The sequence below is a fragment of the Coptis chinensis genome, chromosome 8 (genome assembly GCF_015680905.1).
Source record: "Coptis chinensis isolate HL-2020 chromosome 8, ASM1568090v1, whole genome shotgun sequence".
Lineage (NCBI taxonomy): Eukaryota > Viridiplantae > Streptophyta > Magnoliopsida > Ranunculales > Ranunculaceae > Coptis > Coptis chinensis.
In genome coordinates, this window is record NC_141463.1 from 54,879,343 (window position 1) to 54,951,431 (window position 72,089).

Here is a 72,089-nt window from a genome sequence, read left to right on the forward strand (position 1 = left end):
GTGGAGAACATGGATGAAAGGACCGTAGTAATAGCGTTTGAAAGAGGCCTTCATCCAGGGACCAGTGTACTTAAGTCCGTGGCTAGGAGTGAAATTGCGACTTTGCCTGATTTGTATCCCCACGTAGGAAGTTACATAAGGTATGAGGATACAATGCAGAAGGATTCTAGATGATCAGGGAAGGTCGTGCTATCCTTAGAGAAGAGCTAGCGAGGATCACCGAAAAACTAAGACATTGGATAGGGGAAATAGTGGGTATCGCGGGTACTCATCGCGGCCCGAAAGAGGTAGAAAAGGAGTCAGGAGGGAGAATAAGGAGAGAAAACCATATCGTGAGTTGGAACAGATGCCACTGAATAGACCACTGAGTGGGATCTTGCCTTTAATTAAGAGTATTCAGGGTTATGAGGGATCGCGAAACATGCCAGTGGAGATGCAAAGTAAGCCATATTGTGCATATCATCAGATACGGAACCATGAGACTAATGATTGTTACACATTGAAATGGTTGATTCAGAGATTGTTAGAGAAGGGAATGCTGAGAGAGTTTATAGCGAGAACTCAGAAAGATGAGCAGGTACCGGTTCAAGGTAGGATACTGGGAACAATCAACGTGATCTTCAATAGAGAGGTTTTGAGTCACAATGCCCATAGGGATAAAATAAGGCAAACCACTAGTATTCAGCAAGTCAACGAGGTATCAGGACCCTCGCGGCCAAGTTCATGGTTTGTGGAGGGAATGGAACGCATAGTGTTCACTGTCGTGGTCTTCAAAGCTGTCAATTCCCCGCACAAGGATGCATTAGTCATTAAGGTAGCAATGGGCAATTACATGGTGAAGAGGGTGTTAATTGATTGTGACAGTGCTGTGAACTTGCTATTCAGATGGGCAATGGAGGAAATTAAGATAGATGTGAAACAGCTAAGACCTTCACGGACAAATTTGTATGGATTCAACAGAAGTATGACTGAGCCTATGGGAGAGCTTTTACTACCTGTGACAACGGGACCGGTGACGGTGTTCACTCGGTTCAAGGTGGTAGATTCAGATTCACACTACAATGCCATTTTGGGGAGGCGTTGGATCCACGAGGTGAAGGTGGTACCATCAACATATTATCAAGTGATTTGATTCCCCACCACGACAGGAATGTATGAAGTCCGCAGGTGACCAAGTGGCGGCTAAGAATAGTTATCAGGGGATGGTGAAGGGTATGGTCCGTGGAAGTCAGGGAGAGGTGTCAGACACTGGGAAGAGGTCTGCATAGCAATTACAGAGTGCCACCAGGGAGGATGAGGCGGAGCTTGCTATGGGGCCGAAGACCCTCGATGAGATCAAAATAGTGAACTTGGGGATAAGGGACGAAGAGAAGTTTACATCAGTAGGGTCCAACTTACCGGATGAATGGAAGAGTAAGCTGGTACAATTTTTGTCAGAAAACAAAGATATTTTTGCATGGGTAATTGAGGATATCATAGGATTAGATCCAGGTTTTGCGTGTCACCACTTACACATGAATATGGTTGCAAAACCTGTGAGGCAAAAGATGAGAAGCATTAGGCCGAAGTATGCAGAGGGGATTCGTGAGGAGGTTGCAAGACTAAAAGGGGCGTGAATAATCAGAGAGGTGGAATTCACAGACTAGCTGTCCAACGTCGTCACTGCACCAAAGAAGAATGGGAAGGTCTGTATGTGTGTCGATTTCATAGACGTCAACCTAGAGTGTCCAAAAGACAGTTATCCCATGCTGCGAGTAGATGAGTTAGTGGATAGAACATCGGGATTCAAAATATTTTCTTTTATGGATGCTTCTATGGGATATAACCAGGTCGCGATGTTCGGACTAGATCAGGAGAAGACAACCTTCGTGGTAGAGGGCGGTACATATTGTTATACGAGGATGCCTTTTGGTTTAAAGAACGCCGGGGCCACCTTCCAACGGTTGGGAGAAAAGATGTTTGAGGGCAAGATTCGAAAAGATGTTTGAGGGCAAGATGATTGCTGCCTAACAAAGTTGATTGCTCTAATGGGGACGTTTTTAAGGGAGACTGGGAGTGAGATAACTTAAGTTGGGTTTCTGATCGAGTGCTCTTTTTTATTACCTAGAATAGGAAACTAATCTTCTCGCCCAAACTCTTATCCTAAACCTCCTTCTTTTCTTTCTACTTTAGGTAAAATCCTCCTCTGATTATAGAGTGAGTTCTTTGGTGAAAGCTAGCCAATCTTCACTATTGGTAAAATCCTACACTGTTAACATTGTGAGTTCTTTAGTGGAAACAAGCATCTTCCTCTGTTCTGTTGGGGTACTGCTGATCTTTTCTGTTGTTGTTCTGGTGAGATGGCTTCGATCCCATTTGGGTTCAGTAGTGATAGACACCAAACATGTTTTCCAGTTGGGAATGGTGTGGAACAAGGGGAAAGTAGAAACAGAGTTGAAGATAACACAAACAAGGAATCCTATGCGAACATTGTGAAGGGTAGAATGAAGTAAACAGTGGATGTTTTATCTTTTCCTATGCCATCCAAGAAAGATGATAAACCAGCAATTAAGATTCCTCTGAGTTCATTTGAAGGAGGAGTAGAAGCATGTAAGTTTGCTCTTATTGCTCGAATGGATTCAAAGATTTTGAATTTAGACATTATCAGATCGGTAGTCAGCACTGATTGGGGTTTAACATGAAGTTTAAAGCTTTCACCTTTGGGAAAAGGATATGTTGTGTTTCGCCTTGATAATGAAGTGGACTTCAACAAAATCTTCTTTGGGGGGCCTTGGCATCTTCAAGGATAGCTTGTAAGATTTATAAGGTGGATGCCAAGCTTTAACATAGAATCTCATAGACAAACTACTGGCTTTGTTTGGATTAAATTCCCATTACTACCTTTTGAGTGTTAGGAGGTTGACATATTAATGAGTATGGGTAGAGGTTTTGGCAGTCTTATTCAAGTTGACATGAATTCTCTGGAGCAGAATAATGGATATTATGCAAGTGTACTTGTTGATGTTGATTTGTCCAAACCGATACCAGACTAGATATCTGTTGAAGTGCCGGAATGAGGTATTGAGTTATGGCAAAAAGTTCAACTAGGTACTTTGCCCAAGTTCTGTAACCACTGCAAGATAGTTGGGCATTTAGTGTCAGAGTGCATGCAAGTATCTAAAAATAGTGAGCAAGTACCAACACCTCAACAGGTACAAATGCCTACATCACAGACGCAAGCTCTAGACAAAGGAAAAGAACCGATGGCACAAGAAGCACAGTCACAAGGAAACAATACTAGACTTTCTAAGAGTCAAAGAAGAAGGTTAAAGTGAAGGATGCAGGCCACTGAATGGAGACCAGTACCTTCTACAGTTACCAATGAAGTAGAACCTTATCCAGCAGCAGGCAGGGAAAGGCATACAAGTTCTGAAGAAGTGAGACAACCTGAGATCAATCTTCAGGTACCCTCTGACAATATTTCACAAGAAGAAGTAGTGGATTTATCTCCAGTAATTACGTCTATATCTCCTTGCAATATGGTAGTGCGAGGGGAGGCAGCACAAAATGGGAATACTGACATCGTTGCATGGAAGGAGATAGATCCTACAGCAGAAAGTGCTACAGTTCTGCAGCAATCTTTAGTCCCCTTTACTCTTAAACTAAGCAATGCTGCAGTGGAACATGAAATGGCGTTAGCATTCAACATGGAAGCTAGCAGGTTTCACTTACTATCAGACATTGATGAAGAGGATGGAAATTCTGAGGTGGACAAGCTGCAAGAGGAGACTGAGTTTTTTCATGATCAAATCATAGAGAATGAAGGTGATGAAGTTGAACCTGCTACACCAATGGTGCCAACTGGTGTTGTTACATGATCTAGCAAAGTTTGTTATAACGCAAGTCAACAGTCTAGTAAAAAATCTCAAGCTGCAACAGACAAGAATCAAAGTAGTGGCAAAAAGGGAAGGGGCAGAACAAGAGGCTCCAACAATAAAAAGCACAGATGATTACATCAATGTATTTTCGGAATGTTAGAGGCACCAATGACATTGAGAAAGTGATGCAGTACAGATGCTTGCTGAAGAATACCTTGATGAATATGATAGGATCGGAGTATGAGAAGTTGCTTTGAAAGATACGAGGGCACACACACTCAGTTTTGCCTTGATTCAAGCGTGGGTTGCGCTCAAAGTTAGAGAATGTTACAGTAGAGAAAGTGCGGCACGCGCTTAGTTTTGCCTTCACGCACGCGCTCTGAGCTTTATCACGGGCTTTATGCGAATTATTGCTTGTTTTGTCTATTTTTGGTAGGATTGGTTTGGTGGATTCACCACTTATTTTGTTTAGGGTTAGGACGCCTATTTAAAGGCTTAGGAGAATTGTGATAGAATTATTCATTGAGTTTATAAAATTATTTCATCGTTTCTTGGTTAAAGAGCGATTCTTTGATTGTTTGTGAGCTAACTCACTTAGTATTACATTAGTTGGTATCAGATTCAGCTACGATCTAAATATGCCTCGTCAAGCAGGAAGAAGATGTGGTAGACCTTAGAGAGAAGCAAATCTAGCTGATGTGTATGCTCGTGACTGCATGACCGAACTTTCAAGGCAGCTAGCCGCGCTAACCCGCCAGGTCGAGACCCTTAATCGGCAACCCGACCACCCACAAGACCGTGACCCACAGCTGGTGGAGGACAATCTGGAGGCAGAGGATAACAGCCCCCCTTTGCCGTTTTGGAGGAGGATGATAATTTCCGGGTGTTCCGCAACACAGAGAGAACAGACGCTGGGAATCGGGTTTGAAAATTGATTTGCCTGAGTTTCATGGTAGCTTATAGCCGAACGATCTGATTGATTGGCTCGGGACTGTGGATAAGGTTATGGGTTCAAAGAGGTGCCAGACGACAAACAGGTGGCGCTTGTGGCAACTCATTTTTGTGGTCGTGATATGGCTTAGTGGCAACAGTTGAAAGCGACTCGTCACCGAAGAGGTAAATCCAAAATCATTGATTAGGGGAAACTTAAAAAATATCTCCGGGCCGATTTTTTACCATTCAATTATATGCGTGAACTATATCAACACTTTCAGAACTTGCGTCAAGGTGCAAAATCTATGGATGACTATACCAAAGATTTTTATCAGTTATTGTCTCGTGTAGATTTGACAGAGTCTGATGATCAGTTGGTGGCCCGTTATATTTTCCGTTCTAACCTGTAGGATGCTTTGAACCTGTTTGATGTTTTTTCGGTCTCTGAGGCTCATCAGCGTGCCTTAATTTTAGAAAAACAACAGAACCGCAGGAGTAGTGGTCCTGTTCCCCGTACTCCTAATGTTCCTATCACTAGGCCGCAGGGTCCAGAAGCTCTAAGTCGTGGCACTACTGCGGTTAAGTGTTTTCGTTGTGGTGAGATGGGTCACTATGCTAACCGATGTTCCAAACCGCCGGCTCCTGGTAAGATTTTGTTTGCCGAGAATGAGGATATTGATGAGGATCCCACGGGTGGTTTTCTAGGGGCTCCTATTTTTGATGTGGGTTCGGATAACATTCCGGAAGAACTCGTCACTGGTGACAGGGGTGAACTTCTGGTGGTGCGCCGACTGTGTTTTACTCCTAAAGAGACTTAGGGTGATGGTTAGCTCCGCAATCATATTTTCCAGTCGACTTGTACCATTCTAGGGAAGTCTGTAAGCTGGTTATTGATTCAGGTAGCTGTGAGAATATCATCTCTTCTGAAGATGTTCTTAAGCTTAACTTGGCCACTGAGAAACATCCGACACCTTATTCTCTCTCTTGGCTGAAGAAAGGCACATAGGTAACAGTGACTAAACATTGTTTGGTTTCTTTTTCTATTGGTTCTAAGTATGTTGATAAGGTGTGGTGTGATGTTGTTACTATGGATGCTTGCCATTTGTTATTGGGTCACCCCTGGCAATTTGATCGGCGGGTTGCTCATGATGGTTGGAAGAATACTCATAGTTTTTAGTTTGAGGGTGTTAAAATTGTATTAGTACTAACTCGAGCCTGTGCCCACAGCTGCAACCAAGCCAAAGTCTTCTTGTTTGGCTTTGCACAGTTTTGAAACCGAAATGCTTGGTGCTAGTCATGTGTTTATTTTAATGTGTGAACCTAGCACGCCAAAGATTGCAGTGCCAGTGTGTGCGCAAGGATTGTTACAAGAGTTCTCAGACCTTTTTTCGGATGAGTTACCGGTTGGTTTGCCTCTTATAAGGGATATACAACACCAAATCGATTTGGTTCCTTGTTCTAAAATCCCAAATCGTCCGCATTATCGGATGAGTCCGAAATAGCATGCTGAGTTACAGTGACAGGTTACCGATTTGCTTGATAAAGGATTTATTCGGGAAATTTTAAACCCATGTTCGGTTCCTACTTTGTTAGTTCCCAAGAAGGATAGGTCTTGGCGTACGTATGTGTGTTGACAGTCGGGATATTAATAAGATCACTACCAAATACAGATTTCCTATTCCAAGGTTAGATGATCTCCTCGATCAGTTACATGGTGATGTCGTCTTTACCAAACTTGACTTAAAATCTGGTTATTATCAGATTCGCATCCGAATTGGTGATGAGTGGAAGACTGCCTTTAAGACTAAGGAGGGCCTATATGAGTAGTTGGTCATGCCATTCGGTCTCTCTAATGCACCCAGTACTTTCATGCGAGTCATGAACCAGGTGTTGAAGCCATTTTTGGGCAAGTGTGTGGTGGTTTACTTTGATGACATCTTAATTTACAGCAAGGATACCGCGTCTCATCTCCAGGATCTCCAGGTGATGTTATCTGTCTTACGCCAAGCTCAGCTCTTTGCTGCTGTTGTCAAATGCATTTTCTGACTGACTCAGTTCTGTTTCTGGGTTATGTGGTTTCGGCAGCAAGTATCTCTGTGGATATGTCTAAGGTCGAGGCGGTTCGCTCCTGGCCTAACCGGACGACCTTAACTGAAGCCCGTAGTTTCCATGGGTTTGCTTCTTTTTATCGCTGCTTTGTCCCTCATTTTAGTACTATCACTGCTCCTATTACTGATTGTTTCCGTGGTAGTAAGTTTCTTTGGTCTCAGGCAGCTAAAGAGAGTTTTCAGTTTCTCAAGACTAAGCTTATTTCGGCACCAATTCTTAAATTGCTTAATTTTTCATCTCCCTTTGAAGTGTGTACTAATGCTTCTAAAGTTGGTATTGGGGATGTTCTTAGTCAGCATACTCACCCTGTCGCTTATTTCAGTGAGAAACTCTCAGGTGCAAAACAGAACTACAGTGCTTATGAGTTATAATTTTATGCCGTTGTTCAGACCCTTAAACATTGGCGACATTATTTGATTCACTTCGAATTTCTCCTTTATACTGACCATGAAGCACTTAAGCATATTGGAAACCAAGATAATGTCAGTGCCTGCCAACTGCGATGGTCTAGTTGTTTGCAGGATTTTACCATTGTCTTGCTCCACAAATCTGGGGTTCAAAATCGTGTGGTGGATGCTCTTAGCAGGCGTTCTTTGTTGTTGGTGTCTTTGCGTACTTTGGTTTTTGGGTTTGACTCTTTTCCTGAGATGTACACTAGTGATCTCTATTTTTCACTTGTTCTGACTGATATAAAGGAGGGCCAGTTATCTAAATTTTCTCTATAGGAGGGGTTTTTGTTTAAGGGTAAGCGTCTCTGTGTTCCTACCTGCAGCCTTCGTCTCTGCCTCATCACTGAGTTGCATAATGAGGGCCATTTTGGGCATGACAAGACACTAAGGCTCATCTTTGAGTCTTATTTTTGGCTGGGTCTTAGCATAGATGTTCGCAAATTTGTTGCTCATTGTCATATTTGCCAAGTCTCAAAGGGCCATGCTACTAATGCAGGGTTATATATGTCTTTACCTTTTCCGAGTCGTCCATGGTGTGATATCAGTATGGACTTTGTTCTTGGTCTTCCTCGTACTCAACGGGGTCATGACTCTATTTTTGTGGTAGTAGATCGGTTCTCTAAGATAGCGCATTTCATTGCATGCAAGAAAACTACCGATGCTGCCAATGTTGCCCAGTTGTTCTTTCACGATGTTTACCAGTTACATGGTTTGCCTACATCTATTGTTTCTGATCGGGATACTCGTTTCCTTAGTCATTTTTGGCATTGTTTATGGAAGATGATGCACACTGAGTTGAAATTTAGTACTGCCTATCATCCACAGACGGATGGCCAAATTGAGGTTGTTAATCGGTCCTTGGGTAATCTGTTACGTTCTTTGGTGGGTACTAAGATCAAGCAGTGGGATTCTCATCTTGCCCAAGCCAAGTTTGCCTTTAACCGTTCGGTTAATTGGAGTTCTGGGTGTAGTCCCTTCCAGGTTCTCTATGGGTTTAATCCTCGTGTTGCGGCTGATCTGGCGCCTATTCCTAGTTTATAGCCTATTCATTCTACTGCTTCTGAGATTGCTCAGCACCTTCAGGATACTCATACTACTGTTCGTCAGAAGTTATTAGAGTCCAATGCAAAGTACAAGGATACTGTTGATCGCCATCGTCGTGATGTTCCTTTTGAGGTAGGTGATTTTGTCTGGGTTGTCCTTACTAAAGACCGTTTTTCCATTGGTGACTATAATAAATTGAAACATCGCAAGATTGGTCCTGTGGAGGTGATTGAAAAGATTAACGGAAATGCCTATTGCCTTCGTTTTGAGTAGTCATATCCAGACTTCGGATGTCTTTAATGTTCGACATCTCATTCCATTCTGTAGTGACTCGTCTGACGATAAGGATGCTTTAAATTTGAGGATGAATTCCTTCCAACCAGAGGGGAATGATGCAGTATAGATGCTTGTTGAAGAATACCTTGATGAATATGATAGGGTCAGAGTATGAGAAGTTACTTTGAAAGATACGAGGGCTCACATGCTCAATTTTGCCTTGATTCAAGCGCGGGGCACGCTCAAAGCTAGAGAATGTTACAATAGAGAAAGCGCGGCACGCGCTCAGTTTTGCATTCGCACACGCACTCTGGGCTTTATCGCGGGATTTATGTGAATTATCGCTTGTTTTGTCTATTTTCGGTATCATTGGTTCGGTGGATTCACCACTTGTTTAGTTTAGGGTTAGGACGCCTATTTAAAGGCTTAGGAGAATTGTGATAGAATTATTCATTGAGTTTATAAAATTATGTCATCATTTCTTGGTTAAAGAGCGATTCTTTGATTGTTTATGAGTTAACGCACTTAGTATTACATTAGAAACCTAAGGAGATAAATAAAGTAAGAGTGGCTAAGAAGCTTAGTGTTTTTTGTTTGCTTGAAACCAAAGTGCGGCAAGACAAGTATGAGTACATAAGAAACATTTGTTGTCCACTCTAGGAACATGCGAATAACTATGGCAAAGATCCAGCAGGTAGAATTTGGATTTGTTGGGATTCTTATACGATAAGTGATAAGCACCCAAAACTATAAAATAAACCCTGTAGAGGCATTACATATTGGTTAATTATGTGTGTAATAAATACAAATTAATTGTATTTCCATGCTTTTGCAGGTTTCGACACGTAAACAATGAAATTTCAACAAAACCGACATTTTGGCAAGGAAACAAGGTGAATATTCTAATTGGAAACAAAGCCTTTTTATCAAGTCCAAAAGAAGCCCATTGGAAGCTGAAAAAGATCATAATCAAGCCCATGAAGACTGGTCAAAATAGTCAATTCCGAGTCAACCTTGGTCAAATCTTGCAGAAAAGTCAACGAAACTTCAGAAAATCATATCTTTTGACTCCGAACTCCGTTTTGGGCGTATGACCTGTCAAAACGATCAGCGTGACAAGCTCTACACAATGTTATATGAGTTTTATCAATTTACTGGACAAGAAATTAAAATAGGTCCGAACTAAGACACAGTAAAAATTCAATTACTATTCATCATGATGTCATTAATACATGCACAAACCACTTTCTCCACTTTGATATATGCACAAACCATTCCTAATTATTTATCTTGTAATGGGAATTACTATTCACCCACTTTCTCCACTTAAATTAAATAAATTCCATTATAAAAGTAGATTAATTTGTAACCTTTGGATTGAAAATGTAAGAGGTAATCTTGGCCACCTATTTCACTCCTTTGAAACTATAAATAGGAGGGGTGGTGCTCTAAATAAACTTGCCAATTTACTTGTGATTTGTGGTCTTGTTGCCCTTCACTCTTCTTCTTCTTCTTCTTCTTCATTTTCATTAGTGTAGTTATCTCACCATGAGCTAACTCATCCCTTGTGGAGGGTTAGATAAACCCATATGAGGGTAACTCTACTAATGAAGATGTAACTCAATTGCTTAAAATTTAACAAGTTTGATTTTTACTTCAATTAAAAAATAATTAGAAGTGGAAAACAAACTAGAGGTTGAAGAAGTGCTCTAGAGATAGGGTGCTAATTTAATCTTTCATGCTAGTAGAATCTCTTTAGAGATTTAGAAATTCTACTAGGGATCAAAGTTTAATTATTCACTTTGATTTGTCTATGAATCAAACTGAATATGAAAACTAACAATTGAAATATGTCTTTCATTAATAGTAGTTTGAATCACATGGTAAATCAATCCTCCACAACTTTCTCTCTCTATTTACCTAAGCAAGTTAAGAATTAAGTTGTTGATTGTAATTTAAAAGTGAATTTAAAATAAGTGTAATGTAAAGCATCCAACAAAATCCTTCTCTCATAAAGGTTTCTTGTGATTAGTTGAGTGAAGTTGTAAACCAAGAGTGCTTCAATGTTAGGCATGGGACGAAACCTTGATCGAGCTACTCGAACAATGATTTGAAAGCAAGGTACTTGATATAAATCAGCTTCAAAAGTGATTATCAATAAGCATTGTGAAGTTATTGGACTCTGATAAGTTTATTCACTGTCAAGTTACTTTCAAGCCTACCAATGAAGTCTTCATGCTCACGGTGGTCTATGCTAGAAATTCCAAAGCTCCTAGAACTAAACTATGGAGGGATATAATGTCTATTCAAAGTACTATCATGCTTCCTTGGGTTGCAGTTGGTGATTTCAACAACATAACTAAAGCTGAGGAAAGGATGGGGGGAAGTCCAATGCACCCTAGAGAAGCTGAGGAATTCGTGGAATGTTTACAAAGAGCGTGTCCGGCGACTTTGAGTTTTAATGGGTTCTTTTTCTCTTGGAATAATAAGGTGGAGGGAAATGGCAGAATAATGACTAAGATTGATCGATGCTTAGTCAATAGTTTATGGACTGATGTATATCCATCTTCTAAGGCAGAATTTCTATCCCATGGAGTATCATATCACTCACCAGTCCTACTTTTTTGGTATGATTATGAATGTAAAGCTTTACCTTTTAGGTTCAAGGATTATTAGGTAGAACAACAGGATTTTCAAAACATGTTGCGAGAAGTATGGGATGTGCAGTTGTTTTCGAACCCAATGTACGTCCTTATGCAAAAACTGAAACTTCTAAAGGTGAGAATCAAACCATGGGATAGATCTCAGTTCTCAAACATTCATGGTCGAGTGGAGCAAGCTAGGGAAGTCTTGTATGATGTGCAAAGACAGCTGCAAGCTAAACCTTGGGATTTGTGGTTGGGACAAAGAGAAAAGGAAGCTCTCGGAAAGTATAGTGACTTTGCTTGGATAGAAGCTGCTGAAATCAAGAGTAAACAAGAAGATGTATTAGTGAGAGAAGGAGACAAATGCACTGTTTTTTTCTTTAAATTGCTAGAGGAAAGGAAAGCTAAGAGTGGCATATGGTGCATCCAGAATGCAGATGGTGTTATTGTAATAGGCCAAGCTGAGGTTATAAAATCTCTAGTGGGGTATTACACTGATATTATGGTTTCTGAAGCAGCGGAGATTAGCAGAGAGGAGTTTTTCAACAGCCTTCATTTCAAAGCCATCATCCCGCCCTCTATGAAAATTCTTCTAGAAGCTAATATCTTGCATAAGGAAATAAAGGAAGCATTTTTTGGGATGAAAGAGAATGCAACACCTGGGCTAGATGGATATACTCCTTTCTTTTTCAAGAGCTGTTGGAATATAGTTGGGGATGATTTTATAGAGGCTATCAGTAATGCTTTCAAATTTTGTAGATGTCCTAGAGGGATTAATGCTACTTTCATAAGTCTCATACCTAAAGTTAGCAATCCATCAAAGGTTGAAGATTTCAGACCGATAGCGCTATGTAACACCATCTATAAATGTATTTTTAAGGTTGTGGCTAATATGATAAAGTTAGTCATTATTGTCCAAGCAAACCAATTAGCATTTATTCCTGGCAAATCCATTCAAGACAACATTTTGCTTTCTCATGAACTCCTCAAAGGTTATGATAGGAAGTATGACACTTCTAGATGCTCAATCAAGCTGGATATAAGGAAAGCTTATGACACGGTGAGTTGGGAGGCTATCCTAGCTATGATCAAGGTCTTTAACTTTCCTCCGTCTATGTATAAATGGATAGAGATGTGCATTGCAACTCCCTCTTACTCGATTATGATCAATGGTGCTCCTGAAGGGTTCTTTGAAGGGAAGAGAGGTATTCGGCAGGGAGATCCTTTATCCCCCTATCTGTTTGTTTTGGTGATGGAAATTCTCAGTTCTATTATTATGTAGAACATTAACAGCAAAGCTATCTCGTTTCATTCAAAGTGTAACAGAGTGAGACTGTCTCATCTAGCTTTTATGGATGATGTTCTTTTGTTCTGCAAGGATAATTGTGCTTCTGTGACTGCTATCAAAGAGTGCTTAAAAACATTTGGAGATGCTATGGGGTTAAATATCAACAAGCACAAAACATCTTTGTTAGCTGGAGGATTAAATCACAAAGATGTTGTAGCTTTGGCTACCTTACTGGGAGTGGAGTTGGTTAAACCTCCCGTGAGATACTTAGGCCCATAGTACAAAATATCAGGATATGGGTATTTATCGATATTCAATTTATGGATATGTATCGTGGATATATCCCCCTATTTGGGGATATTTGACATTGTTTCACATGAAAATATCGTGGATATATCCAAAATATCGACAAATATCGTGGATATTGTGGATATTTATTGATATATCATGATACATTATTTTTATTTATTTGAAATATAATGGTAAATATTAAATAAAATTGTTATATACACAAAATATCACCAAATATATCCAAATATCGCAAAATATCCCCAAATATCACAAATATCGTCGAAATATCACCGATATTTGCAGTCGTATATATATCTGAACATATCGTGATATTTATATACCTTTCTCTGAAATCTGGATAGATATTTCCAAATATCGTGATATATTGGGATATTTTGTACTATGCTTAGGCCTTCCTCTCATCTCAGCCAGATTGGGGATAAGGGAATGTCAACCCCTTGTTGAGAAGATCACTAAGAAAATTACAAATTGGGAATCAAAGTTGCTCTCACATGCAGGTAGATTAGAACTGATAAACTCAGTTCTTAGTTCTTTCCACACTTATTGGCCAAGAACCTTTATTCTCCCAATTACTGTTTTCGAACAAGTGGAAAAGTTATGTGCACAATTCTTATGGACGGGTACAACCATGAAGAAAGGGCACCACCAGGCATGTTGGAGTACAGTCTGTCTCACTAAAGAAGAGGGTGGCTTGGGAGTTATGAATTTACAAAGATTGAACTCAGGCGCCTATTGTGGTCTAATTTTCAAGCTGGTGACAAGAGAGGACACTATATGGGTGGATTGGACTTGGAAGCAACACATTAAGGAGAAGTTCTTATGGACCATGAGTATCCCAAAAGAATGCTCATGGACTTGGCAAAATATTTTGAGTACCAGAGAGATTGCAAAGAAATTCATCAAATATGAGATTGCAAATGGGGAAAACACTCTACTATGGCATGACTTGTGGTGTACTCGTTCCCCCCTAATCCAAGATGAAGAGGCGGTGGCTGTCACACCCCGAATTTCGACAGAATTCGGAAAAACAATATTTGTTCCCAACTCTTCGATTTTCGAGGTGTGATGCACTCTCAACTTCCAAAAACCCAAAATTAGTTTAAATATGCGAATAATTAAAAACCAATAAAAAATTTCGAATAACCAAAAGTCCTCTTCATTACAAAAATTCACAAGTATGATTAGGTTACAAATCTCCTTTCAATAACTCTTTAATTAAAATTACAAATGAAAATACAAAAACATTGTCTCAACTGAAAATCTATTTCAGCTTAAGGGAAAACAAAACATATCCTCGAAATGCGACGCTTAACGAAAACCACAAGCAAAGAACCAACCTTCTTCAACATTAAACCTGTCAAGACTTATCAACTATGTTCATTTAATGAACACACCCGATAAGCAAACATGCAAATCAGGTCAGCATTATAAACAATGCTGGTGTGAGTAGCCCTAAAATACAAATTATACTTATACAAATATATACACAATCCATAAGGCAGTTAGTTCCTCCACCGAGGCGCCTTAACTTCCAACGACTAATACAACATCCTTAAGTACAATAATTTAGGCAGGTAGTTCCTCCACTGAGGTGCCTTAACTTCCCACTAACCATACAACAAACTATACGCATAATAAATAAGGCATGTAGTTCCTCCATTGAGGCGCCTTAGCTTCCCAACCATAATACAAAGTCATTTAGTTCCTCCACCGAGGCGCCTTAGGTTCTAACTAAACTAAAAACCAGCCAAGCATATTCTATACTTACCGTATTTCGTACTCAATTACAGAGTGGGTCGTCCCTGCATAAGTAATTAGTTTGACCCACCCTTCTACAAAACTATATACAATCATATATTTAAAGATATATCATTAACCAACATATTACCATAATTATATTATTTAAGGCTTTCTTTGCGTGTCCCTAAAATCATGTCGTATCTATGTCTTACCTAGTTTCCCTGGCTACTATAATCGCTACCCAACGCCGAACATGTACATCCACATACCTCCCCTCACATAATGAACCACTCCATGCGTAGCTACCCTGAGAGGGATGCCGCACACCAGGTAACCCTCACACGAAAGCCATTATGTAAGTACTGCCACTATTCGGCATAAAATATTGCGCGTCTCATTCTAATTTTGCGAACGGAATAATCAAGCCACTATTCGGCTACGCCAGAAGGGCCATTCAGATTCACTGAAATGCCAGAAGGGCCAATCAAATTTCTTACGCCAGAAGGGCCATTCAAATTCACTGAAACGCCAGAAGGGCCAATCATATCACATACGCCCATCACAAGGGCCAAATCACATGAGTTGTGGTAGCTATGTTCTAGAATTTTCGTTACGTAATTTATTCAGGTGTCATACATTCATGTCTCATAATAATTCTTGTTCTATCTCATGCCAGTATATTTAATTGTACTGAAGCTCAACGTTTCTCGTTATAATAAAATCCACATTATCACGTGCCAATACTATTCATTGCACGATATCCAAGTATCTCTATATCAAATCTCAAAACTTATTATTTCACGTGCCAATCATATATTGCACTACACCATATGGATATCTCAAGCCTTCATAAATGTTACAATTCATTTAAGTAGCAACTCATAATAGTAATAAATCATGTAATGTATTCGTTTAATATAGTTATGTGAACTCAATTCACCATCAAAGGCACGCATTATTTCCATTTGTGCACAATATAAGTAGTATATAAATAATCAAAATATATGTCCATTCTACCACATAACGTCACAATAACATCACCATAGCTCCAAATATACCGCATAACATTTTTATAGCGGTTTAGGAATATTATGTCTCCTAACATTTCAATCTCGTCACGTGTCAAAAATACACAACATCAACATCAAATCTTTCTTAGATAATGACTGACCAATTATACAGGCTTTCGCAATATTCTATCATTGGACTTATCCATACAATTTACAATATAAAACGTAGCACAATTCCACAGTCAAAAGTGCACAATCAAAGCCCAAAACCAAAACCCGAAAGTCCAAACATTTAAAGACCCAATTGGACCCATTTTTAAGTCATATGGACCGGTCCAAACAAAAATAGAACTGGCCCAAACACTTAAACTGAACTGGCCCAAAACTAAATAACAAAATTTGGCCCAACAACTAATATAGAAACCTGCCCAAAACAAAAATAGATTTTTTGGCCCATAGCCCAACCGAAATAAACTTGCACTGGTGAGATGGGGAGCACTGGATCTCTCTCTCTGTCATCTCCTTCCCAGCGCCAGCAGCTAGTTTCCCAGCCACCACAAACCTCCACACACCACCCTACACAAACCCACCGAAATTGGTAGTTTCCCAGCCACCACAAACCTCCACACACCACCCTACACAAACCCACCGAAATTGGTGATGGTGAAAAACCTCACAACATTAATTAACAAAGAAACTCCCAATTTCCAATTTCGAAATCACTCCCCAAATTATGGATCTGACCGCCATTATCGGTTTCTTCGAGCTTTGACAGCCCCTTTCCAGCACCCATTCAAACAACAATAACCAAACCTCAACCCTTTTCTACCCTCAATCTCCAATAAACACAAAAACAACAATAACAGTTCACATTCATTTTACTGGCGATTTCTCTGAGCCGCCATTAACGCCCTTTCAAGCTCTAACAGTCCCCCGACATCACCCAAACATCAAACCAACAATCCACAATCAATACAACAATAGGAATTTAAAACCACAACAAAAAAAAGAGTAAAACTATGAGGGACGATTTCTATCTCCTGGGCTTGCGCCACCATTAACGGGCCCAATCAAGCTTCTTCAAAAGTTCAATTTCAATTTCCGATATTCAACAGAGTTTAATTTAATAATATGACACAACGCCGAAAATAACAAGAGAATGAGCAATAACAATGGACGGAAACATTGGACAGACAAATATGTCTGTATACACGTAAAACTAAACTATAGGTTCGATGAAAAATAACAAAATAACTACTCACCTGTATCATGAAAACATGTCTAGAATATGAAAGAAAACCGATTCCGCGCCAGCTAGAATATGCATGATCCGTGCTTGTCTAGTTCTAATGAAAAATTAGTGTTTTTTTCTTAAAAACCTCCATTTTTGAAAAACCATCCCATTCTAAAGAATTCTACCATATTTTACTTTAAGAAACTTTCCATATATTCTCCCATAAATTTTGGAATTATTCTCTCCTTGTTTCCTTATTAATACAATCTCTACACATTATTTTAAAACTTAAAAACTTTCCTATTAAATCCTTTTCAAACCAAACAAACTATTTTCCCTCTTTTTTTCCAAAAAGTCAAGCATACATATTCACTCCACTTAACTTAAGACTTAGTCAATATTATATTACTATTATTATTGTTATTTTGTAAAATAATTAATTTTGGACATTTAATAAAATGAGGGTGTTACAGTGGCTGCTTGGGATTTTTCTATGAACGCTAAAGTGAGTGTTATCATGACTTCTGGAAGTTGGAATGTAGAAGTACATACCTTACAATCTCAAAATTTGAAAGGAAGCATTTTGGCAGTGGACATAAACAAGCATCTGGATTCGGACTCATAGTGTGGACACCACATCATAGTGGGATGTTCTCTTCCAGCAGTGCCTATGCAGCTTTGTCTCCTGTTTGAGATAAGAAAAGATGGAGTCAAATGGTCTGGGGCAGGTGGGTGATGCCACGACATTCATTCACTACTTGGAAGCTCTTTTCCAACAGCATCCCCACAACAGACATGTTAGTTCGCAAGAAAATTATTAATCAGTCTTCCTGATGTCTCTGTTCACACAGTAAAGAATTGTCCACCCATCTATTTTTTTAGTGTCATTACTCAAGGAATTTCTTCTCAAGAGTAAAGAGGTTGTTGGGAATTTCTACCGATACGAGTAATGCAAATCGAGAATGGGCTTCTTTAATGAGATTGAGTAAAGACGCAGAAGTAGGGGAGATTTACAAAATATTCTTTTGTGCATCGGTGAATAGTATTTGGAAAGAAAGGAATGAAAGAAGGTTCCAGCATACCTCTAAAGCTTCAGAGACACTATTCAAGAAGCTGGTACGAGATTTGAGGAATTATATACAAGTTTTGCGTCTTGATGTCCAAGATATTGTCAAGGTTCGAAATCTCTTCCTCAGGTTAAACATCACCACCCAGTTCAAGCAACAGGTGAATATTAATTGTTCATGGAATCATCCAATGGGCAACAGGATTAAAGCTAACTCAGATGGTGCTCTAAACAAGAATGGTCCAAGTCACGGAGGTGTGATGAGGGACAAGGAAGGTAGAGTTGTTGCAACTTTTAGTGGGACTGGAGGTCATCAATCAATTATTTTCCAAGAACTCAAGGCTATTGAGGTTTGTCTGGAGAGATGCATACTAGAAGGTTTTGCTAAGGTAGAAGTGGGGTGTGATTCCATTAGAGCCATAAATGTCATTAACAAGTTAGAGAAACCTCCCTAGTACTGTAGAGATGTGGTGGCGGCTATTGAGAGGAAAAAAGATAGGTTTAGCTGCATTACTTTTTCACATGTCATTAGAGAAGTGAATAGAGTAGCTGACTATCTTGCAGGACTTGTACATAATCATGAGTTGTCTACGGCAGTGGCGGAGCCAGGAAAGCAAGTGAGGGTGAGCCAGCCAGACAAAAACCAAGCATACAAAATAATAATAATAATAATAATATCAAGTCTAAACAATATTAGAAATAATCAAATCTAAACAAGTACTTGGTCATAGTTGTCCTCGGCGGCCTTCTTTTTCATCATCTTTCTTCATCTTCTCGAAGCGTTGTAAGATCAACTCGGTATCAATGCTATCAAAAACTTCTTTTTCAATGTATGTTATTAAACAATAATTCAACCATTCATCCGCCATCCGATTGTGCAGACGATTCTTTATGATATTCATAGCAAAAAATGCCCTCTCCACAGTGGCAGTAGCAACAGGTAAAATCAACGCCAACTTAATCAACAAATAAACAAGTGGGTACACAATGTCTTTCTTCATCTCAAACATTTTTTTTAGCTAGGCCACTAATTCCATTTACTGCACCAAACTTAGTATCGGAACGTATATCAATAATATAATTCTCAAGATGATCCGCTAACTCCATCTAATCTATCTCTGAAAAATCATCGGGATAAAGTTGAGCAAAACTGATCAACTTTTGCTTATCGAAAGAAACAAACGATTCACTAGGATCAAGACATGTTATACAAAGAAGTAATTCTGTGTTTGCTTCATTAAACTGGTCATTTAACTCTTGAAGTTGCAAATCAATACAGTGATAGAATAATCCAACACGATAGTAATGTAAATTGGTGTTTCCTTCTGCTTTTCGTTGAGACCTCCCTCGAGCCATATACCTCTCTTCCATATTTGGAACAACCACATCATGTTTGGCACATAGTGAAGAAACTTCAGTTAGAAGACTATCCCATCCACCATCTCTCATCGCCTGTAAGCGTACCTTTGTTATTTTAACAAGAGCCATGGCATTGACAATGTCTTGGTCTTCACGCTGCAAAACCTTTGAAAAATCATTGCTAATTCCTAGTATCACTTTCATCAAATGCAAATTGAAGATAAATTCAAAAGACTGCACTGAATCCAATAATCTGTAAGCCTCACCTCTTTGTTCCGAGCTTGAACCATTTTCTGCTACATTATCAAGCACATCAATTACTGAACCATAAGTGGTTATCATGCCAAGAAGTGTATAATAGTGTGAGCCCCATCGAGTGTCACCAGATCGTTTAAGAATGGTCTCTTGATTCAACCCTTTGCCACTTGAAATTTCTCCACTTTGTAATGCTGCAACAACTCTAGCCTTCATTGCATCGCGCAACATATCCCGTCGCTTACATGATGCTCCAACAGTATTTACCACATTAGAGAGAATACTAAAAAGGTTAGCGATTGACTCATGGTTCTTTGCAACTGATACAAGGGCTAACTGAAGCTGATGAGCAAAACAATGAACATAAAATGCAGACTCATTCTCCTTTATTACAAGTGCTTTTAGGCTATTCAAATCACCTTGCATATTGCTGGCCCCATCATACCCTTGTCCACGCAGTCTAGATATGCTCAACCCATGCTTAGAGAACAACTCATCGATTGCCTTTTTAAGTGTTACTGCACTAGTTTCCTTAACATGCACAACTCCAAAAAATCTCTCAATCATGCAACCTTTCTTGTCGACATAACGTAAAACAACTGTCATTTGCTCCTTAATTGATATATCACGTGCTTCATCAACTAAAATAGCAAATAATGAATTTCCATAATCTTTTAGAATAGCATTTGTAGTTTCCATAGCAGCTGAATTCACAATATCTTTTTGGATATCAGGTGAGGTCAATTTCCGATTTTTAGAAGCATTATCAAGAACTTTCTTAATGACTTCGTTATGATCTTTCAGAAACCGTATAAGTTAAAGAAAATTACCTTTATTGATCGACTCATCTTATTCATCATGGCCACAGAAAGCTAAACCTTGTCTCAAAAGAAACCTAATGCAATCAGTTATTGCAGTTAGGTGTATTTGATAATCCCTTCAAACTTGGTCAGATTGTCTGTGAAGAAATGTCTCGATATCCTGCTCTTGATTTAACAAAGCCTGTGCTGCCCTGTAAGCAATATTATGAGCACTATTTGGTCCTCCAATGTGCTCTTTTAATTTGGTTTTCCTTTCCCAATTAGTAAACCCCCTGTGAGAAAAAACATCCCCACCTCCTTGTGCCCCCTTATTAGGTTTAAAAAGATAACAATATAGACAAAACGTGGCATCCTCGTGAATACTATATTCCAACCAACTAAACTCCTCATACCACTCTTTCTGAAAGCGTCGGATTCTCTTGCCTCTTGTTCTTGGAGGAAAAGCATGATTAGGCTGGCAAGGACCCCTAAGCAAATATGCTCTTCCACCGAGTCTTGATCATTAGGATGATAATCTAAAATCTTTTTCCTCAGTGCAGGGTCTCCCTGAAGACTAGACAAGTCAAGTTCTTCACGATGAACCCTTTTTGACGTGGGTTGTTCAACACCACCATCCTCAATTTCTTGGTGACTTCGCTTTGAGGAGGATCCTACTTCAACACTAGCAACATTATTTGTGTTATTAGGTGGCTGAGTAGGTTGAGCCGGCAACGACTTTCCTTTCATAAAAAACTTTAACATATCTGTTTAAATAATTAAAATAAACTATTAATCAATTGAATTGAAATTGCACTAATTAAAATAAACCACCAATGTTATTATGATATTCACAAAATAAAATAAAATAAAAATATGTGGTTTAATGAATTTACAAAAATAATACAAAAAATTAAAAAAAAAAACATGATTTAGGAATCAACATGAAAAAATAAAAAATAAGACAAGAAATTTAATAATATTAGACTTACCTAGAAGACTTTAGAATAAAGAGGCAAAGAGTCAAAATCGAGTACCGGGGTTTTTGTTTCGTTATTTATCTTGGAGTATTGGAGTTTTTTGTTTGGGTGTATGTTGTGTTTTTTTTTTTTTTTTTTTTTTGTGGGTTATGGGTTTGGGTTTTTAGTTGGAGGCAATTATGCAAATACTGTTGAGTGATGATATTTTTAAATTTGTCCTGACTCGTGAGAAAGTGAGGAGTACGATGGGATTTAATCTTTTATACTGTTTTTGGGTTACCGCTTTTTAGTTTCCGCCAAACACTCAAAGTAAAACTTTTTTTTTTGTTTACCGAAAGTTGAGGGTGAGCCAGGGCGTATCCTGGGCCCCCTGGCTCTACCACTGATCTACGGTCCATTTTGCTAGTCCCTTAGATTATGAATTACAAACCATTCTAAATGAGGATGCAAATGGAAAAATTTATGTAAGGAAACATTGAGTTTAATACAGGTGGGGGCCTGCATAACCCTAGCTTATTTGTTTAAAAAAAAACAAAAGATTCGAAAAGGAATTGAAATCTACATTGACGACATGGTGGAAAAGAGCATGTCTGAAGAGGAACACTTAGAAGGTCTGAGGGAGACATTTAGCATACTGCGGACACATAATTTGAAGCTCAATCCGGAGAAATGCACATTTGGGGTGACCACTGGGAAGTTTCTGGGGTATATTGTGACTCACCGCGGAATAAAGGCAAAACCTGAACAAATAAGATCTTTGGTAGAAATGCCCTCCCCTCAAAATGTCAAAGAGGTACAACAGCTTACGAGAAAGGTCATGGCATTAAACAGATTCATTTCGAAGTGGTTGAATAAGTGTAGACTGTTGTATTGATTGCTGAGGAATACACCAGATTTCTTATGGACTGCGGAATGTGAGGAGGCATTCTAGGAACTGAAGAGTTACTTGGGCAAGACTCCTTTGTTGTCGAGACCAGAGCAAGGGGAGAAATCGTATCTGTATCTGGGGGTCACTGAGTACACGGTTAACTCAGTCCTCGTTCGGGCTGTCAACAAAGTAGAAAGACCTATGTATTTTCAGAGCAAAACCTTGTTGGATGCAGAGACTCGTTACAATAGAGTGGAGAAGTATGCTTTGGCTCTAATCTTCTTGGCGCTAAAGTTGAACCATACTTCGAATCACATGCGGTAGTGGTGGTAACGAATCTGCCCCTCAAACAAGCACTAAATGCAGAGAAGTCTGGGAGAATGCTAAAATGGGCGGTGATGTTAAGATCTTATGAAATCCAGTATCAAGTTAGAACTGCAGAAAAGGCACAAGCTATGGATGAGTTTTTAGCGGAATTCCCGGCGGAGGATCCCACGTGGGGGGAAGAGATGGTCATGGAACCCGATCACAGTACAGAGTAGGATCTTCATGACCCATGGGATAAAAGGAACGGGTGGAGAGTATTCGTAGATGGGTTGGCAACCGATGCATGTAGTGGAATAGGAGTGGTATTGGTCACCCTAGATAATAACATAATAGAACAAACAATGAAGTTAGGATTTGCAGCATCTAACAATGAATCAGAGTATGAAGCCGTGATAGCAGGGTTGAGAATGGCAGAGGATTTGGGAGTAGAGGAATTGACGGTATATTCAGATTCGAACCTAGTTGTGTGCCATGCTAACGGTGGATTTGCGGCCCAGTGCCCACGAATGGCTAGGTATTTGGAGGTGTTGGGGAAAAAGGCTACAACGTTTCTAAATGTCCAATTCATACATTTGGGTCGCGGTAAGAACCAACATACGGATGCAGTAGCTTATGTCACGACTGCGATCCCAGGATCCGAGGAAAGGATAATTAAATTGGGAAGGTTGGAGACACCGAGTACTAAGGAAGTAGAAGGGGTATTCAATACCGCAGGAGATGAAGAAGGATGGACGGACCCTTTCAAACAATTCTTGTCCGGGAGGGTAGTGGAAGATAAGAAAGAGGCGAAGGATAGGACAAACATCCCAAAGCTACACATTGCTGGGGGTAAGCTATACCGGAAAAATTTCAATGGGGCACTGCTAAAGTACATAGGACCGAAGTTGGCACTAGAGGTGTTAGCAGAGCTGTACGAGGGAGACTGCGGGAGTCATTCTGCAGGAAGAACCATAGCACACCGGTTGTTGACTCAGGGGTACTTTTGGCAGCATATGAAAAGAGACGCTGTGGAGTTTGCTAAGAAATGTGAAAAATGTCAGAGGTTCTCATAGTTGATATTTGCTCCAGCGAAACCGTTGCATAATGTATGAAGTCCTTGACCGTTCGCTATGTGGGCCATGGATATAGTTGGACCGCTACCTATGGCAAGTGGGAAGAGGAGATTCATGTTGGCCATGACAGATTACTTCACCAAGTGGATAGAAGCGGTGCCATTACAGCAGATAAAGGAGGAGCAAGTGATTAAATTCTTGTGTGAAAATATCACATGTAGATTTAGACTGCCTCACCTCAATCATTGCGGACAACGAAACGCAGTTCACAGGAGCCAAAGTGAAAGCTTTCTTGCAAGCATACAAGGTGAAACAAGGTTTCTCCGCCCCTTACAACTCGGAAGGAAATTGACAGGCTGAGTCATCCAACAAAACCATAATGAACAATCTAAAGAGAAAATTGGAAGATATGAAGGGGCATAGGCTGACGAGCTGAACCATGTTCTCTAGGCGTACCATACTACTCTACGTACCTCCACCCGGGAGACTCCTTTCTCGCTAGCTTATGTGGTAGAGGTCATGATTCCATCGAAAATGGTGTCATCCACAACCAGAACTAAGGCCGTGGAGGAAGGTTTGAATTGGGGCATATTGTCAATAGATTTCAACTTGGTGGAGGAGAAAAGAGACGCTGTGTGTATCAGATTAGAAAAATACCACAGGCGTATGTAGAGACAATATAACAAGAGAGTGAGGCCGCAGAAATTCCAAGTTGGAGATGCCGTGCTCCACTGAGTAACTCCTAGCACCAGGAAAAAGAAGGACGGAAAGTTGGGTCCCAACTAGGAAGGACCACACATCGTGGTAGATAAAGGAGGGGCTGGCACCTACAAGCTACGAATGATGGGAGGCAAACTGATGGACAAACTATGGAATGTGAGGATGTTAAAAAAGTTCTTTACTTAAATGTAACACAAGTCTAATGAGAAAGACTAGAGCTGTATGCAATATAAATAATACTATGGCACTTTTGAGAGGGAAATACCACTTGTAACGACATGTTTCACTACCAACGAGTAACAGCGGAGGGGATGAGCCCTCCGCAAACATGAGGTCTGAATCAAACTTGGGGGCAAACTGAGTTGCCCCTTAACAGGCTACACTACCGAGTAGAGACAGCGGAGGAGATGGGCCCTCCGCAGACATGGGGTCCAAATCAAACTTGGGGGCAAGCTGAATTGTCCCTTTAACAGGCTTCACGGCCGCTCAGAGATGGCGGGGGGAAGGGGGATGGGCCCTCTGTGGACATGAGGTATAAATCAAACTTGGGGACAAACTGAGTTGCGCCCCAACGGGCTTTACACTTGTCAAAGAGGGAGGGAGCGCAGAGAAATGTTCCCGGAGTTTAGAGACCTGGCAAACATCATACATTGAGAACAACAAAGAAAGAAGTATCTATGGTAAGAAAACAAGTAGCGTTTGATGAGTGTCCATACAGGTTTAATATAGAGCAAACATCATAGGCGAAAGGAGCAGATAGAGAATCCTAAGTTACATCCTAGAGTCCACTTGAATCCAATATTGAAAGAGCACATAACACATTTTAAGCACAGAGTAAGGGGAGGCAAGAAGGGGCTAAATAGAGACCCAACGGGTCGGCTTCCTTTGGAATTCTAACATTATCAATACCAACACATAGAGAATGAGAGAGTTAAGGTTAGAGACAAACTTATTTAAACTAGATAAACGAAGAAAAACAAATAAGGAAATATTCCAAGGTTCAAATTTCAAGTTTCAAGCCCGAGCCCAATGGGCAAAAGAAAAATACATTAGTTATGCATTATATGCTCCGCGGCAACTTCCTCGGGCATCGCGGTAGCCTCATTTGTTGGTTCAGTGGGAGAAGGGTCAGCGGTAGTGGAGATTGCAGCATCATCAACTCCATGGATGGGAGACGAGGGCTTTTCTGGGAGGAGACAACCCTCTTTAGCAAGACGAGCATGTTCTTCTCTGACCTTTTTAACCACCCACTTGTCAGCCTAAATCTTGAAGTGCAGCTGGAGCTGTTCCATGTCTTCTTTGTGTCATTGCTGAAGCGTGGCAAAGCTGCCTTCATGTTGACGGGCAAGAGCTTCAGCACTTTCCTGGTGTTGAAGAAGGAGAGTTTCTCGCTGCTTGCTTAAACGTTCATTGATGCCGTCCATGAACTACTAATGGGCGGCTTTAATGTTTTTAAGTTCATCTTCGGCTTGTAGCTTGGACAATGTAACGACCTCCAATTTTGCCTGTAAACAAGCACAAGTAGCACGCAACCCGCCAGGGCCGCCAACCTCCTTCTCCAACGCCTCTACCATGTTTATAGAGGAGAATAGGCTGCGGATCATATAAGACACGTCCAGGCTCACCTAGAAAAAAAAGAGATGGTAAGATAAAAAAAATAATATAATGTAAAAGGTTACGGTGTAAGAGGCAATTACCTTCTCCCAATTAGTGTACAGAGAGGTCTGATGTTGCTCAAATGAACCCCCCTCCGCATAAGCAATGTCCCTGGGAAGGTGAGAGCTGTAGAACAAGACAGAGGCTACCGCAGGGTTTTCTAGAGAGGAGTCTGCGGTGTTGACATGGCGGCTGTAGACCTTGAAGGTCGGGTGAAAGATCTCTAGAGTGGGGTGCCCTTTGTTGGTGGCGGCTACCTCTTTGCCAGGACGGCGAGCCTGGGAGGTGTGGGAGACAATATGAGTGGGCTTTGCAGACACTGAGGTCCGGATCCACTTGTTGGGAGGCTCACCAAGCGAAGTCTCGATAGGAGAAGAAATGTCCACCGCTGTAGTGATGGCCGCGGATTGGGGAATTTCCATTACATCATCATCAGAATCGCTGTCAAACAGCTTTATCTCAGAAATGTCCATGGCAGGAGGAGCAGAATCAACTGATAGGGTCTCGGGAGAAATATACTGATCTTCCCAGGTGGAGATGGATCTGAAGGAAGGGGCCGCGGCTTTGCTGGAGTGAGAGTGAAGGTCAACTTGGGCTTTGTGAATTATGGCCGCCAAAGCTTGGACACGAGCTTGGGATTTATAAGTTTTGTGGGTAAAGTTGCGGCTGGTGCACTTCCCGGATGGGCCGTTCTTTGGTTGAGTTCTTCTTGAGAGAGGAGGAGAAGACCGAGGCTTCCTTTCCTTGGGAGGCGGAGGATGGTAGAATGGTGTGGAATACTTCCCGAGGGTGTGAAGGGCGGGGTTAGATAGCAATGGAGTCCCATTGCTAAGGTCAATACCGAGGACTTCCGATTGAGCTGGTCCCAAGTTGTGGAGTTGTTGGGAGATGTACGAAGTAATCCCCGTGTAGATGTGCGACTTGCAATCAGTCCACCAACTTGTGCAAAGGGAGAACATAGGTTCAGTTAGCGGCATATATCATATATATGAAAGGAAATAGGTAAAGACAATCACCGCTGGTCAGAAAAGCTAGGTGAGTAAGAGTCACATAGCGTGGGATGTCCACGGACAAGAAGTTCCCTGATACATACAAGAGATAGTGATGCCAAGCCTTGTCCAAGGTGGTAATGTGAAGGACGAAAGATTGTTTCCCGGGACTGACACAGAAGGAGTGGTATCCTACGTTAACATCTTTGGTACACTTTTTTATATAATAATGAGAAATGATATTGTGGAGGGTTATCTGGGGTTCCCAGGATTTGTTATAGTGATTCGCGGCGTACATAATCCTCAAGAAGTTACCAATACCTTGGCAGGGGGGAATGTGGAAGTGATTGCACACTTCGACGTCTATAAGCGACAATGGGAACCACATGCCGGCTATGATTTGACCGAACGTGGTTACGAGATACCCCGGTCGATAGGGAACCAGATAAGGAAAGTAAGTTACTTCTGGGACATGCTCTATGAGTACGTCATCAGGAATTTCATAGGTAGCCCTAATCACCTCTAAATTAGGTCTACGGTATCGTGGTGATGGTGGCTGAAGTGTGGAGGGCCGCCCAGAGGTGGATGGGGCCGCGATGGGGTCTTCCTGAGGAGGGGACTCCACCATGTTAGACTACGAAGAGGATGAATCCTTAGACTGAGATTCGGACATTAGATGAGCAGGGAAGAAGAAGAAGGGCAGATTCAAAGATAGAGAAAACTTCAAGAACAGTGAAAGCAAAAAGAAAGGAAAGATAGAACCAACCTGGATTAATGCACCGATCGAGCAAAGGGTGTTTGAATAGTCACACTGAAGAAGGAGAAAAGAGAGACCGAAACGGAGAACATTGTTGGTGAGAGGAGAGTTACACTGGATTGGAGAAAGGATGTGCGAAAATGGCAGACGAAAATGAGAGAGAGAGTTGGCTTGAAACGAATTAGAGGAAGGATGGGAATATCCCCGAACATATGAATGTTTGCGGACTCGAGAGGGGCCATTTGTAGTGTCACGATCTGTGGAAGTCAAGGATAGATGGCAAATTGGCTTGGGGGTAAGATAAGAAAGGGAATAGTGGAGTATGGAATTAGGGCCGCGGATATGTAGACCACAGTACGGGATATGCACGTGGAAGAGAGGAGACCGTGAGATGGGGAGACAGGTGGACGATTGAGAGAGAAAAGGAAGGGGTATAAAAAGAAATAGGAGGTAGAGAGAAGGAGGAGGGAAAAAGAGAAAAAGCCGACTAGCAAAGTCGGTAAAACCTTTGGGTGATGATACCAGAGGTCTGGGGCTCGAACCCCGCCAACATCAAAGAGTTACTGATCTCATTTTAAAACAGGCTTACCAATAAAATAAATAGTGAGAAAAGGGTGAAAGGAGGAAAGGGATACAACCGTTATCATGAGTTGTTAGCTCGACAGAAAGTTGTCATTGGATGCTTGCAGTTGGATGTCCTCCATCGCCTATTCCAATCGAGGATCATGGCTAGCGCATGACCCCTGTTGAGTACCGGGCCACCCTACGTTGGTGCCTCATGATCCCATTGTACATACAAGGATGGTGATCGTTGTCCAGCATTTTAGAAGAACGGATTGGATGCCTTTAGAGATAATGCAGCACGTTGTAGGTATTTTCCTAGTTTAAGATATCGTCATGACCATGTATGATGTTATTTGTTGGGTAGGAGTGCAAGTGAAAAAAGAGGCCCTTGTCAATTTTTTGACAGACCTAGTTGATGGTAGACCGTCGCTTCGACCGGTATATGTCCCTATCTATACAACTGGTTATAGGGTAAGAACATTTGTGTTGACGTTACAAGTGTCTCTCCCATGTTAATTAAGGTTTGGCAATGGAGTTCTTGGGGTAGGGCAAGTAGCTAATTGTGTAGTGGAAATGAAGATGGAGAAACATGAACAAGCATGTGTGCCAACCAACGTCGGTTTATCACATTTGCCTATGATAGTTTTGGTTTTGTAGCCCTAGATCTATTTCATGTGTTAGCGCTAGTCAACGTCCTATTATCAAATTAGTGAAAGCAATTTTTGATGAATTCTTAAATAAAAATAAAATAAAATAGTAAATTTATACAAAACAATATAGAATAATCCCTTTTTAACCATACACACAGGTATTGATTCTTTGTAAGTTTTCCTAATCACCGCGAAGGAGTCATGGACTGTAGTCCCTAACAAGTTATACATTATGTCGTCATTCTACATAGTACGTAGGAAAACCCCTGTTCATTGACCTTGCCTCTTTTTGTGTGTGAGATGGTATATGGATGATGTAGATAGATGATGGTCGTTGAACAAAATAGAAGCGTATCAAAACCTAATTATCCCTCAATAAGTAAAGGATGAGTAGGGAATCGTTCCACTTTTAAGTGTATGTTATGTGAAGGACAGGACTAGAAAGGGGGTTTGAGGGATTAAAAACTATGATTGTAGAGATTTTAGATTCTAATGCTAACCTAAACTAAACTAAATTAAACTAAACTAAACTATTGAGAATTTATAAGAGAGGGAATTCAAGATATTAGAATCCACCAATACTTTTGATCTATGACCTTCTACTTCATGGTTGTTCTCACAAGTAGACTACAATTAGGCAATCGAGCGAGTGCCGATGCCCTCTTAGATGAAACATCGTTAACGAATAACTCTACTTAAGGTTGTTCCTATGTTCATGTTACTAGTATCTTCTTTCCTTTCATGTGAGCTTGGGTAGCTATTCAATGAATCACCATCTAAGACAAACACAAGGAATACTTTCCTTACTCTAAAACATTACACAACTAGAAGAAAAGTAGAGAATAATAGTATAATATTCAATTACAATAAATAAAACCCTATTCTAGCATTATATTCAATTGCAATAAATAAAAGCATGTCACTAGCAAATATTCAATTGCAATAAATAAAATCCTAAACAAACATGATATTCGATTGCAATAAATAAAAACCTTAATCTATACTTCCACCCCCTGGTCTGGGCAATGGAACTAATAACTAAAAACATAAAGAACTAACCTGATTGAAGAACACCATGAACCAAAAGAATCAACAAACCCTAAGCACCAGCTTCATCTTCTCCCTTGAAGGAGAAGATTAGTCTTCCATAAAGAAGGAAGAACACGAAGAACGAGAAGAAGAAGAGTCGAAGAACATAAGACTAGAAAGAAAATTTTATTAAGACTCAGCTAGTTAAAACCGATCTTTTATTATTAATCTCTCTTTGCCTCAAGTTCTGGAGACAAGAGTATAAGTGAATTGGCCAATTACATGAGGCACTTAGGTCCTCTATTTATAGAGGTTACAATGAGCTCTAGAAGCATTCCAAACCGTCATTTGTTTCCTAATACAAATAGACTTCTTTCAGAGTCCAACTTTGTCTCTAAAACTGAGAAGAAATTGGCTACAGTGTCGATCCATGCGTCTGGACGCACTATTCATGCATCTCAAACGCGATCAATGCGTCTGGACGCTCGATCCATGTGTCCCAGACGCGTAAGCCTATTTTGTCTCTTCTGCTCTATCCTTCTATCCTCTTTTGCGGGCTTTGGTCCAAGCAACGAATCATTTGGCCTTGGGCTTCCAAATAGGCTTTAAAATAGGTCCAAGTTGCATCTTTAATTAATAGCTTCAATTCCTTGGCCTTCTCCATGATTGTCCACGAGCTTCCCATGTGATCTTTAATGCTCCGAATTGCTCCGTTTTACCCCTTTTTCTCTAATATTCCACAAAACTCACTTTTTCTCCTGTAGAATCATAAAACATAACTTACAAACACTATTAGTCCACTAAGATGGCTAAACAAGAGGCATAATCGAGGGTTAAATTGCACTTTTTGAGCACTTATCATTCATCCCTATCATTAAACTCCAATGCTCACCATTACAAATTATGTCAATGTATAATAATCAATTACATTAAAACAAAATTATTGACAGATATCAATTACTTACTTACATTTTAAGTGTACCACAAATCTTATCAATTTCTTGTTTAATCCAGGTGAGGGTATCCATTAACAAAGTTTCAATTAAAATTTAATCAATAGGGAGTACCAATAATATTGGCTTTTCGACATATTAAAAAGAAAAACAACTTGTGTCGAACTTATTTCAATAGTATACTTCAACAATGAAAATGAACCAAGATAGCTAACAATCGCATCCCAAATTCAATATATGATACCAATGGAATGCAGAAAATTCAGTAACTCGATATTGGAAACTAAACCATTTTAATATCGAGGCTTATAATAAGATTAACTCAAGTAGCATGAACTTATAACATTTCAAAAAATTACAAAAATACCCTTGGCTGAAATTCAAGGCATTACAAGTTTTCTACTATTAGAATCAATAGAACTCCTCAAAAGATTACAACGCATAATGGATAGTGACGTCATGATAGCTGGTTCTAATGAATTTGTATCTAGGCATATTGGTTTCGCTTTTCATAAGAGGCCTGCGGCACACAACAATTTGTGGCGCGCTTGTCCCCTTCTACCTTTGTATTATTATTATTATTATTTTTTATTTTTTATTTTTTTTATATTAAATAAAACATATTCTTCATTAAAACAAAAAAAGAACTAATAACCATCATTCAATTTAGTTTTTTTTTGTCATGAACAATTATTTTGTTAATGGGATGGATAATGCCAAGTTATATATACTACATGTTCCTATAAAATATATTTTTTCATTAATAGTTTCTTTCCTTGTATTACGTGGTCATGTTCTTCCCATTTGTTTTTGCTCTGTGTTCTTGATGAGTTCAATATCTCGAAATAGGTGAACAGATGGAGGATCCCCATATGATTATCATCTTGAGCCCAAGCCTATAGTGCTATCATTACAACTGGCACAAACTCCAAGAGCCGAATCCTTACTCTGTTCTACCATCAAGTGTTTCCACATTGGAGCATTTCAAGAAGTTGTAGTGAAATTTACTACTAAAAATTATTATACTGTGGAAGATCAACAATGATGTTTCACTCCTTATAGGCGTAATTTCCTAATTCACTAATCGACTTATTTATACTTTGTAATAATAAGATTGTTGAACAAATATATTAGTTTTTGTTTATATGATGGTTGTGATCTTCATATTACTACCACTTGTCTTCATGCTTTTGTAGGATCTGATAAGCACCCAAAACTGTATAATAAACCCCCTAAGAGCATTCCTAATGCAAACAACTTTGAGGGGAAATAGCAACTTGTCGCCCTTGTTGAGCAAAAAACAATGGCCCAATGCAAGGGTGACAATGAGGGTAGTTTTTTACTAAGTAACAATGAGGGTAGCACTTGCTATTTAGATTGTTACTGAGTTGTGAGCTTCGGACGGAACCTTTTATTCCGTCTCGTGTGTTTTTTGAAATTTTTTGTATTTTTTTTTCTGGACAGAATGTTTCATTCCGTCCCACATGTTTTTTCGATTTTTTTCGGTTATTTATTTATTTATTTATTTTTAGTAACAGTTATATCCGTTACTACTACAACAAGCATTACTTAAAGTCTTGAATTAACATTTAATAATGTTTTCACAGTTATGTTAGGAAATGCTAACACTTATATCCAATCTGTAAGAAAAGGAAAAAAAATATGCATAATAAATTGATAAATAAAGAAATATCACAGGCGGGCAAATTTGGTAACGCGATTACATTTCCCCATTTTTTTTTTTTCTATTTTTGTTTTTCGGCTAACACTTATTTAGGAATTCTAATCTCGCCTCTTTTTTCATAGGGCAAGAAACCAAAAAAAAAAAAAACCTACTCTCTGAAGAACCTTAGCTTCTTTTTGCATCTTCTCCAATTTCTCTTCACTAGATTCTCGACGAACCAGGTCAATCTCTTCACTAGATTCTCAATTAAAAAAGGTTGTTTTTTTTTTTTGCTAACTCTCTCTCTCTCTCTCTCTCTCTCTCTCTCTCTCTCTCTCTCTCTCTCTCATTCCTCTTGGTTGTTTGTAAACATGTTTTTGCATAATTCCATTGAAGGTTGGTTTATTGTGGACGGCTCAAACTTGGAGGTTCAATTTGGTAAGATTGGTTATCCAATCTACTAATGAGAAACTATAATGAAATCATTGGACTGTTTCGAGCTAATTTCAGTATTAAATAGAAATTAATACTGAAATACTCAACAAACTTCATGTTTAGAGAATACCGTTCAGTTGACTACGATTGAAAAAATAAGGGATTGGTTGTTATTGGTAGTTGATCTTATTGCTACTCTCAAATCAGATTAGCATCCCTTTCAAAGGAACTACAGTGTAATTCATTAGTGTAGATTGTCTGTTAATATTACATTAAGTGCTCAATGCCCAAAAGGATTAGTCTTGGTTTATTAATTTACTATATAATACCCCGTACCTTTAAGGTACTCATCGGCGCGTCCTGTTGAACATGTATGTATGTATGTATGTATGTATGCAAGGTTTCTGTATTTTGTTTACGTGTGGTAAATTAACTTTCCCAAGTGTAGTTACTTTTAGAAAGTTTAGAACAATGACTCGTAGGTGTCACTTAATGATATTCCTCCATTGCTTGTGATTGTCTGTTTATTTTATATTTCATTCGTACTGCCTTGTTTCACATGCTAATATGAGAATCATTAGGTTTTTTGTTGTTAAGTTCATGATTGAATGTTGATTGTTGCTCAGATTAGTAGCATGTATGCACAATTTGATTGAGAATTCACTGGAAAATACTTATTGATTATATGTTAATCTATTCATAGCATCCTAAATTTGTTGTACGTTGCATGTGATTTGTAAGTGGGAGTAGTGCATACTAGGTAGTTGGCTTAGAGAAACAACTGTAAGATAGAATTTCTTTTAGTTAGTGATTCCGTAATTATTATTTTTTATTCATTGAGAAAGAAAGATGTGTTAGTGGAGTCGTGGATACAATTTTCTGAAAATGTTGGTGTATGACACTTATCCAATGTGTATTTGTTTTTTTCTCATACTTGATATGTTTCCTTTTTGAAGGGTTGACTTATTTTCTAAAAAGTTTCACTTGTTGCAGCTAAGTCTAATTTTGAGGTAAAATATTAATCTTTATTGGTTTAATAGATGTACGTGGTTATAAAAGTTTGCTTCTTTGTTGGTTATGTACATAGCTCCTGGATTACATACTACTTGGAATGTAATAATTAGTTGCTGAGGATATAAGAATATAACTAGGCTAGACCTTTTCTTTTAGGTCGGTGCATATTTAATTGCATTAGTAATTGCCTTGCACTAGAATAAAGTAAATCAATAGGTAGTGCCAAAGTAGCATATGTACTCACAAATACAATTTCCTAGTGGCTCTTTCATTATGAAAATATGGGCATATGACATATATTCATTGTATTTGTTAGTTTTCAGTTGTAGATATGGTGGAAATTATATGTTGCATTAAGCGACGAGCTAAACACCTGCAAAATTTAGTGTTCAAGCTGTTGCTACCCCTTATGGATTGAAAACAATGTTATCTGCCTTTGAATCTTATCTTTTCAACTGAAAAAATATTTACTTGGTGAAGGGGACTGTGTATATGTCTTTGAAGAGCATTATTCCTCAGTTCTATAATAAACGTGCTTGTATTTAGGATTGGATGGACTTATTTACTTGTTTTTATTTAGTTTTTTATTTTATGTATGTAAAGTGTATATTATTTATATTTATGGTGCCGCTTCTTTCTTGTTTTTTGTTTATACATAGTTGGAAAACTAGCTAACTGGTATTTATGTTGACCATTATTTTCCTTGGTTTCTAAATGTAGTATAGAATGTCATAACCAATAGACAAAGAATGGATGAGTGAAAACAAAAGAGGCGGCATAGTCTATTCATTGGGAGTTGAGGTTTTTCTTGCAGAGTGGAAGTTGGGCGAGAAGAAGTGTCCTTGCCCGTGCAAGAAGTGCCGGAATAGGTATTAGTTGACTTAGAAAGAGGTTGGATACCATTTAATCTCAAAAGGTATAGAGAAGCTAGTCTTATCGTGTATGAACTTTACACGGTGATGACTTATCTAACGTTGTTGTTCATCCTCCATTGGTTGCAAATATTGGGGAAAAAACCTCGGGTGATGATGGGTTTGAGATGGGGGACACCGAGGAAGAAACCATTGGGGATGTCGGGATTGGGATGGGAAACTTTGTCAACTCTGCTTTTGGATTACACGGTGATGCGGTGACGGGTGATGGCAGTTTGGGAATCGAATTTGATGAACCTTATGTTTCTGAACCAGACTTAGGAAAGAGGTATTATGATTATAAGAAAAAAGCAACTGAAAAATTGTGTGAGGGTCCTAAGACAACTCTCTCAGCACTTGTAGAACTTCATAATGTAAAGAAAGAATTTGGTTGGTCTGGAACTGGTATGACACTACTCTTATCCTTGTTGAGGCGATGGTTGCCTTGAGAAGTTATACGGAAATGAATGAGATGTTGAAAGACTTAGGGATGAAGGCTACGTGCATTCATGCATGTGAGAACAATTCTTGGAGGTAATTGGTCACATGGAAGAGTAAAAATCAAATAGTTGTAACAAAATCGAGTGCAGATGTCGAGTATAGGGCTATGGCCCAGAGCACTGGTGAGTTCATGTGTATATGCAATCTGTTACACGAGTTGGGTTTCTCAGTACAGATGCCTATACCACTACACTGTGACAATCAGGCAGCCATTCATATTGCCTCTAACCCAGTATTTGATGAGAGGACTAAATTTATGCTCTAGCTTTGTGTGGGGGGAGGTTGGTTGGTTGGTTGAAGGATACAGGCGGGCGCATGTCATTTGTGTGGTATTTATAGGCGTGCGCCTATCGTTTCAGGTTGCCAAAACGGGCTATGTTTACTATTTCTTATTTTCATGTATTAGACTCAAGTATTTATATGGATCTCGGGGTCGAGTAATGTTATGAACTCTAACCCTAATTTTTCCTGCCTCCATTCTTCTTCTTCTCCATCCCGTCCACTAACACATTCTTTGATCTTCATACCATGATGTTGTTATATATGCCTCTCTTAGCATCTCACAACAAATTTCCACCTATAATTGTTCCATTAGTAATTTTGATAACATTGTTTAGTAAGAGACTAAGAGTGAGCAAATTCTTCACCCAGAGCTTGGTTTCGTATGACGAGATTTTTCAATTTTCTTTCTAGAACAATGTCATTGTCATTTAATTCGTTTCTTTTTTAATTCATAAAGCTATTACAACCCCCACTGCACGCGTTCAACTGAGATTGGTGGGAACAAGATGGTACATGAACAGGATATGTATTCAATGTGATTGTACGATCAGGAGAAAGTTACAACAAGGTCCAACGATCCTCCAAATGTTTCGCTCAACCGTGACACGAGGGCCTTGATAGAGTAAAGGTTCAGTTTATCAAAGGGGATACATAACATGTAATCTTTAGAACCTGAAATATGAAGGACTCAACTACCATTTAATTTGATATATAAGATATGTACTTTGTTATCATTCATTTATCATTGAACGATAGTCGTTTAGTGAACATGGACGAAAACTATATAGTTAAATACATATTCCATCGGCCAATATAATTTTGGCAACCTCTTATTTTGTTCTCGTGGCGGCCACTTGTTTTCCAACTTTGTTAAGAAGACACCTTCCTAGATGGTTTTTGCATCCAGTCCATTTTTCGCCTGTAACTGGTGGTTTTCACTTTAACATTTTGCAGCTTTTTGCTCTTCCACCTTAAACAAGTCACATAGTCTCACCGCTAAACTTCTTCTAGTTGCAGGTGACACACCACCTTTACAAATTGCACTGCCAAGAATTGCCTCTGAAAGCCGCTTGTTTTCTATATTTGCTTTTCCTTCTTTTGGTATGGAACCATCTTCGGAGAATCCAATCTACAGTAATTGACAAAAGATATACCCTGATTAAGATAATATGATAAGGGTTGTCACACTTTGACACCACTAATTTTTCCAAGGGCGACCCAACTAACAACTAACCTCCAACATAATTAAACTATAGTTGAAACTTACTAAGGGCGACCCAAAAAATAAAACAATAAAAAAAAACTAACGAGTTCTTCTTCCTTAAAAAATTGCAACAACAATGAACTTTTCCCGGAAAAGCCTAAACCCAATAAGTTCTACTTTTCAGTTTATGTGTGCATTGAATTGAATATATATATATATATATATATATATATATATATTTCTTTTTTAGGAATTGATCTGAATGAGTAAAGTGTGCTTCTTTGATTATGGATTGAGGTTGTGTTTTTAGACGGTTTTTCTTGGTAAATAATTGTATGTTCAATATCGCATTAACTCTATTTAGATCAGAGAAGCTCATATAATGACTCATTTGTTGTTTTTAAAAATTGATACTGTCCATATATATTTGGGTAGGCTGGTAATGTGAGTAGTGACGGCCATTGTGGAGTACGGTTATGGATAGTTATTATGACTTAATAAATTTTAGGACTTTATTATACATGAAATTGTTTGATTTGGATATGTTGATATGTGGTAAATCCACAGGTGGGTAGGAAAATAAGATAATTTTTCTGTAGGTTGCCTACCTTATACGGATGTCAATATAATATGGTAAGTGGTTAGGTTTGTATATATTATTGTGCACGAGATATATACTTTGTTGTGCTATGGTTTAACTCACACCAGCTTAGGCCGACCTAGTGTGTTCTTTTGTGCACGCTGGGTGCGTTCTAGTCCAGTAACGTAGATAGAGGTGACCAGGGTTATGAGCAGCACGCTGGAGAACAACGCTAGATGCTTATGGGAGACCTTTTGTATAGTTTTGTTTTCTACTATGTTTACGGTTTTTAACACCTTCTGTATTTAACTCTTTTTGTGAGAAAAAGAGTGATCTTGTAGTAAGGATATGTGTTTCTTTTCTGGTGTGTGTATGGAGGCGTTTGAGCGAGGGTGTATATACTTTTTGGTATATATATATATATCAGCTCGGCTCCTAAAAAGACCTTAAATAAGTACCAAATCTAAAACAACCACAACTTCACCTACAAAATGATTTAAAATCTAATCTTTTGTGCATATGATCTACTAACCATAAAGAACATCTCTGCAAAAATTCAACTCATTTGATATTCTCTAACTTATATAAAAATTGTTGTCTACTTTGAAAAAATATTTAACGGTCCAGAAATGTTTAGTTTTTGCAATCATCTTTTGCCAATGTTAAAAATTGTCAAACGAGTTGAATTTTTGTAGAGATGTTCTTTATGGTTAGTAGATCATATGCACAAAAGATTAGGTTTTAAATCATTTTGTAGGTGAAGTTGTGGTTGTTTTAGATTTGGTACTTATTTAAGGTCCTTTTAGTAGCCGGACTAATATATATATATATATATATAATTTTTTATTTTTTTGTGGTTTGAGACTGGATGTATTGTGGCTGACGTGTATTGTTTATTTACATTTGAGGTTCTTTTAACTTTGTGTACTGTTAATTATCCAGTCTGGACTTAATAGCCGTTCCATATCATGTGTCAAGTTTTGTAATGACTAGAAATGCCACTTTTATATTCGTTCAGTTATTATGAAATTTGGGATGGGATAACAGTGAATTATTTCTTAGTGTTGTCCTCAACTCCTTAGGAGAATAATGCAGTCATATAGGATGTCATCCCAACCTCCTTGGTACCACCTAGAGTCACTAGGTCACATATTTACTAAATATCACTTACAGTCAAAGTTGGAGAAGATTGTGTGAATAGGATGGTTGAATTAGGAGGGAAAACTTCATCTTGGAAAACTTGAATCAGCTCCTCTAGAAGGCCTTTATCTTTGCTTTCAGTGTAGTTCCCCAAAGTCTTCCAGAATCTGATGCAACTTTCTGTTAGCCCCATTGCGTATTGTTGCCCCATTAATTGTGAAATCATCTTGACTAAAACTATTTTCTCAAAGGGACCTGCATGCATTCACAAAGATGTATTAATTAAGTCTTTGCTCCATTATATTGAACAACAAACTTTACCAGAGATTATACTAAATCATGAATGATGGATAGAACTTTATGATATAGGTGCTAACTAGCAAAGTTGTGTTGTTGACACATTTGCTAGATGGGCGACTAATATTGCAGCTGATCAATGGTTGAGGACAGAGCCTCAGATACATAGGGACAATGTAAATGCTAATATGTTTTCTTCACTTCCATCTTTATGTTCGGCATGGTGGGTGAGACCACCAGAGTTTGTTGTAAATATTTTAAGATAAGATATGATGGGTGTGTGTACATCATGTACTCAATAAAAAAACTATCTTTACCCAAAATATAAAAAAAAAAAAAACTATCAAATTTGGTAAAACCTTTGGGGGATGATACTAGAGGTCTTGGGATCGAATCCCGCCTGCATCAATGTGTCATTGACGTCATTTAAAACATGTTTACGAATTAAAAATATATAAAAAAGATAAAGAAGAAAGAAGAAAAAAATAATTCCCTCTATATAATATGAGTTCAAGGCTTCACCAATTCATTCCTTCAAAATAGAGGGCCACAAGCCCTTTCAAATTATGTTTAAAGGAGCAATTAAATGATATACATGGCCTTAAAAAGAGGCCAAGGGTTCCAATTTCCAACAGTACAAACCTTTAAAATGAAGATCATATCTTGGAAAACCTATCAGGCCATGTATCTGCTATTGGAATGGTATTCCAGTACTATAGAAAACATATTGCAAGCTAAGGGTGTATTCCAGTTATAAATCTAAGCAACACTTTAGAAGTGTAAATGTCGATAGCCACGTTATGTTAGTGTCTATACATTACTGTAGAATCTAAACTTTGATTTAAACACACAAAATTAAATAATATTCGTAGAAGACAAACTTGATCGAACTAAATAACTTTATTTTATCAATTCAACCACTTATATTAAACTTCATGAACAAAAGAACTTACCACTTCATACCGATACATCTCTTTTCAACAATGCATCTCTCTTATTATTCTGTCACTTCTTCTTAAGCTAATGTCTAGGCATTCACACATATACATAACTTCTCCAATTACTAATTCCTACTAAACTACTAATTAGAAACTTCTAATACCAACCCAATTATAATCTTACTTGTATAAAATATCAACTTGGTTCCTAATAGCAACTAATACTTGTTAATAACACAACTTTCTAATTAATTAACCTGCAACTCTAATTTAACCAAAATAGCTAAATCTAAAATTACTAATTCCAACAGCCTCTCTTAATTTGAAATATAACAACAAGTACTAAATCTCAATTTAGTAATTCCAACAATAACCTCCCTTAAATTGAGATTTTGGAACACAGTCATTCCCAAGAACATCTTCAGCTTGATAAATTTTTCGACTTTCAGCGGCTCCATGATGATATCTACTACTTGACATCCTAGTTGATGAAATTCCATTACAACATTAACATTATACTTACACTTAACTTCCGTGTGTTTACTCCTCCCATGAAATATCAAAACCTTCTTGTATCATTCTAGTTTAGACTTCTACCACTTTAATTTTTACTTGTACAGTGTTTGATTTTTCTTACGAACACTTGGAACCAATCTAGATTTTGATGAGTTCTCCCCTTCTACACTCTTACTCTTCCCACGAAATACTGAACCCTTCTTGTATCTTCTCAAGTTTGGTTTGGATCTTCTAGCATCTTGTTTGCATACTCTTGGTGTCATTAAAATCTTCACAAAACTTTCTCCCTTTTCATTCTTGTATCTTTTCCTATTTTGTTTATGTGTTTTTTGTACCAATTCGACTCTTAAACAACTCTCTCCTTTATTTCCTGACTTGTAACAATGCTTCTTGTGTAGTTTTTCTTCAGATCTAGTTTTCAAACGATTCACTTTCTTATTTTTCTTGTATTTTTCCTTATTGATCAGTTTGATACAAATTACCATCATGTCACAGAGAAACTCAATAAACTTCATTATCTCAAATTTCTCATCTCCATGAACTTTCTCTACTATATATACTATCAGACTTTCTTCTTCATGTACTATTTCAATTTCAATTTCTTTTTTTTTTTTTTTTTTTTTTTTTTTTTTTTTTTCTTTTTTTTCGTTTTCTTCTCTTTCTGCTTTTTCTTTTTCTTCATCATGTACTTCATGTTCATCATGATTAAAATCAAGAGACTAGCAATCACTTCTTCTGAGTCTAACATATTTGGGTTTTTCCGAATTTCTTTTCCATCATCAACAAAATCAAGATTGGCAATTGACTCTTCTAGATCAAACAATTATGTATTTTTCTCAATTTCTATTTCTGAAACCAACTCTTCTTCTTCGCACTTCTGATTTCAATTTCTGGGCACAACTTGTGTTGATCTTCATCCATAGTATTGCTCAATGACAAAATTTGAGAATCTTCTCCATTCTTACTAATAATGTCTTGGTTTCCAGCTAGCAACTAATCTTTTATATATTTGCACTCATACCTACACTGACCAAATTTTTTACACTTGTAACACCGAACTTTTGATTTGTCAACCCTTTTATTTTCACCAGTACCTTCAAAATAATCATGCAAAATCTCCAATGCATTTTTTGAAGTTTGAGCGGAAACAACTTTCTTATATAATTTGAGCACCTACTCCTCTATGAATACAACACAATGCTAGACCATCTCTTCTTTTGTTTTCTTCTAATGTATCTTTTTCTTCTTTACTCAATAATGATTCATCTTCAAGTTCTTCAATTCCTTGATCAACAACTCCCCATACATTCAAATACTTAAACACAATCTTTTATCTCTATCTGAAAACTCCAATGCCCAAAATTCATAATCTCTTCCCACTTTGGAACCATCCACATATTATCTTCCATTATTTCAACACTTTTGGATCTTTAACCGTAAAACTCTGATACCATATGTAAAATATAAACTTTGATTCAAACTCACAAAATTGAATAATATATGCAGAAGACAAACTTGAACTAAATAACTTTACTATATCAATTCAACCACTTATATTAAACTTCATGAACAAAAGAACTTACCACTTCAACAATGCATCTCTCTTATTATTCTCTCACTTCTTCTTAAGCTAATGTCTAGGCACTCACACATATATATAGCTTCTCCAATTACTAATTCCTACTAAACTACTAATTAATTATAAACTTCTAATACCAACCCAATTCTAATCTTACTTGTATTACCAATATCAACTTGGTTCCTAATAGCAACTCATACTTGCTAATCACAAAACTTTCTAATTAATTAACCTGCAACTCTAACTGAACCAAAATAGCTAGATCTAAATTTACTAATTCCAACAATTACTCATATTGTATACTTGGGCACTAAGGTTGGGATACAACACAAATTTGAGCGTACTACATAACTAGTAGTATACTAGATTTTGGACCCCGGGCATACGCCTGGGATTTTTAAATATTTCACCTCTTAAAATTGGAATGTCTGACCAATGCTTTAGTAAAATAAAAAAAAAAAAAAAAAAAAAAAAAAAAAAAAAAAAAAAAAAAAAACTATATTCCTTCATATTCGTTATCATCCTATACGTAACTGCCCTTCAAAAAATTCAATGTTGTTTGCATCATTAGTTGTGTGCCAAAAAATTAGTTGTTTCCAAGTTGAATTGGAGTTTTCAAAAAAAAAAAAAAACAAAACCATTATTCTTATTCTTGTGACTTGCATTGCTCGGAAAAATGTTCTGCCACCCTAATATGTCACCCCTCTTTGTATGCCAAACCCCAAACACAATATGCTCTGAAACTCATATATGTGCTCAATCACATATTTATGATACTGAGTGCTCTAAGAAAGTCATCTAATTGTCAATATATAGTCTCATTTGAGCTACACCTAATAATCCAACCACAATAGTATTTATTAGTTCCTGATGTAAGAACCTCCCTTTATGATACTTGACTTACCATAAAATGTAATTAGAATATCCATTTATGCATTTCTAGCTAGTTAATATTACAATGGACAAAAAATTGGGAGGACATAATACAACACATGTTTGCAAGCGATGGAACATGTTAATCTTAACACTCGGCTTGAGAATGTGGTTATGTCGCTTAGTCTCAATCTCAACTACCAAATTAGTATTATATATATGTCTTCTCATCTTCTCAAAAATCCGTGCAAGTAGTACTTGATCTAAAGATATATGCATTCTCATCTTACCAAATTTTCGTCCTCATCTATTTGTAAGTTTCTAAATTTTTCTTCTTATCTATCTATTTGTAAGTTTCCTTTGCAAAATGGTATGGTAGACGAACCTGGACAGAGAACATAGTGTCTAGACTATTATATTGGTAAAAATTATGAATTTAAACTAAAGAAACAAACTGGACCATGAAAATGAAGAGTCAAATTCACTTGCCTACCTAAATTCGTTTCCACTGAATAGGGAGGGATAGTGTAACACCCGTATTTAAAATACGTATTTTATTTATTAATTTATTAATTAAATTATTTATTTAAAAATCGGTTGGATTGGATTTGTGATACGCGGGCCTGATTTTTCTGGGCCCGAGTCTGTATTGGGCTTGGGTTTCAAACCCAAGTATATAAACACATTTTTCTAGAGAATAGGGTTTTTAAGATAATAAAAATAATGAAAATGGAGGCAGAGCTAGAAGCTCGTTTGCTGGAGGGTGGAGCGCGACGATTCGGGCTAGTAGGATTCGTCGAGCTGTTAATAAAGGTGAGTAGCTATTTTGCTATTTCACCGGATGTATAGTTTTCGTATATCGGTGTATACTATCTAATATTTCTGTTTTGTATACTGCTCATTATCCTGTTGTATTGGACTTCGTGCCATTTGTTTTATTAAACCTTGTTAAATTTCGGATTTGTATTTAAACTGTCGGAACTGTTGGGACTCGAAAGTCGTCAATGGCGGCGTCACGAGTCCAACAGCGAGAAATCGCCAGTATTTCTGTCGAACCTTGTTTGGGCTGTTAAAGAACGCGCAACAAATATCTAAATCGTCCCATATTTTTTAGGTTTGAAACTGTACTGATGGTGGGTTTTGAAACCGTAGTGATGGTGGTTTTGGTCGAACTAGGTTTTGGGTGTGATGCTAGAGTATTATTTTTGGTATGGTGGGTTGGTTGAGTTGTGATTTGGTTGTGTAGTGTGCTGTTGGAGCTTGAGAAGGCTTTAATGGCGCCGAACGCCATTACTGTGATACTGAAGGTTTGGTTTTTGATGTGTGATTTTCGTTGTTTGGATTATTTAGTATTGTTGTTTGGGGTTTGATGAATGGTGGTAGTTGGGTTGATGTTGGATTGGGTGGGGGCTGTCGATTGGAGCTTGGAACAAGCTTTAATGGAGGTCGAAACTCTAGATCTAGTTTGAAGAAGAGTGTTGAATTACTGATATTAGAGTTTTTGGTTTTTGTTAAAGTGGTAGGGGTTTGTATGAGGATTAAAATCGGTGGGTTAAGATGGGTGGTCGAGTGGAGGTCGACGGTGGTCGATCCGATGGTGGCAGTTGGAGAAGATGATGAATTGGGCCTGGGGCCTGGGCCAAAGCCTTAGATTGTTTTGTTTGGGCTAACCTTTTATTTGTTTGGTTGGGCCGGTTTGTTTTGTTTTGATTGGGCCTGGTTATGTTTTAAATTGTTGGGCTTTAGTTCTAGTTGTTGGGCCAAACCCCTTATTGTTGGTTGGGCCAAAAACCTTATTTTGTTTGGGCCTTTTCTAATTGGTTTTCTTTGGGCCGAACCAAATTAAGTTTTGGACCAATTTGGTCTAGTTCAATGGGCCGGTTTATTTGGTTTAGTTTGGGCCCAGTTTAGGTTAAGTTGTGGGCTAGTTCAGTTCAAGTTTTTGGGCCTAAACACTAGTTAGTTATTGGGCCGGATTAATCTTTTGTTTCAGACCAGTTTAAGTTAAGTTTTGGGACAGTTCTCTTTGTTTTATTTTCGGGCCGAACTCAGTTGTGTTTTGGGCGATTCGATCTAAAGTTTTGGGCGGTTCTAATATTGCTTGGGGCCAGTCCATAGGACTTAAAATAGATCTATTTGGGTTTTTCAACTTTTAGACTTTCGGGTTCTAAGGTTTGGGCTTGGCTAGTTGGGTCCGAACCATTTCCTTGGTCATGAGCCCATGAGCCATGCACATTGACCTTAGCCATGAACCATGGCTATGACCCTGAACCTGTCGAACATGGAACGATAGTTTGACTTTGACAATGACGTGTTGACTTTGATCGTTGACCGTTGACTTTGACCAATGACGGTTGACTTTGCCTGTGACCATTAAACGTTGACTTTGACAGTTTGACTTTGACCCGTGACCGTTGACTTTGACAGTTCGACTTTGACCGTTGATCGTTGACTTTGACCGTTGATTGTTGACTTTGACCGTTGACTGTGGAATGTTGACTTTTTTCCAGTTTTTCACATATTTAAGAATATAGTAATAAAATATTGTCGAAAATTATATAACGTTGTTTGTCATTATCTAATTAAATTTTGACGTGAGTAGTGCAATATAATATTGGCACGAAACTAGAGGGGAATTCTGATAATAAGAATTTGATATATATGTTTTTATGAGTATTAAATTATATACGGACTTAGATTTATAGACTTTAGTATTGGGCTTTGATTGTGGACTGTGGACTGTTTAATTGTGCTACGTTTTATGTTGTATATTATATAGACAAATGTAGTAATAAAATGCTGTGGAAGCTTTTATAAATTTGGTTGTCATTATCTAAGAAAGATTTGACATTGATGTTGTGTATTTTTGACACGTGACGATATTGAGATGTTAGGAGACATTATATTCCTATTACGCTATAATAAAAATGTATGCGATACGTTGAAGCAATTGTGACATTTTATGATATGTTGGGATGTATATATTAAATGCAATATTTTTGAGAAATAAAGGTATAACCGCCCATTATTATATATGTGAGATGCTAATATGAGGTAGTATAGTATTGGTGAATATTTTCCCACGGAGTGTGGCGTGGTGCAATAATATATTGGCACGTGAAATAATGAAAATGGTTATGAGATATATTGAGATACTTGTAAATATTGTGGCTTAGTGCAATAAGGTAATTGACCGCGACGTGATATAGTGGAATTATTATGAGTCATAAATGTATGACACGGAATAAATTACGAACGAAAATCCTAGAACCCGACTACCACAACTCATGTGATTGGCCCTTCCTCGGCGTTCGGTTAATCCGAATGGCCTTCGGCGTAAGTAATGTGATTGGCCCTCCGGCGTTTGAAGAAAGTTGAATGGCCCTCCGGCGAAATTTAAATAGTGGCTTGATTATTTCGTTAGCAAAATAGAACGAGACGCGATATTTTTTATGCCGAATAGTGGCATTACTTACATAATGGCTTCCGTGTGAGGATTTACGGTGTGTCGCGGCATCCCGCCGGGGTGGTTACGCACGGAGTGGTTCATTATGTAAGGGAGGCATGTGGATGTACATGTTCGGGCGTGGGTAGCGATTGTGGTAGCCGGGGGAAACTAGGTAAGACATAGATACGACGTGATTTTAGGGACACACAAAAAAAGCTTTAATTAATATAATTATGGTAATATGTTGGTAAATTATATATCTTTAGATAGATGATTGTATATGATTTGGCTGGTTAGTATTTTAGTTATAACCTAAGGCGCCTCGTGGAGGAACTAAATGCATTTTTATTATGCGTATGGTATGTTGTATTAGTTGTTGGAAGTTAAGGCGCCTCAGTGGAGGAACTACCTGCCTAGATTATTGTACTTAAGGATGTTGTATTAGTCGTTGAAAGTTAAGGCGCCTCGGGGAAGGAACTAACTGCCTTATGGATTGTGTATATATATGTATAAATATATGTTGTATTTTAGAGCTACTCACACCAGCATTTTTATAATGCTGACCCGATTTGCATGTTTGCTTATCGGGTGTGTTCATTAAATGAACACAGTTGATAAGTCTTGACAGGTTTAGTGTTGAAGAAGGTTGGTTGTTGCTCCTGATTTGCGTTAGCGTCGCATTTCAAGATAGGCCTTGTTTTCCTTTGAGGTGATATAGATTTTCAGTTGAGATAAGGTTATTTGTATTTTCATTTGTTAACTTTACTAATGAAGATGACTTTTGTTTAAGTTAAAAAATTTATTGGTTTTTAATTATCCGCATATTTAAATTGTTTATGGGTTTTTGGAAGTGGAGAGTGCGTCACACCTCGGAAATCGAAGAGTCGGGAACAAATAATGTTTTTTCGAATTCTGTCGAAATTCGGGGTGTGACAGATAGACAAAAATAGAGAATGAAAAATCCAAAGTTTGGTACTTCATCTCCTTTTTAATTGAGGTCAAAATGTTCAAGATGCCAATTGGGCAGAATCCTCATAGACTGAAAACACTAAGCTAATGATAGTATAGATAGATATTAACATCAAAACCTTGAGGGGTAGCATAACTGGTCCGGTCTTGGGTTTGCTCCCCAATGGTCACTAGTTCGATTCCCCTCAAGGTCACTGGCATGGCAGTACCCGGTTGGAATAGGGTCCCGAGATTAATCGAGGTTCCCAACTTGATTATCAGACTTGTTGTCTTTGTGGTGAAATATTGAATTCCATGCAGAATACTTGTGTTAAAAAAATGAAAAAAAGGAAAATAATAGACAATTGGACTTTTGGACTTTCAATATCAATTCATTTTCACTCATGGATCAGTGGCAAGTGTTAAAAAATAAATGGATCAGTGGCAAGACCCTATATATTAATTATAATAATAATCGTGATTTTAAAAACTAAAGCAACAAACAGATTACAAAAGGAAAATCATAGTGCCAAGAAAAGCATGAACGCACAATATAATCAATTTCTTCTCACTTTCCAACAACTTATAGACATGTTGAGAATCACTTGGAATATCTTTTTTCGAAAATTATTTCGATAGTACCATCTTCCAAATTGATCGACACCTTTTTGGTCGTCAGTGAATAAGTAAATGCAATTCCCTTCACATATAGGGAAATCAGATGCCAGAAAGGAAAATGAGTTATTCAATATTTCAATCCCACAAATAATGCAATATCACCAAGATTATCATCTTCCACCGTCTTGAATTCAATAGAATCTAATTTCGAAACCTCGAAATTTTTTATCTACACATACTGTGGAATTCTTATATGCACTATATTTGGTTCCTTGTTTAAGTGAAAGATGAGGCTGAAGCGAAAGATGAGTTGGTTTTCTGCTGACTGGACTAAAAAAAAAATTATTCTGCAGTAGGGGTTCGAATCCTCATTTTCTTAGAGTGCTTTACCTTTCCAAATATCTCACACAATAGCACTTTGGGCCAACATCCATACCGGTTCTCATCTCTTGAATGTGCTTAGAGAAAAGTTTATCCAGGGAAATCAAATAGGCTTGAAGTATTGTTTGGTATCCCTTAGAGACTTACGATGGGAGAGTTGTCCTAATATATAGTAAGAGTTGCACTGAAATATGAAACGAAGTGGGAGAGTTATTATAGTAATCGTAAAACTCTCTAAAGAGGTTCCACATCATGTAGAATCATGTAGAAAGCATGGTAGAAAGCCACCTAGCTAGGAGAGAGAAAATTTTCTCTTAGAGGTCTCCCTAAACAACCCTAAACGCTAAACCCATATAAGATGTACTCTGCTTTAATATAGGGAGAGGTGATAGTAGATATAGAAGCCCGTCAGAAAGAGGAACAGATTCTCTGTTTACTCAAGTCTCATAGGCTCACAGCTACATACTACACACACAAATCAAGGACTAAAATTTCTACTACCGTTTTTTACTTCAAAGATTCAGTAGAGAGAGCGAAGCTGGTGGTTAAATATTGGACTGAGAAAAGTCTCGTTGAGGCTTGAGCTAGATCGAATATATAGCGCAACATAATAATCATCCATATATCCCTAATAATAAAATTTAGTTTCGACTGACTAGTTCTAACTTCAACTTCCAGTTGTAGCGGGTAGGCCTCTTCGTAGTACTATATATTCTTACCTGTAATGATGTCGAGGTAGAAGTCATCAGAGTTCTCCAACTCGTCAACAGTTTTGCCTTTCCATTTAAGAGCAAGGAACGGAATTGCTTTTTCTTCTTCCAAGTAAACGGCTATAGCTGTAAACTTAATAAATTTATCTTGAATCTGCAAACCCCTCACCCCTGCATGCGCAAAATAACATTACCAATGCTAGAAGAGAATGAACTAAAATGTAAATAGATTTTCACTAGTGCTAATATTGAAGCACTGACCTGCACCGCCAAGGAAGAAGGTGTTAGTTGAACCAGGAGGCTTTATTATTGTTGGAGAGAAAGTGATATCTTCCACATTCACTTCTGTTACGGTATTTTGTCGGGCCATTTCTCTCTAGTTTTTAGTTCGAAGATGAATCAATTACGGACTGTGTCTTTTGAGTATCTTCTGTCAATTCCTTTTGTGGTAATGTATAGGTAATAAAAATTTGCTGATTGTTATTTGGTATAAAAGTTGTTAAACGTGAACTGATTACTACCAATCTGTCCTCCTTAATTAACACAACCGTTTGAGATATATCTATTAAACCACCGCCTCAACTGTTTCTTGAGCTCTTAAACACGATTCTTTTTTTCTTTTGTTTTTTCGCTGAAGGGTAATTGCATTATCAAAAGAATAAAGTTATCAGTTACATCGTGGAAGATTCATACATTTATGTTTCTACAAATGTAATGCTTCAATCGGAAAATGATTTTAGTACATATACCTGACTCGGTCATTACTAGACATCTCCCTGAGTGGTTTTATGGCGACATCAACAGTAAGATGGAACATGATTTTGCATTGCAAGAAATTGGTCCAAGGCCCGAGTGAAAATAACTCTCACATGTGAAAATAATCCTAAAAACCAATTTTCGAGTGAAAATAACCCATAAGGACAAATAATCTGGATTTGAAATAAATATTTTCCGATTTTAACATTTCTGTCGTTTTGCTATGAACAATGAGTGTTTATACCTTATGTTGATATATGAACAATGATTGTTCATATCCAAATAGGTGAACGTACCTCATACAATATATTAATGTATGAACAATGATTGTTCATAGCTCATATTAAGGTATAAACAATAATTGTTCATACTCCAATATGTGTTTTTACTGATCATACATTATGCTGATATATGAACAATGATTGGTCATGCCCAAATAGGTAAACGTACCTCATACAATATATTAATCACTAATTTATGAACATTGATTGTTCATAACCCAAATAAGTATGAACAATGATTGTTCATATGAATAATAAGTGTTATTACTGATCATACATTATATTGAGGTATAAACATTGATTGTTCATAGCTCATGTTGAGATATGAATAGTGATTGTCCATAGCTATTGTAGGGGATTTTCTGAGTATCCCCTGATCATCTTCTGTGCCTTGTGATTCAGGAGCTTTTTTCTTGATAGAGAAGGGATGAGATGATATAGAGTGCAGGGTTGAACCGTCTGGCGGCTACCTACGTATCTTCTTGTTTATTTAGGAGAATCAAACCCTATTTTGCATAGTTCCTAAGAGCGAATTCCTATGGTTTATATAGGAAGAGCTTTAAGAGTCCTAGGGTTAGGGTGAACCTCACCGCTTTTGAGTTCCCTTCCATCTTTGGACTCTACCTTCCTATTAGGAATCCTCTTCTTATGGAAGTCTGAATCTAGGCCATATCTTGTTAGAGGTAGGTTTCCTTATTGATCATAATGTCCCATAGTATATGAGAAAGTTATATCTAAAAGTTAACTCTTAAGATATGTCATTACGATTCCTTCCTTATCATCAAAGATCGCCCTTTTCAGTTTCCTTCTGTTCAGGAACTGTTCATATCAGTTCCTAACGACTTGGAGAACTGTTATGCTTAGAGGCGGTTAGTCACGTGTATGGCACATACATACTAAACACTCGTGCTAAACACGAGATCACTTATTCATAGAACTGATGCAATGGTCCGCATCTCATTCTGAACATTTATAGTCCTGGGTCATTTCCCATACTCGTGTCATCTAATCAATGACGAGAAATCCTCCTTATAGATGCCCCCTATCGTGCCATCTAGCACATGGGCGCTTGAAGTGACACTACTTTTGGCGCGATAATCTCTTTCATAAACAGTTGTTCGAACTGCTTACGTACTCAACTAATTAAGGCTCTGAAAAGACGGCTCGAACAGACACGTCGTTTCCCAAAAAAGGTAATGATGACAGTTTTATCCCGAAAAAATGCAATGCTTGGGCTAATCGTAACCATCCATCATATCTGTATAAAAAGGATCTAGTGAGAGAACCCTAATTATCTCTTCTGCTACATTTTCCCTGTATACTGAACCCTTTTATCTCCCGTTAGGGTTTAACCAAAACTCCAAACTTTAATTTCTTTTTTTTTTTTTTTTTCTGATCATGAATCCTAACTGGTCACTTATAAACTTCGGAGATCTTTCCTCCCTGGAACTGATCCAAGAGAAATTTTACATCCCTGCCAAAATTGGTCTTGAGTGGGGGAGATTGTCTGATGAGTTGGCCTACAAGGAAGTAGCGCTCATCACCATCGGTCAACTTAGGGCCGGACTCACTCTTCCCCTCCACCCACTGTTAAGAGAATGTCTTATTCACTTCAATCTTGATCTTAGTCAAGTAGCACCTGATAAGAGCCCAAAGCTGTAGTTTAAACCCCCTAACAATAATACTTTTAGACCAATTATGCGAGTAATAAATAAGAGTTAATGCTAATTACGTGTTTTTATGTATTTCAGACATTGGAGTCAATTATATATGTGCATAAATGTGTCACTTTGGCGAGATAAAGGAGAAAGGGTTAGTTGCTAAGAAGTTCTGTGATTAAAGGCCAAGATTCAAGGAGAAACAGCTTTTTTGGGGGTAAAATGCTTTTTTGGAGTCAATTATATATGTGCATAAATGTATCATCTTTGCTTGAGGACAAGCAAAATGCTGTTTGGGGGTGGTTTGATAAGAGCCCAAAACTGTAGTTTTAACCCTGTAACAGTCATACTTTTAGACCAATTATGTGAGTAATAATTAAGAGTTAATACTGATTACGTGTTTTTATACTTTTCAGGCTTCAAAGTCCATTATGTGCAGAAATGTGCCACTTTAGCAAGATAAAGGAGCAAAGGTCGGTTGCTAAGGAGTTCTGTGATTAAAGGCCAATTTTTAAGAAGACAAAGCCTCTGTAAAGCCCGGTCAAAGCTGAAAAGTCAAAGTCAACGCGGGCAGAAACAACGCACAAAAGTCAGCAGAACTTCCGAAGACCGTATCTTTGGACTCAGACCTCGGAATTGAGCCTACCTTATGTCAAAACGGCCAGCTCAAAAAGAGCTTTTCAATTATCCAACCCTTGACCCAATTAGAGGAGCAAAAGTAGACGCAAAGTCTGTTAAAGGAAAATCCAACTGAAAAGGCCTCTGTGGACTGAAGAAATTGGGTTTTAGGCTCGATTTTCCGACCCAAAATATGGCTCCTCAGCCCATGCACGAAAATGTGGATCTAGTCTCCTCCATTTCAACACACAAGACTTAACTCTTAAGCAATCATTAGTTTTAGGTAGCAAGTAGCCATTAGAGAATAATTCTAGATATAGCTTTAGACTCCATTAATTAGTTTTCATATCTTGTTTAGATCTAATTTTACCTTTCAATTAATTAGTGTTAGAACAAGTAGATTATTATTTTATAATCAATTATTAGTTTCATAATAAAGTATTCATTTTCATCTCAATTTAGTTTATTAATTAAATTCTTATTTAGTTTTAATATTGTTAATTTCATATCTTAGTTGTTAATCATTTCTTAGTGTTAATTTAGTTTTGAATTCTTGATTAGTTCAAATTAGTAAAGTTAGAATCTTTATATTATGTTTTGTTTGAATTCGATTGGAAACGATAGTTTGATTAATCAAGGCTAAACCTCCATTAGAGGGGTTTGAAGAAGCCTTGATGAAAACTTGATTGTGTGGTGTAGAACTAGTTGTAAGAGTCTATTCCACTCTAGAAGGTAGTTGATTCGCCATGAGAATGGGTTGAACTTTCTCACATGCTAGTCATTATTTGGTAGAGATTGTCATGATTGATTAGGAATTAGCACGACCAATTCTTATAGTAAGAACGTAAGAATTGGATTACAACAATCTATACTAGTTTATTAAGTTAATTTCAGATGGATTCAATTCCCCCTAATTCTTTATCTAGATTCACACTTAGTATTTCCGTCATTTCATTATTTGTATCTTGTTTAGTATTTGAATTGACATCGTAGTATAATTCCCATCATACTCTCATTGACTTTGGTAAGACCGATAGTCGTTGAAAACATTAAATACTAAAGAACTAGGAGTAGAACGAATCTTCTATTCCCACTATATTGCTATAAAATTGAGAGTAGAAACTTTGATAAATTAGACATGTAAAGTTTAGTTTTAGTTTTACTTGCGTTTAAGTTTCATCATTTATGCATAGGTAAAACTACATTTTTTCTTTCATCAAATGGCTCCGCTGCCGGCTTAGTTCCCTTTAGTATTGTTTTTTTAGTATTGTTAGTCTTCCAAAGTTTCCCATAACCCACCCACCTTTGTTTGATTCTAACTATGGTTGTTTGTTTCATAACTGAATTTTTCCTCGCAGGAATACACGGAGCGCGACCCGCGCCCTACTAAGGCAAAACTCGAGCGCCCCATGCACTTAAGCGCCTGGAACTTGAGCTTTACCTGAGCGCGATGATAAACGATAAAATTAAATAGTTTACCTACGAAATGAACGATGAACTCAGGTACGCAAGTAAACTAAAACTATTTTACGTGTCTATATTTATCAAAGTTTCTACTCTCAATTCTATCGAAATAGAGTGGAGTAACAAATTCGTTCCACTCCTAGTGCTCTAGCATGAAATGTTTTCTAATCTAATTAGTCGGTCTTAAGTCTAATGAGAGCTTTACGAAGGGTGTTATACTACGATGCCTATATGAAATATATTATGTTGAATTTAACTACGAATGCTATGGAAATATGATTGTTTTTGAATCTAAATAAAGGATTAGAGGGGAATTGAATCCACCTTGAATCCAACTTAATAACCTAGTATAGATTCTTGTATCTCGATTCTTACGTTCTTACGGCAAGAATTCGAGTTCTAATCCCTAGTGTTCATGGCATTTCTACCGAATACTAACTAGCATGTGAGGTCGGCCACCCATTCTCATAGCGAATCACGACCTTCTAGATTGGAATAGATTCTACAATGCTTCTACACTATACCACTAAGTTTTCATCAAAGCTTCATCAACCCCTCTAATGGAGGTTTTAGCCTTGAGTCATCAAACCATCATTTTCCATTGAATTATAACTACACATCATATTAAAATTCTAACTTAACTAAATTAATCAACAATGTTTCAATCTACTTAAACTACAAAATGATAATCAACAAGAATTAAAACTAGATCTATAAATTGAGATGACAAAAATCGAAATTAACAAAATAACTATTTTATTTATCTAATCAATCAAGAACAATGATTCAAAGACTTAATCTAAAACAAGAATTGAAAATGGAACTAAAACTTAATTAATCTACTGAAAACTAGATCTAGAATTATCTATATTGGTTTAGGTCTAACTAGCTACCATTAACAAAGAGCTAAGCTTTTGTTTTTATACTTTCAAATCCAAAAATCGTGCATGGGCTTGGAGCCATGTTTTGGGCCAGAGAATCAGGCCCAAAACCCAATTCTTTCAGTCCAAAAAGGCCTCTTCAGCTGCAGTTGGCTTCAATAGACTTTTCGTCCACTTATGCTCCTCTGATTGGGTCAAGGCTTAGACCATTGGAAAGCTCTTTCCGATCCGGTCGTTTTGACGTAAGGTAGGCCCAATTCCGAGGTCTGAGTCCAAAGATATGGTCTTCAGAAGTTCTATTGACTTTGTGCACTGTTTCTGCCCGCGTGGATTTTGACTTTTCATCTTTTGACCGGGCTTTACAGAGGCTTTGTCTCCTTGAAAATTGGCCTTTAATCACAAAACTTCTTAGCAACCGACCTTTGCTCCTTTATCTTGCTAAAGTGGCACATTTCTGCACATAATGGACTTTGAAGCCTGAAAAGCATAAAACACGTGATCAGTATTAACTCTTAATTATTACTCACATAATTGGTCTAAAAGTATGATCATAGTATGGGGTTAAAACTACAGTTTTGGGCTCTTACCAAACCACCCCCAAACAGCATTTTGCTTGTCCTCAAGCAAAGATGATAAATTAAAATAAGTGACCAAAAATGGAGTTTTATCTACTCTCGTTTCGCTGAGTGCGATTGCATTGACCATATGCAACAAGGCCTTAAACCACTAGGAATTCCCTAGTGGATGAGTTATAGCCTCGTGAGAGTTTTCCAGTGAAGGTACTCACAAACTTCATCTATACTACAACGACTAAGAAAGAAAACTATTGTTTCCTTATTCATGCTCCAAATTATCTATACATCTCACTAGCTATGAACAAGAATAACCAAGTCAAAAACCTAAGCTAATATATGCATAATAATTAATCATCTACAATAAACACATATACAATGAGTAATACTATGAAATGCAATAGCAGGTCCGTTTCTGAAACTCGGAATAGCGTCCTTAAGTAGGTTCTCACCATAATAGTCAAGATACAACACTCTGATTTTTCCACTCAAGTTTAAGCTACTCTAGTCTTGAGCCAAGCACACTTTACCTTACAATCTCAATGACACACAAGGAAGCCGGAGTCGATCAAACACATCTGCCACTTACTATCACACTAACCTATTCCTAATTGAGCTAGAGGTCTTTATTAGGTATTTTGGGGATTAGGAGATGGTTTAAGAAGGAAGGAAATGGATATTCAAAAAGAACAAGTCTGAGATAATAGAGTCTTCATATTATGTAACTAGAGAAAACCTTGTTATTTACTTTTGCTTCTACACTTTGTTTCCATCCTTAGTCATATTTTTTTTTCTTTTTCTTTGGCTTTTGACTCCTTTTATTCTATTTTTTGGAGTTTTTATTTTATTTCTATTTTTATTTTTCTTTTCTTTGGATGGAAACTTCTTTTCTTTATTTTCTAAAGCAACTAACTAATTTTTGTTTACACAGGTTTTTCTCTTCTTCTTTCTTCCTCATTCTATTCTCAGACTTATTCTAAATTGGGTAGGTTGATTTTTTTTTTTTTTTTTTTTGTTTTGTTTTTGTAGCAGGGTAAAGGATTTGTGGTTTATAAAAGGCTCAGAGGGGCGACTAGCGGAAAATAATTCATAGGTTTGAATTTCTGGCTATATCGATCCAAAGAGGGCCTAAATTCTCGCTTAGGATATGGTTTAGTGATCAAGCAAGTGGACGTGTGATTTCTCTATCCAGATTTTACTTCTCCCTTGTGTCATTTCTCAAATGTTTCATTCTTATAAGGCTTTAGGCTATATTCTCCGCGGGATTTGTAGAATAAGTACTCTAGCCTAGATTTTAAAACTTATCAAACAATCATAGATACTCATGTAATATATTTATAGATAGATGCAAAGATTATTACCTACATATTAACCTAAGTTTCTAAAAATTATTCTAATGCAAAAGCTACATTGAGACTTCTAGATTGTTAAGAGCATAGAGAAAGAAAACAATACCAATATTCCTAAGTGTATAGCATAACTTATTTATTTATATTTTTTGAATTTATGAAATTTTAACTAGAAAACAAGTGCATATTATACATATCTATATCCTAACAGATGTCTTAATTACACGTGTTTCTATGCCCACCCCCAAACAAGAAGCATGCTTTATCCTCAAAGCATTTAAATAAAGAGGGTAGAAAAGTACCATGGAAACGCGGAAATTCGGAACATCTGCAAAAACAAGGTTAAAACATACTAATATAAAAACTGACGCAACTCTATAAGAGTTCCACCCATTATGGGGTTAACAGACTTAAATTGCTTGGGACATAAGCAGACACTAAATGGATTTAAAAACTTACATTATCTCCCGGACATGCATATTATCTACCCAATAGCACCATGGGTCTTGTATTTCAGCGGGCATGGCAAGTCCAAGAACAAATGCTAGCAAGAACCATAAGCGGTTCCCAGCCTACGTGTGTGATCACCTCGCGAGTCCAAGCACCATAAGTAGTGCTTGGGAACAAATCTTCGAAAGACTATTCCGGTATTATTGTAGAAGATGTCATCTCAAACTACGCCTGAACAGCTACAAATGACCCAGGAACAACCCGCAGAAAAACCTGAAATTTTCTCGGTCTCACTTGAAGTCAGGCAGCAGCCTCTGGGTTTTTTTTAACAAGGGAGCAAGGTGGGGTAAGAATAGGAATTTGAGTGATCAAGAATGGAAAAACCAACACCCCTTTAAAACAAATTTTTGAAAACAGGTTTGTAAAATTTGTTTTAAAAACGCCGGCCTTTTAAGGTCAAATTCGAGACTTGCTAGATTACTATTTTTATAGCTTTAAACTTTTTTACTTTTTATGAATTAGGTTTAATATAAAGGAAAACAATAAGCAGTAAAGACATAATTCACACCATAGAGAAACATGACTCAAAAACCAAGAAAATATGCAAGAGTGGAAAATGTGAATTATGTGAACCGTGGACTTAGGATCCGGTACTTACAACCACACACTCCATAGGGAGGGCCTGGTTACCTGAATGGTGCATTCACCAATATATGGAAATGAAAGGAAATGCACCAAACACAAAAATTGAGTCGTTTATAGTCAGATACTCGAGACTTTATCTAAATATATGTATGAATATGCAGTTTATCATATATCAACAACCAAAATAGTTGTGGATCATTCCATAAATAAATATCACAGAAAACATATCCAAACACAATCAAGCACTAAGATTTCCTACGACGCAGCCTAGTGGAATGAAAGCGAAGTCGGATAGACCTATAACATAACCGAGCATGCACCTTATGTTTCATCTTTGAACGAGAGGGTGTCCTAGTGAATAAGTGTGGAAAAGTGAATGGTTGTGTAAGATATGGTGGATTGGGATAAGTTTTAGAGAAAAAGCATGGAAAAAATGAGGATATGGGTTTAGCACAAAACTCATTCATGGTGTAGTTAGGAACTGTCTCAAGTCTGAAAATGAAGGTGTCAAGTGGTTTATCCTTGGGAAGTATTTGTTTACTAGGTGGATTTAAAAATCATGAAGCACAGGAAAAACTAAAGGATCGAGTGCAAACTCGAGGTTCCTTTGAAAAGGTGGAGGGTGGGGAATATTGGTGATGGAAGGTGAATGATTCTCAGCTAGAGCTCTCAAGTCCATATCATCAGAAATCTTGATATATGCAAGACATTCCTCAATAGGTAGGTCAAAAGGATCACTGGGATAGAGATTGAAAAATTCATCTTCCGTCATAGCATCAAGGGATGAATGGTTGTTGGCTAGGGGGGACTCGCGAAGTGGTAAAGAAGCGGTGCAAAAGAGTTGTAGGAATTCTTCTTTGATTTCGTCTACTACCAGGGAGTCATTGTTAAAGTCGGAATTTCCGAAGGAAAGGAATTTGTTAATTTGTTTCTCCGGAAACATGTTTTTGAAGTAATCTTGAGCTAAGCTCTCGATCATGTTAACCTCGCCATTTGTAGATGAATCGATATCGTGGTCCTCATTTTGAAAACATTTACCTCAAACGAAAGATGGCCAAAGGACAAGGACATCGAACCATCGCGGCAGTTTATGAGCGTTGGCGTGAGCCAAGAAGGGCGCCCTAAAATGATAGGTACAGAGTCGTTAGTGACTTCGTGGTCGAGGATAACAAAGTCGGGTTTGGTAGTAAAAATTTTGGACTTTAACCAGCACGTTTTCAACCACACCCTTAGGATACTTAATAGACCGATCAGCTAATTGCAATGTCATTTTAGTAGGTTGCATCTCCTCTAGACCTATTTGTTTATACAAATAAAACGGGAGTAAGTTAACACTAGCCCCCAGGTCTAGTAACTACGGTCGTCGTGTGAGAATCTCCTAAGGTGCATTGTACAGTAGGACGACCAGGGTCCTTGTACTTAACAATTCCATTATTTTCGGATAAAGTTGGGAACTATTCAGTTAGAAAGGCGTCTTTAGGTATGTTGGTCTTACGCCTAGTAGTGCACAACTCCTTAAGAAACTTAGCGTGGTTAGGTAGCTTTTTTATAGCTTCGAGAAAAGGAAGGTTTATCGTTAGATTTTTGAAAACGTTCCTAATCTCCTCAAAGTTAGTATCCCTGGTTAGCATAGCTAATTTCGAGGGAACGGTGGTTTCGCTTCTATATTTAAGCGTATGGCTCGACTTGATGTGTAACCTTGGCTTTCGTTTCTTAGGTTGTGGTTTAACCGGTACCTCTACGATTGGTAGGTTCTTCAGTTTCTATTTCGGTATCTAGTTCGATATCCGGTGTAGGAGTATCGATAGGGTAACTATAGGCATAGTTACTTTGTTATCAACCATTTCCGTTCGGAGAGTGGTGATGGCATTTAAACGACCTATGGATGTAGTTTCCGTACTAGTATTACCATTTACCCCAAAGGCTGTGTTTGTTTGTTCTAGGGTTGGGTATCGCTTGCCGCCCGGAAACACGCCTTTGGTTGGGCTTTCTCTTAACTAGCTGTTGGTTTAAATTATTAACGGATTGTAGAATGTGTTGGTTAGATTGAGCCATGGTTTGGAAAAGTTGTTGGCTCACTTGTATGAAGGTGTCAAGACGATCCGGTTGTGTGGGTGTAGTAGTCACGGGTGGTGTGACTGGAACTATCTCGTGTTGATTATTTATGGGCAGATTGTGATAGTTATTATTTACCTGAACGATACCTCTATTAGCATTATAATTATTATAACTACATTGACCTTGTGCTTGACTTTGTCGAGGTTGCGCTTGGTTGTTATAATTATTATAATTACCCTGATCCTGTCCTTGTTGTGGTGGAGCTTGGTTATAACTGTGCGTTGGCCTAACATATTGATTATTGTACCATGTAGGTGTGACTTGTTGGTTATTTCTCCAACCGAAGTTGGGATTTTGTCTCCAAGGGGCGTTAGGTTCACTATTAATGGAACAAGAATGTTCATAGGCTATAGGGACGATGGGAGTCGGGATGCTCGGGACTCAACAAAACTACATGGATTTGAATTTACATTCATGACGGGGATAGGCTTTTGTTGTACGAAAATGGCCTCTACCTTTTTGTGAGGGATTCAATTAGAGTTTTAAGCTCGGGATCTGATTTAACCTCAAACATACTGGTAGCCTTAACTGTTGAAGAAGAACTAGCGGAGCGGGAGTAATCGTAATCGTACCCCCAATTATTATTACGCTTAGTCCGATCTTCTAAAAATTTATATGCCTCTGAGGCTCCTTTACTTAGGAAACTACCCCCATTCATTATGTCTAGGACTTCTTTATGGTGGTGTAGAATTCCTCTGAAAAAGGCACGAACTAACATGTCTTTTGCTAGGTGATGGTGTGGACACTCTATAAAGAGATCGGTGAAACGATTCCAAGCCTCTGAAAATGATTCATGAGGATTCTATCGAAAGAAGTGAATCTTGGAAAGCATTTCATCCGTCTTTAGGGGTGGGTAAAAATGTTCCATAAACAACAACAAGTTTGGCCCACGAGTCCACGAATTAGGCGCTGAGCGATTAACCAAGGCAGCCTTATATCTAAGGTGAAAGGGAATACCCTCAATTTAATTTGTTCCGCACCAACCGTAGGATGGTGGAATGTTATAAGGACTTGTTCAATCCCACGACGTAGCCGATAAGGTTTTTCATGGTCTAAACCATGAAAAACGGGTAACAAATTAAATATATTTGGGGGATCTTGCGGAAATCCCCCACTGGGTCTGCTAGAACAATGCAAGATTTAGGGCTATCGCTCAAGGCTTTATAAAAGTTAGAGAGAGGAGTCTCTCTTTCTTCATCCATAATATCAGGTGGTGTGTGTGAAATAGTAGCTAGAGGTGTAGTGGGTGGGAAACTAGATAGACTTGTTTGTTGACGTTGCCGTGTAATTACGTTAGTTGTTTTTCTTCGACCAGACCTTAATCTCATGCAAGACTAAGTCTAACTTAACTAAACATGCAACACTCCAAACAATTCTGATATACTAGTAGAAACCTCTAACTGGAGATGCGAGGTGTGGAAGAAAGGAATACCTGATTGCGTCCTTGCTTCACTTATGAATAGAGTCTTGTTTACACGTGTTCAGTGTATATAACAAGTTAAAACACTGAAAAACTTGAAAAATCGAAATTCGAAACAAACCTATGGAAATCCGGCAAATTTCAGCTTAGGGCCGCTTTTGACGCGGTGCGCTCCGTGTTCTAGTAACTTAGCGCGAGTCGCGCTCTATGTTCCAGTAACTTAGCGCGGGTCGCGCTCGGTATGGGGGTGGGTCGCGCTCTATGTTCTAGTAACTTAGCGCGGGTCGCGCTCGGTATGGGGGCGGGTCGCGCTCAAGGTTCCAGGCGTTTGGGCGCAGGTGCGCTCGCTTTGGGCGCGGTCGCGCTCCGTGTAATTTTTCGCGGAACTTTTCAATGCTGAAACGAACAACCACAGTATGAATCAAACAAGGGTGGGTGGGTGAAATGGGACTTAAAAATGACTAATTATACTATGAAAACAATGCTAAAGTGAAACTAAGATGGCAGCGGCGCCATTTGATAAAAGGTAAATTGAATAGTTTACCTACGAAATGAACAATGAACTCAAAACGTAAGTAAACTAAAACTATATTATGTGCCTATATTTATCAAAGTTTCTACTCTCAATTCTATCGAAATAAAGTGGAGTAACAAATTCGTTCCACTCCTAGTTCTTTAGCATGGAGTGTTTTCTAATCTAATTGATTAGTCTTAAGTCTAATGAGAGCTTTACGAAGGGTGTTATACTACGATGTCTATATGAAATATATTATGTTGAATTTAACTACGAATGCTATGGAAATATGATTGTTTTTGAATCTAGATAAAGGATTAGAGGGGAATTGAATCCACCTTGAATCCAACTTAATAACCTAGTATAGATTCTTGTATCTCGATTCTTACGTTCTTACGGCAAGAATTCGAGTTCTAATCCCTAGTGTTCATGGCATTTCTACCGAATACTAACTAGCATGTGAGGGCGTCCACCCATTCTCATGGCGAATCATGACCTTCTAGATTGGAATAGATTCTACAATACTTCTACACTATACCACTAAGTTTTCATCAAAGCTTCATCAACCCCTCTAATGGAGGTTTTAGCCTTGAGTCATCAAACCATCATTTTCCATTGAATTATAACTACACATCATATTAAAATTCTAACTTAACTAAATTAACCAACAATGTTTCAATCTACTTAAACTACGAAATGATAATCAACAAGAATTAAAACTAGATCTATAAATTGAGATGACAAAAATCGAAATTGACAAAATAACTATTTTATTTATCTAATCAATCAAGAACAATTATTCAAAGACTTAATCTAAAACAAGAATTGAAAATGGAACTAAAACTTAATTAATCTACTGAAAACTAGATCTAGAATTATCTATATTGGTTTAGGTCTAACTAGCTACCATTAACAAAGAGCTAAGCTTTTGTTTTTATACTTTCAAATCCAAAAATCGTGCATGGGCTTGGAGCCATGTTTTGGGCCAGAGAATCAGGCCCAAAACCCAATTCTTTCAGTCCAAAAAGGCCTCTTCAGCTGCAGTTGGCTTCAACAGACTTTTCGTCCACTTATGCTCCTCTGATTGGGTCAAGTCTTAGACCATTGGAAAGCTCTTTCCGAGACGGTCGTTTTGACGTAAGGTAGGCCCAATTCCGAGGTCTAAGTCTTCAGAAGTTCTGTTGACTTTGCGCACTGTTTCTGCCCGCGTGGATTTTGACTTTTCATCTTTTGACCGGGCTTTACAGAGGCTTTGTCTTCTTGAAAATTGGCCTTTAATCACAGAACTCCTTAGCAACCGACCTTTGCTCCTTTATCTCGCTAAAGTGGCATATTTCTGCACATAATGGACTTTGAAGCCTGAAAAGCATAAAAACACGTAATCAGTATTAACTCTTAATTATTACTCACATAATTGGTCTAAAAGTATAACTGTTACAGGGTTAAAACTACAGTTTTGGGCTTTTATCACGCGACCCGCGCCTTGCCAAGACCAAACTCGAAATTTAGAGCTTAAAGCGCTGGAACTTGAGTTTTACCCTCGACCAGCGTCTTGCCTTGCCAAAAAAACTTCGAAATTTTCTGGCGCTAGAACTTGAGTTTTACTCGAAATGACCCGCGCCTTGCCAAGGCAAAACTCGAGTGCCCCCCGCGCTGAAGCGCCTGGAGCTCAAGTTAGACCTGAGCGAGACCCGCGCCCTACCTAGGCTGATTCTGAACACACCCCGCGCCCTCTACTCTGAACCGCCCGATTTCCACAGGTTAGTTCAAACTTCCATTTCTTCAAGTTATTCAGTGTTCTAACTTGTTAAATACACTGAGCTCGCGTATACAAGACGTTATTCATAAGCGAAGCAAGGAGGCATTCAGGTACTTCTTTCTTCCTTACCTCGCATCTCCTGTTAGAGGTTTATACTAGCATATCAGGATTGTTCTGAGTGTTGTCGAGTTTAGTTAAGATTGGTCTTCGCCTTGCATAAGATTAAGGTCAGGCAGAAGAAAAGCGCCTAACGTAATCAACCGACAACGTCAACAAACACGCCTTTCTAGTATGCCACTCACTACACATCTAGCTAATATACCACACACCACACCTAAAATAATGGCTGAAGAAAGAGAGTCTCCTCTCTCTGACTTTTACAAAGCCTTGAGCGATAGCCCAAAATCTTGTATCGTTCTATCAGACCCAGTGGGGGATTTCCGAATCCCCTCAAATATATTTAATTTGTTATCCGTTTTTCATGGGTTAGACCATAAAAAACCTTATCAGCACATGCGTAAGATTGATCAAGTCCTTACTACATTCCACCATCCTACGGTTGGTGCTAAAAAAATTAAACTAAGGGTGTTTCCTTTCACTTTAGCCGATAAGGCAGCGTCTTGGTTCAACTATTTATGGAACATTTTTACCCACCACTAAAGACCGATGAAATACTTTCCAAGATTCATTTCTTTCGACAGAATCCTCATGAATCATTTTCAGAGGCTCACCAATCTTCTTATAGAGTGTCCACACCATAACCTCGTGAAAGACACGTTAGTTCGTGCCTTTTTAAAAGGACTGTTGCACCACCACAAAGAGGTGCTTGACATAATGAATGGGGGTAGTTTCCTCAGTAAGGGAGCCTCAGAGGCTTATAAATTTTTAGAAGATCAAACTAAGCGTAATAATAACTAGGGGGGGTAGTGACGATATCTCCCGCTCCCCTAGTTCTTCTACAACAGTTAAGGCCGTCAGTATGTTTGAGATGAAACCCGATCCTGAACTTAAAAATTTAATCGAATCTCTCACTAAAAAGGTAGACGTTATTTCTGTTCAACAAAAGCATATTCCCGTCATGAATGTCAATACCAATCCATGTAATTTCTGTTTGAGTCCTGAGCAACCTAACTCCTATTGTCCTCTCGCTTATGAACAACAAACATCATAACAAGATAACGTTTGCTCAATAAATAGTTATCCTATTCCTAACGCCCCTTGGAGACAATATCCCAACTTCAGTTGGAGAAATAATCAACAAGTAACACCTCTAGGGTATAATAATCAAAATGTTAAGCCACAAACAATTACAATCCACCCATTAATTATAACAACCAAGTTCCACCACGTCAAGGACAAGGTCAGGGTAATTATAATAAATATAACAACCAAGCTCAACCACGACAAGGACAAGGTCAAGCACAAGGTCAGGGTAATTATAATAATTATAACAATAATAATTATAATGCTAATAGAGGTATCGTTCTGGTAAATAATAACTATCAAAGTCCACCCATTAATAATCAACGTGACATGGTCCCTATCACAAAACCTATAGCTAACACTCCTCCACAACCGGATCATTTTGATGCCTTTATGCAAATCCAACAACAGATTTTACAAGCCATCCAACTTTCCTTATAGAAATTAGCACAAGAGAAAGTACAACCCAAAGGTGTGCTTCCAGGTCAAGCGATACCTAATCCTAAAACAACAAACACAGCCTTTGAGGTAAACGGTAATACTAGTACTGAAAATGCAAACGTAGGTGAGCTAAATGCCATCACCACTCTCCGTTCTGGCAGAGTGGTTGATAACGCCGTAACTATGCCTATAGTTACCCCACCAGTAGTCCCTACACCGGATATCGAACTAGATACCTGATAAGAGCCCAAAACTGTAGTTTTAACCCTTTAACAGTCATACTTTTAGACCAATTATGTGAGTAATAATTAAGAGTTAACACTGATTACGTGTTTTTATGCATTTCAGCCTTCAAAGTCCATTATGTGCACAAATGTGCCACTTTAGCAAGATAAAGGAGCAAAGGTCGGTTACTAAGGAGTTTCATGATTAAAGGCCAAGTTTCAAGAAGACAAAGCCTTTCTAAAAGCCCGGTCAAAAGCTGAAAAGTCGACGCGGGCAGAAACAATACACAAAGTCAGCAGAACTTCCAAAGGACATATCTTTGGACTCAGACCTCGGAATGGGGCCTACCTTATGGTAAAACGACCAGCTCGGAAAGAGCTTTCCAATGGTCTAAGCCTTGACCCAATCAGAGGAGCAGAAGTGGACGGAAAGTCTGTTGAAGTCAACTGCAGCTGAAGAGGCCTTTCTGGACTGAAAGAATTGGGTTTTGGGCCTGATTCTCTGGCACAAAACATGGCTCCAAGCCCATGCACGATTTTTGGATCTGAAAGTATAAAAACAAAAGCTTAATTCTTGGTTAATGGTAGATAGTTAATGGTAGATAGTTAGACCTAGAAATAGATTAGATTAGTAGCCTCCATTAATGAATTCTAGATTTAGTTTTTCATGTAGATTAATTAAGTTTAGTTCCATTTCAATTATTGTATTAGATTAAACCTTTGAATCTTGTTCTTCATTTTGATTAGATCAATAAACTAGTATTTTTATTAATTTCGATTTTGTCATTTCCATTTCTAGATCTAATTTCAATTCCTGTCCTTATTTCATTTGAGTCATTAAATTAGATTTCATTATTGTTTAATTAAGTAAATTTCAATTCTTTATATCATGTTTAGTTTAAATGTAATCGGAAATGATTGCGTAATGATTCTCGGCTAAACCTCCATTAGAGGGGGTTGAGAAGCCTTGATGAAAGCTTGATTCCGAATATCGTAGAATCGTCGTAATTTCCTTTCCACTCTAGAAACAATTAGTTCACCATGAGAATGGGTTTAATCATTCACATGCTAGTTATGAATTGGTAGGAATGCCATGTGTAATTAGGGATTAGGAAGAACCAATTGTTCTCAGGCGATTCAATTCGGATTACTGACGATTAATCGTTAATAGGATTAAGTCGAGTTAAGGTGGAATCAATCCCCCTCTAACTCCTTATCATAGAATCAACGTAGCATTCCCTTAGTTATTCCCATCGTCGACTAGTTGCATTTCGTGGGTAGTTGCATTGTAGTCTAGTTGCCTTTTTCGTAAATCTCTCATTAGACTTTAAGTAGAGAGTACAAACACGTGAGAACACAGCATGCGGAAGGACTAGGAGTGGAACGAATCACTCTACTCCACTATATCTCATAGGATTGAGAGTAGAAATCTTTGATAAACATAGACCCTTAAGATTAGTTTAGTTTTACTTGCGTTTTGAGTTTCATCGCTTTATTTCGTAGGTAAGACTATTAAATTTAAGCATTCATCAATACCGAAATGATAACAGAAGATCATACCCCTGTAGAGGTACCAGTTAAACCACAATCTAAGAAACAGAAAGCCAAGGTTAAACATCATGTTGATCCATATGCTAAATATAGAGAGAAACCACTATTTCCTTAAAGATTAGCTATGTTAAACAAGGATAAAAATTTTGACGAGATTAGGGAAGTTTTTAAAAATCTAACGATAAACTTACCTTTTTTTTAAGCAATTAAAAAGTTACCTCACCATGCTAAGTTTCTCAAAGAGTTGTGCACTACTAGGCGTAAAACAAAGATTCCTAAAGACGCATTTTTAACTGAACAGTTTCCAACTTTAACGGAACACAATGGAATCGTTAAGTACAAGGACTCTGGCCGTCCTACTGTACAATACACCTTAGGGGATACTTACATGACCACTACTTTATTAGACCTGGGGGTGAGTGTTAACTTACTCCCTTATTATTTATATAAACAAATAGGTCTACAGGAGATGCAACCTACAACAATGACGTTGCAATTAGCTGATAGGTCTATAAAGTATCCTAAGGGAGTAGTGGAAAACATGCTGGTTAAGGTTCAGGATTTCTACTATCCTGCGGATTTTGTTATCCTCGATACAGAAGTCGCTAACGATTCTGTTCCGATCATTTTAGGGCGCCCTTTCTTGGCAACTGCCAACGCACTTATAAACTGCCGAGATAGTTCGATGTCCTTGTCTTTTGGCCATCTTTCTATTGAGCTCAATGTTTTTAAAATGAGAAAACAGTTTCCTGACAAGAATATCAATGGAGAGGTTAGCATGATCGAGAGCTTAGCTCATGATTATTTCAAAACCACGTTTCCCGATGATCAGATGCACAAATTCCTTTCCTTTAAAAGTTCCAACTTCGACGAGAACTCCCTGGAAGTCGAGGAAGATTTCCTTCATCTCTTTTGCAACTCTTCCTTGCCACCTCGCAAGTCCCACCCTGCCAACATTCTTTCATCCCTTGACACTATAACGGAAGATGAATTTTTCATCCTCTATCCCAGTGATTCTTTTGACCCACCTATTGAGGAATGTCTTGCATATCTCAAGGCTTCTAATGATCTAGACCTGAGAGCTCTAGCTGACACTCATTCATCTTCCATCACCAATTTTCCCCACCTTCCACCTTTTCAAAGGAACCTAGAGTTTGCGCTTGACCCTCTTGCTTTTTCTCTGCTTAATGATTTTCTAAATCCTCTTAATACAGAAATAATTCCCAAGGGAAAGGCACTTGACACCTTCATTTTCAGAATTGAGACAGTTCCCACCTACACAATGAATGATTTTTGTGCTAAACCCACATTCTCATTTCTTCCATTCCTTACATCTAAAATTTATCCATATCCACCATATCTTCCACAAACATCCATTTTCTCACGATCATTCACTTGGACACCCTCTCGTTCAAAGATGAAAAAGAAGGTGCATGCGCAGTTACGTTCTAGATCTATCAGACTTCGCTTCCATTTCACTAAGTTGCATCGTAGAAAATCTTGGTGTTTGATTCTTTTTGGGGGTGCATTCCATGTTATTTATTTATGGAAAGACCCACAACTCTTTAGGTTGTTGATTTATGGAAAAATGCAGGGTATATATATATATCCAGTTATTTGTTAAAGTCTCGAGTATCTGACTTTAAACGACTCATTTTGTTATTTAGTGTACTTTCTTACAATTCCATATATTGGTTAGTGCACCATTCAGGTAACCGGGCCCTCCCTATGGAGTGTGTGGCTGTAAGTACTGGATCCTAAGTCCACGGTTAACATAATTCACGTTTTCCACTCTTGCATGTTTTCTCAATTTTTTAGTCATGTTTCTCTATGGTATGAATTATGTCTTTATTGTTTTTCATTTTTTTATATTAAATCTTATTCATAAAAAGTAAAAAAAATATATCAAAACTATAAAAATAGTAATTTAGGAAGTCTCGGGAATCTGACTTTAAAAGACCCATGTTTAAAACAAATTTTCTAAACTTTGTTATCTAAAATTTGTTTGGGGTGGGGTGTTCATTTTTCCGACCTTGATTGCTCAACTTTCCATTTTTGTTGCTTAGGCCATTTAATCATATTTCGATTTGGGTTGACATTATCTATGAATTTAGATTTCATTCGTTCGCATAACTTACGTCACGCACGCACTTAAAGGCGTTTTCTATCTTTTTATATGTCATCCATGGTTGGAATAGAGTGTTTTATGGATCATTGGATTGGAAATTCTCTCCTGATCATTTCCATAGCTTATTCGAAAAAATTGGACCGGTAACGAAGCGGCAATTTTAGTTTGAAGTTGTGCGAAAAATCGGCAGATTTTGAAATCGAATTGGGCTTGGGCACAAATCTCGCATGCACGTGTCACGCACGTGCATCCCCTTTCTTCAACCCAAAACAGATCGGGAGTTTTCCCCTTTACCTCCACCATTAGCAAAGCTTATAAACCCTAACCTAAAAAAAAAAAACTAAACCCACCCTCACCCAAAGTTAAACCAAATCCAAAAACTCCTCCAAACCTCTCCCACACCATTTCAATCCTTTCCCACCACCGAAAACATACAAAAATTAACAAATTTCGAACTGGCACCACCACCACTACCGCGCCTCCTCCCATTATTTTTAGTGAGTTTGTTTCAAAACTCGTCTCCCTACCTTATTCAAACCCACAAATCTTATCAAAATTTCAATGGCTCAAAGACGAAGAATTTTGCCAGAACAAGTTTTTACGGCCGACCACTTCGCGCCGTTTTACAGTGACAAGATGATTAGGAGAGATTGGAGGCATTTGTCGTATTCAACGAATGATTTTTATCACGAAGATTTGGTCCGAAAATTTTATAGGACGAGGGAGTTGGATGGAAATAGAATTTTTGTTAAGGTGGCCGGGACGAGGAGGGAAGTATCTACGAGGTTGTTGGCTGAGATTTTAGGCATTCCGCCTAGACGCCATCTCGATGCCACATTGCAAGAATCCCAATTTGGTGGGATCGAGCCTTTGATGAACGCGACGGTGTTGGAGAAAAACTATAATGCGAGCTCGCATTGTGTTCGCCAGTCGTCTCTGCGAACCAACCAGCTAGTTGTAGTTCTGTGGATTGGTAGGAATGTCATCAGGAAGGAGAAGGTCAGTGACATCAGTCTGAACTGCCTTCACATTCTATGGATACTCTAGGAGCAAAAGTATGAATTCTGTATTCTCGGGTTTTTTAGTAATATGATTAGGGGAGTTGGGAAGAGTATTGCACCTCTCCCTGTTTTGATAACAAAGATCATGATAACTGTGAGAGCAACTCCAAAAACTGAGCGTACTATAATTAAGTTGCATACGAATGTCATAGTATATACGGACTGTGTTCAGAAGGTTTAGAGGTTGCCTGGAGAGAGGGTCGTGGAAGAGACTGATTCGGATGATGATGAGGAGAACACGACATGTTTTGATGCCGATGCCTTGGAGAGGTGTACGTCTGATGCAGAACACATGTCGGTACTTCATTGTGGCATGGGTTCTCTCAATACTATTTGTGAAGATCTTTGAACTCGCCAGACTGTCATACATCGTAACTATGAGACTTCGTGCCCGGTAGCGAGGGATGGCGTTAAGAAACAGATGAAGACATGGATGGATGCGATGCAAGTTCCGAGAAGATATGCTTGAACGCTTCCCACCCCACGGGGGTTCTTCTACTGAGGAGGCGTCTGTGAGGCACGAGCGTCGTTGCCGAAGGGCGGATGGCTCAGGCCCATCGGGAGCTCAGAGCCCATCCTTATCTCATGCTCCATCCTCTACCAGCAGCGCGTGGTTTAGGGATATTATGAGTTGATGTTGTTTTTTATTTGTTTTTATTAGTTCGGATGTTAATTTTTGAATATTGTAGTTAAATTTGAATTCGGTAGTTAATTGTATTTGAATTTCAATTTTAATGTAATCTGGTTCTTTTCAAATTGTGTGTTGATTTTATTGTTAATCCCACCTTCCCGAATTGTTTGGGGGTGGTACTATTTATTCTAGCATGATTTTTATATGATCCTCAATTTTAGAAGTTGTTTTAGAGTGATTGTTGGGAATATTGCCGATATTGACAAGCTATGAGTAGATATGGTGGTAGGATGAAATCTAAAAGAGTTTAGAAGTTACTATTCTAAATTCAATCTAAAAGATATTAGGTTTGTTTTATAATCAAGAATATGGGTTGTTTCCGTTTTTGGTTTCGAAAATATTTTGTTTTGGGCAATTGCCTTAAAACTTTTTGGCAACTTGCCGATTCGTTTTGGAAGCTCACAGCCTATATAAACTTCCTTCATTCTACACTCACAACCACACTACATCCCACTTTCATCTCTCACCTTTCACTCCCAAGTTTCCCTCTTTTCTTCTTCACTTTAGCACTTCAGTTGCATCGTGGCGCCAAGCGCCTCAGTTGGCGCTACTTCCCCCCACCCCCACCAGAACTTCGAAATTCACCAAAGCGCGACCCGCGCCCATCCCAGGCAAAAAGTGAGCACACCCTACGCCTAAGTGCATGGAACTCGAAATTCACCAAGGCGCACCCCATGCCCATCCCAAGCTAAAAGTGAGCGTGCCCTGCGCCTAAGCCGATCATAGCCTGAACACACCCTGCACTCTACCCAAGCATAGTTTGAGCACCCCCTGCGCTCTGACATCTGTAGGCATGAAAAATTCCAATTTTTTGTGGATTGTTCCAGGATCGTTTGCAGCTGTTCTAGAGAGTAGCTTTGTGATGACATCTCCTATAGTGATACCGGAGCAGTCTTTCGAAGACTTGTTGGGAAGCGAGACTTATGGAGGTTGGTTCCACGACAAGATTTTGCAGTTAGGATGGAGGCATCTACTGGTAAGTGATGATGACTCGTGTTCACCTTAGCTTACTGCATATTTTTACAATAATGTTAGTTTCTATTGTAACCAAGATGGAGAACAAAAATTCTCCGTTGTAGTTTATAGCACGCCACTAGAATTCAATAAGTATTTGCTAGCATTAGTTTTGGGATTACCAATACCTGATCCTATTCACACGTGGGGATATATGACTGATAATGCATACCTCTATGACTATATGTAACGCCCGTATTTTTAAATACATATTTTTCTATTTAATTAATTAATTTAATTATTTATTTATTTTCAAAATTCGTCGGATTGGACTCGGGATACGTGGGCCTGGTTTTTGGGCCCGAATCGGTGTTGGGCTTGGGTTTCGGACCCA

The 72,089-nt window shown here is 38.2% G+C and overlaps 3 protein-coding genes and 1 pseudogene across 3 annotated transcripts; 2 read left to right on the forward strand and 2 right to left on the reverse strand.

The window, feature by feature from the left end:
• Window positions 1-421: 421 nt before the first annotated feature.
• LOC147481991 (uncharacterized) lies at window positions 422-1,132 on the forward strand. The gene has a single exon (XM_086579147.1). The coding sequence runs from the start codon at window positions 422-424 to the stop codon at window positions 1,130-1,132; it is 711 nt and encodes a 236-aa protein (XP_086435273.1).
• Window positions 1,133-19,070: 17,938 nt separating this feature from the next.
• On the reverse strand, window positions 19,071-21,139 carry LOC147481992 (uncharacterized; annotated as a pseudogene).
• A 1,751-nt stretch (window positions 21,140-22,890) lies between these two features.
• On the forward strand, window positions 22,891-23,601 carry LOC147481993 (uncharacterized). The gene has a single exon (XM_086579149.1). It carries the CDS (start codon window positions 22,891-22,893, stop codon window positions 23,599-23,601), a length of 711 nt encoding a protein of 236 aa, XP_086435275.1.
• A 12,840-nt stretch (window positions 23,602-36,441) lies between these two features.
• LOC147481994 (chalcone--flavanone isomerase-like) lies at window positions 36,442-49,366 on the reverse strand. The gene is made up of 4 exons (XM_086580457.1): window positions 49,219-49,366; window positions 48,967-49,128; window positions 38,681-38,904; window positions 36,442-36,854 (listed from the first exon to the last, which is right to left on the reverse strand). The coding sequence occupies exons 1-4, from the start codon at window positions 49,325-49,327 to the stop codon at window positions 36,666-36,668; spliced, it is 684 nt and encodes a 227-aa protein (XP_086436583.1). The 5' UTR covers window positions 49,328-49,366; the 3' UTR covers window positions 36,442-36,665.
• Window positions 49,367-72,089: the final 22,723 nt, after the last annotated feature.

What these genes read in the sequence shown, in the direction of transcription:
- LOC147481991 (XM_086579147.1), top strand. Translation starts at nt 422, where the DNA reads ATGCCAGTGGAGATGCAAAGTAAGCCATATTGTGCATATCATCAGATA.
- LOC147481993 (XM_086579149.1), top strand. Translation starts at nt 22,891, where the DNA reads ATGAAGTTAGGATTTGCAGCATCTAACAATGAATCAGAGTATGAAGCC.
- LOC147481994 (XM_086580457.1), bottom strand. Translation starts at nt 49,327, where the DNA reads ATGGCCCGACAAAATACCGTAACAGAAGTGAATGTGGAAGATATCACT. An exon ending in CTACCTCGACATCATTACAG is followed by an intron (nt 38,905 to 48,966) that starts GTAAGAATATAT and finishes GAATGCATGCAG; the next exon opens with GTCCCTTTGAGAAAATAGTT. An exon ending in AATCTTCTCCAACTTTGACT is followed by an intron (nt 36,855 to 38,680) that starts GTAAGTGATATT and finishes CAATTACTGTAG; the next exon opens with ATTGGATTCTCCGAAGATGG.